Raw genomic sequence first — 72089 nt, forward strand, 5'->3', positions numbered from 1 at the left:
CCCGTTCATGCTCTGTCGCTCTCTGCCTCAATAATAAATAAATGTTAAAAAAAAAATTTTTTTTAATTAAAAAAAAAAACCAACTACCAAGGGCCACACTACCTCTACGACATCATCTCCTACCAATCTTGCCCACACCTACTCACCTCCAGCCACAATGGCCCCCTTGCCATTCTTCAAACACTCTTAAACACAGCTGAGAAGTTTAGCACCTGATGTTCCCTGTGCCTGGAACAGCTCACACTTTCACTTCACTAGAGTCTCATCTCTATTGTGGACCTCATCAAAAGGTTTTCTCTGATGTCCTTACCAAATAGCACATGCCATCATTCTCCCTCCCCATCACAAACCGTATGTATGTAGTCACAAGCATGCACGCGTGCGTACACACACAGGCTCCTTGTTCCTCACTGTAATATGTGCTCCATGATAAAAGGGATGTTATTCTTTTAATTACCTAAAAACACAACCAGGTCATGGTGGGTGCCCACCACATGTTTGTTAAACAAATATCTACAAGTACAGCAGGAATACACACGAACTAACACAAGGCGTCCAAAGAGAATAAAACAATTTTAAAAGATAAACTAACCAAGAAAAATTATCTGAGATGAAACCAACTAAGTTTGCATCGTGGGCACAAGTAAATCGACTCAAAAATGTCGAAGGACAAGGAAAGCATTTATGAGTGGAAGTGACATATGGAGGAGTATGATTAAGGTAATAGGGGGATGTGGGCCAACCGTCCTTACTCACTTCCAAAGCTCTAAGACTAAAAAAAGACATTTTTTAAGCATATTTATTTTGAAAGAGAGAGAGAGGGAGGGTGCAGGGGAGGGGAAGAGAGAGAGAGAGAGAAAGAGAGAGCAAGCAGGCTCCACACTCTCAGCACAGAGCCCAACACAGGGCTCGATCTCACAGACCACAGGATCACGACCTGAGCCAAAATTAGGAGTTGGATGGCTCAACTGACTGAGCCACCCAGGCGCCCCTAAAAAAAAGAAATTTCTGAAGAATGATTTCAAAAGTGATAAACCTAAACCAATGGCCTAAGATCTCATCCCCTAGCCTTCCATCCGCCCATGAATTCACTAACTCACCTTGGTGGCAGTGGCTTGGGAATCCTGCCTCTAATATCCAGGGCTCCTCTCCTTGCTCTATCTTGAAGACCACTTCTGGCTTAGTAAAGCGATATCCTGTTAAGGAAAAATAATACAAGACAATGGTTAAAGAGCCTGGCTTCAGGAACTCTGAAAAGTACAGCTTTGGGAGCTACCCAAGGGAGATGCCCAAATGAACCAACCCCTGAGAAAACAGCATTTTTTATGGGGGCCAAAGAGAGACGGGTCATCTCATGGCCCTGAATCTCGAGTTTCAAATCAGAAAATTCCACAGGCAATTCATATGTTTCAACAACCAGAAATGTACTAGTAGTCAGGCACAAGGGAAAAAAATTCTTACCTACTGAGACAAGGTGGCTGTAATTTTCTAGAATCACATCTCTGTATAGTATCTTCTGAGCAGGATCCAGCAGATACCACTCTTCCTGAGTGAAGTCCACACATACATCTTTGAATGACACTTGTTCCTGTAATGGTATATTCCTTTTCTATATGAAAGTGTCAGAACTACAGGTCACGGAAGAGATTTAAAAGAGCTTATCTCTTTCGGATTCACTAAAAATTGACATACGGGACGCCTTCTTTTGTGCTATACTATGTAGGATAAAAGAAGTATCTTGCACAAACTGGGTTTCCACTAAGGGCCTGGAACTGTTCCCCTTGCTGCAAATACTGCTGATGAAAACATCGTTCCTGTGCTTAAAGCGCTTACGATCTGAGGAGTAGACGCATACGTTAACCTTTACTAAATTACACACTGCAGGAGCCAACAGTGTGCACACAGCACACTGGGAAGGAAGGCAAACCAAGAAAAAGTTAGCTCTTTAATATTATCATTTACGTGACAGAAGAAATAGGTAATAAAATAGAGCAGACCACGAGGAGACCCAGATATTGGAATTAATAAACAAGAACTTTAAAACGAATTATGATTAATATGGCTAATAAAACAGAGGAAAACACGAACAAAATAAAGGAACAGAGGAGATAAGTTGACGGATATGTGGTATGGGTGCCGTGCAGAGAAGTAATAGAGCAGGCCGGAGACTGCTAGCCCCTGAAAGGTCCGCTGTGAGGCGCCCTTGACTGGCACCTGGGAACTTGGACTTCAGGAGACTCACCGTGCCCTAATACGAATGGTTTGCTGAGCCTAAACTGTGTGTAAGCAATATGCTTTATGCACACACGTGCATTCCTTCTGGTCTCGAAGTTTCTGTGCTAAGCAGAGAGTACCGATGCCATCGGCTCCTGGTCTCTGAGCACTGAGTCTCCCGAGCTCCCGGGGCAGACATTTCCCATTTGCTGCCACATCTCACTGCTGGGGCACTGACGGGCGTCTCGGGGGAAGACTCTTAGAAGTCTGCTCCTGGCTTCCTCTCAACTCTGCTCCACGTGCCTTTTCCCTTCCCTGATTCTGCTTTGTACGCCTGCCCGTTAAGGAGTCAGAGCCATAAGAAGGACTACCCGCTGAGTCACCGAACCTGGGGATGGTCTCCGGGCCCTCGGATACATGTGTCTACAGACACACAACGTACACACATCCGAACACAGATAAAAGGGCACTTTAGAGCTAAGAAACACAGCATCGGAATTAACTCATTACCTGGATTCAAGTCCTCACAGAGAACATACACATACATCTATCAAAAGAGTATCAAAATATGTACCTCAAAACTGACAGAACTGAATGGAGAAATACACAAATTTATACTCATAGTTGGGAGACTTTGACACCCCTCCGTCAATACTGACAGATCAAGGAGGCAGAAATCAGTTAAGTACATAAATGACCTGAACAGCGCTATCTATCCACATGATCTAATTGACAGTTATAGAATACTCCATCCAAAATAGTAAAACACACGCTTTATCATTCTATTTTAGCTCACATGGAACCTTCACCAAGATAAAGCATAGTCTTGGCCACAAAACACACCTTAACAAATTTAAAACAACAGCTATGATACAAAATACGTTCTCAGACTACAATGGAATTAAATAGAAATCAATAATCATGAGATAGCTGTCTGTGCTGACAGACAGCTCAGAGCCTGGAGCCTGCTTTGTATTGTGTCTTCATCTCTCTGCCCCTCCTCTGCTCATCTCTCTCTCTCTCTCCCCCAAAAATGAATAAACATCCAAAAAAAACAGAAAGAAAAATTTTAAATCAGTAACCTAAGTTTCCATCTTAGTAAACTACAGAAGAAAGGCAAATTAAGCCAAAAGCAAGCAAAATAAAGGAAGCATTAGAATAAATCAATGAAATTGAAACCATGAAAAAAAAAATCAATGAAACCAACAGCTGCTTTGAAAGACCAATAAAATTAATAAACTTCCAGAAAACCTAACCAAGAAAAAAAGAAAAGAAACAATTATGAATCTCAGAAATGATCGGTCAATACTGATCCTAATGACATTTAAATAATAAGAGAATACCACAAACAATTCTATTCCTGAAAAATTAGATGAAATGGACAAATTCCTTAAAAGACACGGCTACCATTTCCTACAAAAAAAATAAATAGCCTGAATAGATCTATATCTGTAAAAAAAAAAACTTGAATTAGGGGCACCTGGGTGGCTCAGTTGGTTAGGCGTCCAACTTCAGCTCAGGTCATGATCACTTGCTCCGTGGTTCGAGCCCTGCATCAGGCTGTGTGCTGACAGCTCAGATCCTGGAACCTACTTTGGATTCTGTGTCTCCCTCTCTCTCTGCCCCTCCCCCACTCACTCTGTGAAAAATGAAAAAACCTTAAAAAAATTTTTTAATAAAATAAATTTTTAAAAACTTGAATAAATAATCAAATCACTCCCATAATAGAAAGCACAAAGCCCAAATGGTGTCACTGATGAATTCTATTAAACGTTTAAGGAAAAAATACCAATTCTTCGCAATCTCCTCCAGTACACAACACTTGCAAATTCATATTATGAGGCCAGCAGTATCCTAATACCAAAACCAGATAAAGACATGAGAAACTAAAGACCAATATCTCCCATTAACATAGACACAAAAATCCTCAAATATTGGCAAATCAAATATGACAATGTATAAGATGTATTTTAAACCACGACCAGGTGGAGTTTATTCCAGGTATGGAAGGCTAGATCAATGTTTAAAAAAAAAAAAAAAAATCAATGAATACAATCTAGTACATCAACAGGCCAAGAAGAAAATTTACATGATCCAATCAATTGATGAAGAAAAAGCATTTGCCAAAATCTAACAGCATTCATGATGAAAATTCCCAGCAAACTAGGAATAGGGGGATCTTTCTCAGCTTGATAAAGACCATCTACAAAAATCTTACAGCAATATCACAGTTAATGTTAAGAGACTGGACACTTTTCCTCTAAGGGCAGGAAGAGGGCAAGGATGTCTTGTCTCAATATTCCTATTCAACTCTGTGTTGGAAGCACTCACTAGTGCAGTAAGACCCAAAAGAAACCAAAAGAAAAAATATATATATATACATATATATATATATATATACATACATACATGCATGATTGGCTCTCTATTCTCCTCCACTGATCTCTGTGTTTATTTTTGTGCCAGTACCATACTGTTTCAATTACTGTAGCTCTTTGTAGTCTATCTGGAAATCTGGGATTGTGATACCTCCAGCTTTGCTTTTCTTTCCCGAGATGGTTTTGGCTATTCGAAGTAGAACAGAACAGACAGCCCAGAAATAAACCCACAGTTATATAGTCGATTAGTCTTCAACAAAGGAGGCAAGAATATACAATGGGAAAAAGACAGTCTCTTTAACAAATGCTGCTGGGAAAAAGCTACATGCAAAAAAATGAAACTGGACCATTTCTTACACCATACACGAAAGAGATTAAAAACCTAAATGTGAGACCTGAAACCGGAAGAAAACATAGGCTAATTTCTTTGACATCATCTGTAGAACCATTTTTCTAGATATGTCTCCTTAGGCAAGGGAAACAAAAGCAAAATTAAACTACTGGGACTACGCCAAAACAAAAAAGCTTCTGCACAGCAAAGGAATCCATCAATAAAACAAAAATAATACCTTGGGAGAAGATATCTGCAAATGATATATCTGTTAAGGATCTGATTTCCAAAATACATAACTTATACAACTCAGCACAGAAAAAAACAAGCTGATTAAAAAACTGGATGGAGGACCTGAATAAACATTTCTCCAAGGAAGACATATAGATGGTCAAGAGACACATGAAGAGATGCTCAACATCACTCATCATCAGGGAAACTCAAATCAAAACCACGAGATATCACTTTACAACTGTCAGAATGGCTAGACTCAAAAAAGAAATGACAGGAGTTGGTGAGAATGTGAAAAAGGAGCCCTCATATACTGATGGGGGGGATATTAGGGGATAGGGGTGCAGCCACTATGGAAAACAGTATAAAGGTTCCTCCAAAAAAAAAAAAAATAGAACTACCATATGATCCAGTAATTCCATAACTTGGTATTTACTCAAAGAAAATGAAAACACTGAATTGAAAAGATATATGCACCTCTATGTTTATATATAAATGTAACATTATTTACAATAGACAAAATATGGAGGCAAGCCAAGAGTACATCGACAAATGGATAAAGAAGATGTGGTACACACACACACACACACACACACACACACACACACACACGCAATGGACTATTACTCGGCCATGAAAAGAATGAAATCTTGACATCTGCAACAACATGGATAGATGTAGAGACTACAGGGCTAGGTGAAAGAAGTCAAAGAAAGACAACTACCATATGGAATTTAAGAAACAAAAGAGACACAAAAAGAGACTCTTAAATATAGAGAACAAACTGGTTATTGCCAGAGGGCAGGTGGGTGGGGGAAAGAGATGAGATCACTGGGATCAAAGCAAAAATAAAACTCTCTATTTGAAGTCAATATGAGTGTCTATATAGAAAACCTCAAGAAATCTATAAAAAGAAAGAAAAAACCAACTGGAAGTAATAAGCAAATACAACAACATCACAGGATAAAAGTCAAAATTAAAACGTCAACTGTTTTCCTATATCCAAATAAAGAACTGGAATTCCACAGGGCACCTGGGTGGCTCAGTCAGTTCAGCGTCTCACCTGATTTTGCCTCAGGTCATGGTCTCACAGTATGTGGGATCAAGCCATGGTTGGGCCCTTAGCTGACAGTGTGGAGCCCACTTGGAAATCTCTCTCCTTCTCTCTGCCTCTCTCCCTGACTCGTTCTCTCTCACTTTAAATAAATAAATAAACAAACACAAATAAAATGAATTGGAATTCCAAATTTTCAAATGAATGAAAAAATACCATTTATAATAGTGCCAAAAAAAAAAGGTACTCAAGTATAAATATAACACAATATCTACAGGTGTTTGCAGAAAAACACAACTGATGGAAGAAATCAAAGATCTAAATAAATGCAGAAATGTTCCATATTCATCAATAGGAAGACTCAATATGGCTAAGATACCAATTCTTTCCAACTTAATCTATAAATTCAATGTGACTCAAATAAAAACCCCAGCTATTTTGGGGCACCTGGATGGCTCAGTCAGTTGAGTGTCTGACTCCTGATTTTGGCTCAGGTCATGATCCCAAGGCCACAAGATCGAGCCCCAAGCCCTGCTTGGGATTCTCTCTCTCCCTCTCTCTCTATCACTCTGCCCCTCTCTCCAGCTCACACACTATCTCTAAAATAAAACTTTAGGGGCGCCTGGGTGGCTCAGTCAGTTAAGCGGCCGACTTCAGCTCAGGTCACGATCTCACGGTCCGTGAGTTCGAGCCCCGCATCGGGCTCTGGGCTGATGGCTCAGAGCCTGGAGCCTGCTTCCGATTCTGTGTCTCCCTCTCTTTCTGCCCCTCCCCCGTTCATGCTCTGTCTCTCTCTGTCTCAAAAATAAATAAAACATTAAAAAAAATTTTAAAAAATAAATAAAATAAAACTTTAAAAAAATAATAAAATAAAAAATTTAAAAAAACCAGCTATTTTGCAGATACTAACAAAATGACTCTGAAGCTTATATAGAAAGGCAAAGGATCTAGAACAGCCAACACAATGTGGAAGAAGAAAAATGAGAATTCACATCAACTGATCTCCAGGTGTAGTATAAAGCTACAAGTATCCACAACAGTATGTTATTGCTGAAAGAGACACACAGGTCAATGGAACAAATAGAGGGTCCAGGATTAGATTTACCAAAATACAGTCAAATAATTTTTGACAAAGGAACAAAGGCAATAAAAGAAGAAAAGATACTCTCAACAAATGGTGGTGAACAACTGGATACCCATGCAAAAGAAATGAACCTAGACAGAGACCCTACACCTTACACAAATATTAACTAAAGATGAATCAGAGACCTAAATGTAAGATGCAAAACCTTCTAGAAGAAAATACAGAACACAGGATATAAGAGAAAAATCTCTGTGCCCCTGGATTTGGTGATGAGCTTTTAGATACAAGAGAAAAAGCACATCCCATGGCAGGGGGTTGTGGGGGAGGGCAGGAAACATGGGCTGGGTGTTATTAAAAACAAAATCTGCTCGGCAAAAGGCATTTTCTAAGAAAACGAAAGGACAAGGCACAGACTAGGAGAAAATATTTGCAATACATATATCTACTAAAGGATTTGTATCCAAAAAATACAAAAGAACTCTTAAAGCTCAGTAAGAAAACAAATGACCCATTGAAAAATGGGCAAAAGATGTGAACAAACATATCACCAAAGACATAACGATAGCAAATAAACATATGAACAAATGTTCAATATCACCTGTTAGTAGGAAAATGCAAATTAAAACAAAAATAAGAGGTGCCTGGGTGGTTCAGTCGGTTAAGTGTCTGAGTCTTGATTTCGGCTTTGGTCCAATCTCACAGTTGGTGAGATTGAGCTCCGCATCGAGCTCTGAGCTGCGAGCACACAGCCTGCTTGGGATTCTCTCTCTGGCCCTCCCCTGCTCGCATGCATGCACTCTCTCTTTCTCTCTCTCTCAAAATAAATAAATAAACATTTTTCAAAAAAACCACACAAAAATGAGATGTCATGACACATTAGAATGGTTAAATCCAAAATAATGACAATACCAATTTCAGGTCCAGATGCAGAACAACAAGGATTCTGATTTGTAATTGGTAGGAATGGAGACGGATACAGCACCTTTGTAAAAATGGTTTGGCAGTTTCTTGCAAAGCTAAACATACATTACATAATTGACCCGGCAATTTCACACCCTAGCATCTGAAACCTTATGTCTCCTTAAAACCTACACATGAGGGGCGCCTGGGTGGCTCAGTCGGTTGAGCGTCTGACTTCAGCTCAGGTCACGATCTCGTGGTCCGTGAGTTCGAGCCCTGCGTCGGGCTCTGTGCTGACAGCTCAGAGCCTAGAGCCTGCTTTGGATTCTGTGTCTCCCTCTCTCTCTGCCCCTCCCCTGCTCATGCTCTGTCTCTCTCTCTGTCTCAAAAATAAATAAAAACATTAAAATTTTTTTTTTTTAAATTAAAAAAAACCTATACATGAGTATTTCTAGCACCTTAATTCATAATGGCCCCGACCTAGAAGAATCAAGAGTCCAGGGGTTAACAACTCTGAAATCATGTACATGTATGCTCAAATTGAACTATCAAGTAAATAAAATCCATTTGATGTTAGCCAGATTCTCACTGTTAGAGTGGGAGACTACAGACAAGCAAGGAGAGAAGGTTAGAATGCTCCATGTGGTAATGATGACAACAGGAGAAAACAGTGTGAACTAATACGTAGCCTACTGTAGATATAGATGGTTGCATACTGAAATATTTATAGACTTGTGTATATGCATGGGTTAGTGCACGCATGTATTTCCTTGTTCAGTTAGCTGGGAGGGTCTACCAGCAATGATGCACCACTAGCAAAAGGCACACCTAGTCCCCCAGTCTTGGTTTCTAATACTGTGCTCCAATGAAAGGAACAAGAGCTATTTAGGAAAAATAGGGCAGAGACAGAGGGAGACACAGAATCCGAAGCAGGCTCCAGGCTCTGAGCTGTCAGCACAGAGCCCGACGCGGGGCTCGAACCCACAAACTGTGAGATCATGACCTGGGCTGAAGTCGGATGCTTAACCGACTGAGCCACGCAGGTGCCCCTGAATTTGCTACTCTTGACCTACTGCCCTCAATATAATTCTTGCCCACTTCTACTTTTTCGTTTTAAAAATACGAATCCTTACAAACTTTAGACAACTCGTTTTAAAACAAAGTGGGGGGGGCGCCTGGGTGGCGCAGTCGGTTAAGCGTCCGACTTCAGCCAGGTCACGATCTCGCGGTCCGGGAGTTCGAGCCCCGCGTCGGGCTCTGGGCTGATGGCTCAGAGCCTGGAGCCTGTTTCCGATTCTGTGTCTCCCTCTCTCTGCCCCTCCCCCGTTCATGCTCTGTCTCTCTCTGTCCCAAAAAGAAATAAACATTGAAAAAAAAAAATTTTTTTTAAAACAAAGTGGGAATACACAAACCAAAAAACTCACCTGGGATCTGTTCATTTTCCGCTCTTAGTGAAGGAGGCAGAGCTGAGGGGAACAAGGAAGAAGGAAGTTAGGAGAGACTTGGCCTATCTTGCAGTTCCTGAATTTACCTGCCTACGCAACAGCTCCACATACAAGATACTTACGTGTCCATGTGTGGCTCCGATATATGTTGAGCTTAGACATGATACTTTTCACTGAGTGAATGTAAACATTTGTTTCTTATTGATTTATTACCAATTTAGGTTCTGTGACACAGAAAAATTAAAAACATGAGAAGATGAGTTTAACATAGAACAGTAACCTAAAGGAGGAAACACTATGGGTTTGTCAAAAAAACTGATGTGGTGGGGAAAAATTAAAAACCTCAAGCCACATTGTTAATATTTTCCTGTTAACACCATTAATCCCTTGAGGTCAGATAATCCAAGAAACCTCTGGAAAAAAGAGATGGGACTGTTTAAGGCAACGTAAAAAATGTTTAATGTTTGTTCTAACCTGCTTACAACTTTCAAAAGGTCTTTTGGTAACAAACTATCTTTGACTTCACAGTGGCACAATGGGCAGTGGCCCAGCCATCGGCAGACCTAACTTTTAACCGTGGTTCTGGCACTAACAAACTGCATAATCTCAGTCAGTCAGCTCCTCAGGCTCAATTTTTGCCTTCTCACTTTTCAAATAAGGTCAAAACAGATTAACCCTACAAGAGACTTGCCTGCACTACCATTCTGTACGTCTGTAAGGTCAGGAAAGCGGGAACCTCGGCATCTTTCTAGATGCCATCAACAATGGGACATTGTTCGAGGGCAGCTCGCCTCCGGAAACAGTGCACAGAAAATGAGGGGAGAAGGGAGTGTTCAGAGAGGGGTGATGACAGAACTTCCTTAGCTATGGCTGGTGAACCTTTCATTCCCGACCATGCCCTCACAAACTCTCCAAAGAGGCGACGTTTCCTGTGCAGGCTGCGTGCCCACCCCTCTCAGCTCCAGCTCACCTCGCTCTTCTTAACTCTGTCCCAGACCTTCCACCGTCACACAGCCTTCGATGGCTTCAGGATACAGTCATGCTTATACATAACAAATAACAAATGAATACATAATAAATAATAACTTGGGATCTGGGGAATGTTTGAGCCAGGAAAGGGCCTTGGTGGCTAGCTAGTCCAGCCCCTTCCCTGTTCCATTGCACAAATGAGTTAACTGAGCAATGAAGGCCCTAGAGACTTGTCCACGCTCCAGCCGCACGTATTACACACATAACAAACAAATACAATAGCAGCTAACAAAATGCGAGTGCTCAGAACAATGCAGTGCGGCAACACTTTACAGATAAGAAGCCCCAGCCTCACGTCGGCTATTCGGTCAGAGCCCTTCATTTACATCAGAAGCCCTGCCTGGCTCACTCGTTCTCTCCTACGACCGCGCCCCTCCTTAGGTAGCCAGGCGCCTATAAGACGCACGCGCACACGTCACAACGTGAAGCGCGCACGCACGTCGCGCACGCGCGTTCACTCTTTTCCGCAGCCCCACCCCCTCCCCGTGGGCCCAGCGCACACGTCACGCACGCGCACTCCCCACCCGCGGCCGCACGACGGCGCAGCCCGCTTAGCGCTGGAGCTGGACACCTGCGGACCCTGCAAGCCGGAGAGCCCACGTTCCCACGCGGGACCCCGGTCCCTTAATCTGAGACGCCCATGCCCCCCCCCCACACACACACACCCCGCGTCCCTTCCACTCTGCAGGCGCCGCAGAAGCCTGGGGTCCCTCCTATGTCCGCGGGGCCCCTACCCACCACTGGGCACCGCCGCCCCCGCCGGACCCCCGAGCCGCGCGGGGCCCCCTGGGCCCTCGCACCCTCCCTCCGGGGCTCACCCGCAGCTCCCTCGCCGCGTGGACCCGGAAGCCAGGGAAGGTTTCCCACGAGGGGCTGGAGGCCGGGGAAGGACGAGCCGGGAGGAGTAGGCGGGGATGCACATGCGCAGAGGGAGGGAGCGGCGCGGCTGCGGCGGAGAGCTGGAGCTTTCTGCTCCTGGCAGCTTGGGCTGGGAAAGTGCCCGTATCCTCCTTAGAAGCGACGTCTCACTCCTAAGTTGTAAAAGCTAGTGGTAGTAGCCAGCGAACAGGGTTTTAGTGAAGCTTGGAGGCATTTGCGTTGTTAAAGCCCTTAGGATGTTGCCTAAATTGTTCAGTACCTCTCTCAAGATTCCCTTTCCCGATATACACCTGCCCACTCCTCGAGAAATCAGCTGGAGCGTAGCTGCCGAGTCTGCTGAGTTCAGAGCTTATCATCTGAGATATTCACTTCTGCCTGGAGCCAGCATTCTGTCCGTGCCCCCGACGCCTGCAGCAAAGCAGTGCGCCTTCTAGACACAAGCCAAGAGAAGGAAAGGTGTGCATGGATTTCAGTTATAAACGTGGGATCTGTGACCAGCATGGTTATCCTTTGGAATGAAGGAAGAAGCAAGCTAGCAATTCGGTATTCGTGCTAAAAGCCGTTGAAGTGTTCTTATACCAAACTCCAAGAAAGCACCCTCTCATCTTCCCGGGACCTTCCCCTATACGCTTCACTCAATTTCCCCCAATGTGAACGTCTTGCAGAACTACGATACTTTCATCAAAACTAAGGAAGTAACTCGGGTGCAATTCTTTTAACTAAACTACAGAGTTTATTCAGATTTCGTCAGTTTTTCCACTAATGTCCTTTTACTGGTCCAGGATCAATCCAACATACCACTGTACAGTCACCATCCGTCACTGTCCCCTCCAATCTGTAAGAGTTTTTTTGATCTTTCACGTCCTTCAGATGGCTGAAGAATAATGGTCAGGTATTGTGAAGAATGTCCCTGAATTTATGTTTGATGTTTTCTCCTGATTAGACTGAGGTTATATATTTGTAGGAAGATTCCCCCTGAGAGGATGTGCCCTACCTACGTATCAGGTAATACAGGATGTAAACATGATGTGACATACTAAACCATGATTACTTGGTTAAGGTAGTGTCTGACAGGTTTCTCCACTATATGGTTAGGATTTTTCCCTTTTCAGTCTACAGTTAAAAGTGGGTTGGGGGCGCTTTGGTGACTCACTTGGTTAAGTGTCCGACTCTTGGTTTCAGCTCAGGTCATGATCTCACAGGTTGTGAGCTCAAGCCCTGCATCAGGCTCTGCGCTGTCAGGACAAGCCTGCTTGGGATTCTCTCTGTCTGTCTCTCTCCCTCTCCCTCCCTCTCTCTCTCTCTCTCTCTCTCTCTGGCCCTCCCCAGCTTTCTCTCTCTCTCTCTCTCTCTCTCTCTCTCTCTGTCTCTGTCTCTGTCTCAAATAAACTTTTAAAAAAGTGAGTTTCTAAGTCCAGTGCGCACTCAGGGGCAGAGGAAATAAGCCGTATCTCGAATTTTTGCTCATATTTTCAAATATTTATTAGTAAATTTGAGGAGAGACCCTCTGAGGCTACACAAGTATACTGTTTGTATTTAGAGTTTTGGCCACTAATTTTAGCTTTCATTGCTGGAACTTGCCTGCAACCACTTTTACTGCAGTGTTTTAAATGGTGACTTTTCTATTTTACTTCTTCTATATTTATTTATTGAGATTCTTCTGTAAAGCAAAAATTTTCGTTTTCCCCATTTATTCCATCGTTTATTTCCGTCAGTACAGGCTCGTAGATATTTATTTTATTCTCAACCATTTGTACTCAACCCCACCTTTTGCACCCAACTCTGTGATGTGTTCTACATTTTATAATTTTACTCGTTTCAGAATGTCTGCAGAATTATCGAATATGTATCTTCTGGGTGTGGCTTTTTTCACTTGGCAAAATCCATTTAGGACTCATTTGTGCTGTTGCTCTTTTTCTTAAATTGGCTCCTTTCTCTCCACTCTTTCCATTTCATCCAATGCTATCATGTTATTATGTCGCTCAAATTGTCCCAGCTTTGGCATTGAGAGCTATCACACGTTAGCTTTGGGGTCCTTTTAACAAATCCGTATAACTGTTTTTAAAGCACTTCTTTACCTTTTGACACACAAGGTGCTCCCGGCTCCTTGAATTATCCCTGTCCAGCCCTAGAATCAGGCCTTTCTCCAAGGAGCCCTGGTTCCTTTTATCGGAGAAATCGAGATCTGAGCTCTAGGTGTGCTCACTGGTGCTGGGTGAAATTGTTTCTAGACACTCTCAGCTGACACAGCTAAGAAATACATGTATGTACTAATCCATGCTAGTAATCTGTTTCACAGTATCCACTGTATCCATCCCAGTATCTGTTTCACAGTGTCCACAGTATACATACACGTGACTGCCTACGTGAAAATTAGTAAGCTAACACTGATACCTTTTCGTCTAACTCAGGGTTCATTCTAGCCTTCCCACCCACCCCTTGCTTATTTTTAACTTCCCAGTTAGACACTGAGACACCTGCCTACCATTATGTACAATATGTTTATTCTTTTTGCCCTAATGTACTTGTAGTTTCAGAATTGCTAACCCCTGTGAGAATTTACCAAACTAGAGTGTTTATGTACATTTCTCTTTGTTTTGAGTCATAATGTATCCAGTCAAAATGTGGCTTTATGGAATTATTTAGGTCAGCTCCTATTTCCCCACTTTTTAAACTCAGGTTGTGTGATAATACATTTGTAAAAACACAGTCACTAGGGGGCGCCTGGGTGGCTCAGTCAGTTAAGCATCTGACTTCAGCTCAGATCCTGATCTCCCAGTTCATGAGTTTGAGCCCCTCGTGAGGCTCTGTGCTGACAGCTCAGAGCCTGGAGCCTGCCCCAGATTTCTGTGTTTTCGTCTCTCACCCCTCCCCTGTTCATGTACGCTCTCTCTCTCTTTCAAAAATAAAATTTAAAACATTTAAAAAAAAATTTTTTTTTAAGATTTATTCCTGTGGTAGTGTGAGGCACTAGTTCATTCCTCTTTTTAGTACTGAATAGTATTCCATTTATAGATGATCCACAGTTTATTCACCTATTGAAGGATATCTGAGCTGTTACCTGTTTTGGTGATAATGAATAGATAAGTATAAACATTTGTGTTGATACTTTTGTGTTTGACATAGTTTGCAATTCACTTGGGTAAATACGCAGGAGATTACCAGATTGTATGGTAAGTATATGTTTAAATTTATAAGAAATTCTAAAACTTTTCCAAAATGTTTGTATGATTTTGCATTCCCACCACCAATGTGTGAGAGTTCCTGTCTCTCAAAGTCCACGGCGGTGGCATTTTGTATTTTCAGTGTTTGTTTTGTTTTTCTATTCTAGTAGGGATGTGAAGGCCTTATGGCAGCTTACATTTGCATTTCCTTATAAACTAATGTACATGTTTTCACATGCTTAGGTGCTAGTCATGAATCTTCCTTAGGAACTTGTGACATCTTTTGCCCACTTGGTTTTCTTTTTTTTTTTTTTTTTTCTTTCAACGTTTATTTATTTTTGGGACAGAGAGAGACAGAGCATGAACGGGGAAGGGGCAGAGAGAGAGGGAGACACAGAATCAGAAACAGGCTCCAGGCTCCGAGCCATCAGCCCAGAGCCTGACGCGGGGCTCGAACTCACGGACCGCGAGATCGTGACCTGGCTGAAGTCGGACGCTTAACCGACTGCGCCACCCAGGCGCCCCGCCCACTTGGTTTTCTAATGAGTTTTAATAGACTTTTTAAAATGTTGGTTTATTTTTGAGAGAATGAGTGCGAGCAGGGGAGGGGCAAAAAGAGAGAGGCGGGCAGAGGATCCGAAGAGGGCTCTGTGCTGACAGCAGCAAGCCTGATGCAGGGCTCCAACTCACAAACCATTAGATTGTGACCTGAGCGAAAGTTGGACGCTCAACCGACTGAGGCACCCAGGTGCCCCTTTTGTCCATTTTTTAAAAATTATTCTTTGTTTTTATTATTTTAGAGAGAGAGAGAGAGCACAAGCTGGGGAGAAGGGCAGAGAGAGAGAGACAGAGAGACAGAGAAAATCAATCAGACTCTATGCTTGGCACAGAGTCCAAACTGGGGCTCAATCCCACAACCCTGGGATTACAGTTTACTGACAGAACCACCCAGACTCCCCCTGCCTTTTGTCTGTATTAAAGATGAATTGTTTATTTTATTTTTGTTTTCAATAACTCTTTATTCTGATACAAATGCTTTGTCAGAAATGTGACTTGCACATATTTTTTTTAACCAGTGCGTGGCCTATCTTTTCATTTTAACAGTATCTTTCTTAGAGCAAAAAGTTTCCATTTTCATAAAGTCCAGTTTATCTGAAGTTTTAGAATTTTAAATTTATGTAGGTCTAAAATCCATTTCAAGTTAATTTATGTACAAGCTGTGACGTGTAGGTTGGCATTCTTTTTGTTTGTTTTTGGTTTTTGCATCTGAATATTTAAATTTTTTTTGACCTTTACTTTTGAGAGACAGAGAGAGACAGAGCACGAGCAGAGAGGAGCAGAGAGAGAGGGAGACACAGAATCCAAAGCAGACTCCAGGCTCTGAGCTGTCAACACAGAGCCCGACACAGGGCTCGAACTCAGGAACCCGTGTGAGATCATGACCTGAGCCGAAGTCAGACTTTTAACTGACTGAGCCACCCAGGTGCCCCTGCATATGAATGTTTTAATGTTCCAGCACCATTTGTTGAAAAGACTGTCCTTTCTACTGAGCTGGTTCTGTGCCTATGTCAACAACCAAGTGGCCATGTTTATGTGGGTTTATTTTTGTTCTCTCTGTTCTGTTCCACTGATGTCTCTGTCTACCCTTTCACCAATACCACACTGTCTTTAATATTACTGGTTTAGAGTAAGTTTTGAAACTGGGTAGTGTGAGACCAACTTTATTTTTCTTCAAAATTGTTTTGACTATTGTAGATCATTTGCATTTCCATATTAATTTCATAATAAGCTTGTCATATCTGTACATCATTTTGTTGGGATTTTGACTGCATTACACTTGAGTCTATAGATTAACTTGGGAAGGATTAATGTATAATATTGAGTGTTAGAAGCCAGGAACATGGTATATCTCTATTTATTTGGATCTTCCTTAATTTATTTCATCAATGCTTATAGATTTCACCATATAGTTCTTATACATGTTTGTTAAATTTTACATGGGTATTTTATTTTTTGACACTTTTAAAAATTATACACATACACATGTTTACAAAAATCATACACCTGTAATTTTCTTTTTTGAAGATTTTTTTTTAAAGCATTTTAGGGGTACTTGGGTTGGTTCAGTAAGTTAAGCATACGACTTCAGCTTAGGTCATGATCTCGAGGTTCATGAGTTCCAGGCCCATATCAGGCTCTCTGCTGTTACCATGGAGCCTGCTTCTGAAGCTCTCTCCTTCTCTCTACCTCTCCCCTGAGCGCACACACATATGCATGCTCTCTCTCTCAAAAATAAACATTTTTTTAAAAAAGCATTTAATTTTTTTCTTTCCCTTTGTTTGTTTTTCTTTAAACCAAGTTAGTTAACATATAGTGTAATGATAGTTTCAGGAGTAGAACCCAGTGATTCATCGCTTACATATAACACCCAGTGCTCATCCCAGCAAGTGCCCTCCTTAATGCCCATCACCCAGTTAGTGTATCCCACACCTCTCTGCCAGCAACCCTTAGTTTGTTCTCTGCATTTAAGAGTCTCTATGGTTTGTCTCCCTCTCTGTTTTTACCTTATTTTTCCTTCCCTTCCCTTCCCTTATGTTCATCTGTTGTGTTTCTTAAATTCCACATATGAGTGAAGTCATATATTTGTCTTTCTCTGACTGACTTGTTTCGCTTAGCATAATACCCTCTAGTTCCATCCACATTGTTGCAAATGGCAAGATTTCATTCTTTTTGATCACCAAGTAATATCTCATTGTGTATATATACCACATCTCCTTTATCCATTCATCAGTTGTTAGACATTTGGGCCCTTTCTATAATTTGGCTACTGTCGATAATGCTGCTCTAAACATTGGAGTGCATGTGCCCCTTGGAATTAGCATTTTTGTATTCTGTAGATAAATACCTAGCAGTGCAATTGCTGGGTTGTAGGGTAGTTCTATTTTTAATTTTTTGAGGAACCTCCATACTGTTTCCCAGAGTGGCTACCCCAGTTTGCATTTCCAGCAACAGTGCAAAAGTTTTCTCCCTTCTCCACATCCTCACCAACTTTGGTTGTTCCTGAGTTGTTAATTTTAGCCACTCTGACAGGTGTGAGGTGGTATCTCATTGTGGTTTTGATTTGTATTTCCCTGATGATGAGTGATGTTGAGCGTCTTTTCATGTGTCTATTAGCCATCTGGAAGTCTTCCTTGGAAAAGTGCCTATTCATGTCTTCTGCCCATTTCTTCACTGGATTGTTTGTTTTGGGGGGAAGATTTATTTTTAAACAATCTCTACACCGCCCAGTGTGGGGCTCAAACTCACAACCCCAACATCAAGAGTCGCATGCTCCACCAACTGAGCCAGCCAGGCTCCCCTACACCTGTAATTTTAAAAAGCACTAAATTATATATAATTACATATATATATTACATATACATATGGCATATATTTTGTATGTATAACTTCCAAATTCCAAAGGATCATTTCTGGTACCTGAAATACAATTGATTTTGTGTGATCACTTTGTATCTTGCAATCTTCTGTTATATTTTGAGCTTTTAAAAATATTTATTTAGGGAGAGAGAGAACATGAGCAGTGGACAGAGAGAGAGGGAGAGAGAGAATCCCAAGCAGGCTTCGTGCTGTCAGCGCAGAGCCCAATGCAGGGCTCCATCTCAGGAACCATGAGATCATGACCTGAGCCAAAATCAAGAGTCAGATGCTTAACTGGCTGAGCCACCCAGGTGTTCTTTGAACTTTTTTTATGGGTTCCATGTGATTTTCCACATGGGCAAACCTGTCCTCTGCAAGTAGACATTGTTTGTATTTCTTATTTTTTATTTGTATGCCTTTTATTTCTTCTTCTTGTCCTATGCACTAGCTATAAGTTCCAGTACAATGTTGTAAAAGTGGTAAGAGAGGCCATCCTTGCCTTGTTCCTGGTGTTAGCAGGAAAACATGAATTCTTTCATCATTAAGTATGATGTTAGCTGGAAGTTGGTTTCAATGCCCTGTATCAGGTTAGGGAAGTTCTCTTCTATTCCTAGTATACGGGACATTTTTACCATGAATGGATGATGAATTTTATCAAGTGTTTTTTTCCACATATACTGAGATGTGCATGTGGCTTTTCTTCTTCAGCTGTTAATATCGCAAGCTACACTGATTGCTTTTTTAAATTTTTTATTTTAGAGTAGTTTTAGATTTACAGAAACATTACAAAGATAGCACAAGAGATTCTGTATCTCCACACCTAGTTTTCCCTATTATTAACATCTTACTTTAGTTTGGTACATTTGTCATAATTAATGAATCAATACATTAATACTTTATCGAGAGCACCTTACAAGCACCTTAGTAAGCATGTTCTAGAATGCTATCCAGGACAAATGCATATACTTGTCACCTCTGGCTCCTTTTGGCTGTGACAGTTTTTCTGACTTTTTTTGACTTCCTCATTTTTGACGATTTTGACAAATTTGAGGAGTCCTGATCAAGTATTTCATAGGATGTCCTACTAGAAACTGCTGTTTTTCTCATGATTAGACTGCAGTTCTGTGTTTTGGGGAGGAAGATCCCAGGGTTGAAGTGTTATTTGAGCACATGCTATCAACATGCCTTATCACTTTTGAGGTGTCCCTGTTAATCACCTGTCACCTGGCTAAGGTAGCATTGTTCAGGTTTCTCCTCTATAAAGTTACTCTTTGCTCTCCTGTTTTCATACTGTCCTCTTTGGAAGGAAGTCACTGTGTGTAGGCCATACCTAAGGAGGGAGAGTTATGCTTCACCTCCTTGTGAGCAGAATATCTCGAATGTATTTGGAATTCTTACAGAAAATTTGTGTGTTCTTCCTCATTTACTAATTTATTCAATCATTTATAACAGTATGGACTCCTGGATATTTACTTTATGCTTTACACAATCCTACATTATTTTTTTTAATGTTTATTTTTGAGAGAGAGAGAGAACAAGCAGGGGAGGGACAGAGAGAGAGGGAGACAAGAAAATCGGAAATAGGCTCTGTGCTGACAGCAAAGACCCCATGTGGGGCTCAAACTCACAAACCATCAGATCGTGACCTGAGCCGAAGTTGGACGCTCAGCTAACTGAGCCTCACGGGCACTTTGATCCTACCTTATTTTGTTGCTCAAATTGTTCCAGTTTTGGCCACTGGGGCTCTTTCGGTTAGCCCTTGTGCTACCCTTCCCCCATTACAAAAATAAAAATAATAAGTTTTATTGCAATATAATTTGCATAACACACAACTGACTCATTTAGAGTGTACAACTCAATGATTTTTAGTATATTCACAGGAAAGAGTGATCATCACCACAGTCAAACTTAGAACATTTTCATCACCTCAAAAGAAGCTCCAAACCTTTATTACCCCTGTCCCCATCCTAAGCAACTAGTAATCTATTGTTCTCTCTATAGATTTGTCTCTTTGGGACAGTTCAAATATGCGGAATCAAACAGTATGTGGCCTCTTGTGACTGATTTCTTTCACTTAGCATAATGTTTTTCAAAATTCATCCATGTTTTAGCATGTTTTAGTACTTCATTCTTCTTTTTTTTTTTTTTTGGACCAAATAATACTCCATTGGATGTACCACATTTTGCTTAGCCATTTGTCAGTTGATGGCCATTTGAGTTGTTTCCATTTTGGATATTATGAATAACGTTGCTATGAACATTCATATGTAAGTTTTGTATGGATATATGTTTTCATTTCTCTTGGGTATTTACCTAAAAATTAAATTGCTGATTCAGATGGTAGCTATATGTTTAATATTTTGAGGAACTGATAGCCTGTTTTCCAAAGGATTCACCATTTTTCAATTTCAGCAGAGTGTATGATGGTTCCTGTTTTTCCACACCCTTAGCACATTGTTTTTACCTGGCATTTTTATTCTAGTCACTCTAGTTGGTGTGAAGAGGTATCCACTGTAGTTTTGATTTGCATTTCCCTGATGAATAATCAAGTTAACATTTTTTCATAAGTTTATAGACCATTTGTTATCTTCCTTGGAGAGTTTTTATTCAGATCATTTGCTTATTTTTAATTGGGTTGTTGCCTTAAGAATTGACTTGTAGGGGCACCTGGTTGGCTCAGTTGGTTAAAGCTTCCAACTTCGGCTTAGATCATGATCTCATGGTCTATGAGTTCGAGCCCCACGTTGGGCTCTGTTCTGAAAGCTCAGAGCCTGGCTCCTGCTGCGGATTCTGTGTCTCCCTCTCTCTCTGCCCCTCCCCAGCTTGGGTGCTCTCTCTCTCTTTTTCAAAAATAAACATTAAAAAATAAAGAACTGATTTGTAAAAGTTTGTTATATACTCTAGATGCAAATTTCTTATAACATATATGATTTGGAAATATGTAATCCCATTTTGTGGGTTGTCTTTTCATTCTCTTGGTAGTGTCCTTTCAAGCACAAATGTTTTTCATTTCAAAGAAGTACAGTTTATCTATATTTTGTTATATTGCTTGTGATTTTGGTGTCATATCTAAGAGCTCATCACCAATTTCAAGATCATGCAGCTACACTCCTATCTAAGAGTTTTCTTCTAAGAGTTTTATAGTTGTAGCTCTTATGTTTAGGTCTTTGATACATTTTGGGTTAATCTTCTCATATGGTGTGAAGTAAGGGTCCACCTTTATTTGTAGTGGCTATCTGGTTGTACAGCACCATTTTTTAAAATATTATTCCTTCCCCACTGAATGTTCTTGACCAAAACCCCGCTAACCATAGATATATGGGTTTATTTCTGGACTCTCAGTTCTGTTCCATTGTCCCCTTATGTCCATACTATGCTGTCTTGATGCATCTGCTTTATGTAGGTTTTGAGATTGGTGAGTGTGAGTCCTCCAACTTTGTTTTCTTTTTTAAGATTACTTTGGCTATTCTAGGTCTCTTGCTAACTCATATAATTTTTTGAATCAGCTTGTCAGTTTCTGTGAAGAAGCCAGTTGGGATTATGATAGGATTTCATCAAACCTGTAGATTCACTTGAGGAGGATTGCCATCTTAACAATACTATTCTGCTTCAAAACTATGGGATGTTTTCCCATTTTGTTAGGTTTTTAAGTTTTCATCAGTGTCTTGTAGTTTTTAGCACAAGTCTTGTACTTCTTTTGTTAGAATTATTCCAAAGTATCCTATTCTTTTGATGCTATTATAAATAGTACTGTTTCCTTAATTTTATTTTCAAGTCGTTCATTACAAGTATATAGAAATACAATAGATTTTTTTATATTGATCTAGTATCCTGCCACCTTGCTGAACTCAAGGATTCTTTAGGATTTTATATAAACAAGATAATGTCATCTTGGATGAAAAGAGATTTACTTCTTACTTTCCCATCTGGATGACTTTTATTTATTCTTGTCTAATTGCCCTGGCTAAAATGTCTAGTACAAAGTTAAATAAAACTGACAATAACTGGCGTCCTTGAATTTTAATGGATCTTGTTGGAAAAGCATCCAGTCTTTCATCATTGAATATGTTATTAGCTGTAGATTTTCCTGGGTGATCCTTCTCAGATTGAAGAAATTCCCTTTTATTCCTCATTTGTTGAGTGCTTTTATTATGAAAGGATATTGGGTTTTGTTCGTTGTTTTGTGTGTCTGTGGAGATGATCATGTGATTTTTGAAAGTTAAACCAACCTTGCTTTCCTGAGAAAAATTCCCCTTCATCACAATGTGTAATGTCTTTGTATGTTGCAGGATTCAGTGTGCTATTATTTTGCTGGGGATTCTTGTGCCCAAATTCATAAAAGATTCTTGTCTTGTTTTATTTTTTAATTTTTTTTAACATTTATTCTTTTTTGAAAGACAGAGAGAGACAGAGCACAAACGGGGGATGGCCAGACAGAGAGGGAGACACAGAATCTGAAGCAGGCTCCAGGCTCCGAGCTGTCAGCACAGAGCCTGATGCAGGGCTTGAACTCATGGACCATGAGATCATGACCTGAGCCGAAGTCAGCCACTTAACCGACTGAGCCACCCAGGTGCCCCTATTTTTTTTTTTTTGTCATGGCTTTGGTTTTGATAGGATAATACTGGCCTCATAGAATGAGTTGGGAAAAGTACCATCCTCCTCTATTTTGGTGAAGTGTTTGCAAAGAATTGGTGGAATTCACTTGTAAGCCATCTAGACCTAGGCTTTTCTTGCTGGTAGTTATTGATTAGTGACTTTGTGTCTTTACATGTTGTAGGTCTACTCAGATTGTCCATTTCTTCTTCAGTCAGTTTGGGTCCTTTACGCCTTTCTAGGAATTTTCCCATTCATACTAAGGTATCTAATTTATTGGCATGTAATTGCTCATATTATTTCTTACCATCTTTTTTTTTTGTTTCTGTAAGGTGGGTAGTAAAGTCCACTCTTTCGTTTCTTATTCTAGTACTTTGAGTACCACTTTCTCCTCTGTCCACTCCCCTCTCATCGGTATAGTTAATGTTTGCCAATTTTTTTTTTACCTTTTCAAAGCACCAGCTTATGGTTACATTGATTTTCTCCACTGTTGTTCTAGTCTCTATTTTATTAATTTGTACTCTAATCTTTTGTTATTAACTCTTCATACTTGCTTCAAGTTTATTTTACTTCCTCTTTTTAATGTCTTAATGTGGAAGTTTAGTTTATTGATTTGAGATCTTTCTTATTTTAAATATAGGCATATGCAACTATAAATTCCTCGCTAAGCCCTGCTTTAACTGCATCCTATATATTTGTAATGTTGTATCTTCAATTTCCTTCATCTCAAGGTATGATATAAATTCTTTCTTATTTTTTTCTTTGGACCATTGGTTATTAGGAGTATGTTGTTTAATTTCTACCTATTTGTAAGTTTCCCAGATTTCCTTTTGTTATTGACTTATAGTTCCAGTCCATTGTGGTTAGAGAACATACTTTGTATTATTTCTATCCTTTCAAATTTCCTTAGGTTTGTTTATGCCTAGCATATGGTCTATCTTGAATAATGTTTCATGTGGACTTAAGAAGAATGTGTATGCAGGTGTTGTTGGATGGAGTGTTCTATAGATATCTCTTAGGTGTAGTTGGTTCATGGTGCTGTTCGAGTCTTCTTTTTTGTTGTTGTTAATCTTCTGCCTAGTTGTATCTTATTGGAAGTGAGATATTGAATATTAGTCTCTGACTACTATTTTGAGTTGTCTGTTTCTCCCTTCAAACCTTGCAGTTTTTGCTTCATGTGTTTTGGATCTTTGTTTTTAGGTGTATATGTGTTTATAATTGTTATATTTTCATGATGGATTGGCCCATAAAATGCCCCTCTTTATGTCTAGTAACATTTTTTGCTTCAAAGTCTATTTTATTTGATGTTAGTATAGCCACTCCAACGTTTTTGAAACTGCTATTTATATGATACAACTTTTCCATCCTTTTACTTTAAATCTATTTATAGCCTAGATCTAAAATATGTCTCCTGTAGATAGCATATAGGAGGAAACTGCTTTTTTTTGCCTATATAACAAATACTTACTTCAGATTATATTGTTTAATCCATTTATATTTAGTGTTATTATAATATAGTTAGATTTATATCTGCCATTTTATTTTTTTGTTTTCTAAATATCTCATTTAAATTTTTTAATGTTTATTTTTGAGAGAGAGACAGAGAGATACAGAGTATAAGTGGGGGAGGGGCAGAGAGAAGGAGACATGGAATCTGAAGCAGGGTCCAGGCTCTGAGCTGTCAGCACAGAGCCTGACGTGGGGCTTGAACCCAACGAGCTGTGAGATCATGACCTGAGCTGAAGTCAGATGCTTAACCAACTGAGCCACCCAGGTTCCTCTAAATATCTAATTTTTAACCTACTCCTTCTTTACTATTTTCTGCATTAAGTGAATATTCTCTAATGTGGCATTTCAATTTCCTTAGTGATTTTTTTTCATAATAACTTTTGAGTTATTTCCTTATTGTTTGCGCTAGAGCTTACTACAAACATATTTTGTTTTTCTGGTACAGTAGTCCACCCTCCACCATGGATATATGTCCCAAGACCCTCAGTGGATACCTGAAACCACATACAGTACCAAACTTTAGTCATACTAATTTTTTCCTCTGTATGCATGCATGTATATGATAAAGTTTAATTTATACAGTAGACACAGTAAGAAATTAACAAAAATAACTAATAATGAAACAAAAATTATAGCAATATACTATAATAAAGGTTATGTGAATGTGGTCTCTCTCAAAATATCTTATTGTACTGTACTTAGCCTTCCTCTTGTGATGATGCGAGATGATAAAATGCCCACATGATGAGATGAAATGAGGTGAATGACATAAACATTGTGACATAGCATTAGGTTACCATTGACCTTTTGATAATACATCATGGGTAACTGAAACCACAGAAAAGGAAATGCAGATAAGTGGGGGACTGCTACATATAAAAGCTTATTTTTGCATAACTTTTAAAATCATGGTAAAAAATCATGTAACATAAATTTACTATCTTAACCATTTTTAAAAAAAATTTTTTTTCAACGTTTTTTATTTATTTTTGGGACAGAGAGAAACAGAGCATGAACGGGGGAGGGGCAGAGAGAGAGGGAGACACAGAATCAGAAACAGGCTCCAGGCTCCGAGCCATCAGCCCAGAGCCCGACGCAGGGCTCGAACTCACGGACCGCGAGATCGTGACCTGGCTGAAGTCGGACGCTTAACCGACTGCGCCACCCAGGCGCCCCAACCATTTTTTTAAAAATGTTTTATTTTTGAAAGAGAGCAAGCATGAGCAGGGGAGGGGCAGAGAGAGAGGAGGACAAAAGATCCAAAGCACGCTCTGCATTGACAGTAGTGAGCCTAACATGGGGCCTGAACACACAAACCATGAGGTCAACCTGAGCTGAAGTCGGACACTCAACTGACTGAGCCATCCAGGTGTCCCTCAGTCTTAACCATTTTTAAGTGTATGGTTCAGTAGTCTTAAGTATATTCACATTGTTGGGGAGTGAACTTTTCCGTCTTGCAAAACTTAAATTCTAAACCCATTAAACAACACCTCCCCATTTTCCCTAGCCCCTCAACCACCATTCTACTTTCTATTTCTATGAATTTGACTATTTTACAGACCTTCTATAATTGGAATCATACAGTCTTTGTTTTTTTATGACTGGCTTATTTCACTTAGCACAATGTCTTCAAGTTTCATACAGGTTATAGCATATGAAAAAATGTCTTCCTTTTTTTCTTCTATTGGAACACCACATAAAAAGTATTAGTCCTGAATTTTTTCATTAGAAAAATAGCAGAGGGTGATAGTATAGGAAATCTGATGACTCAAAAAAAAAAAAAAAAAGGTGAGCTCATGGGTTGAAGATGAGGGCAACTAAAATACTAAATGAATGATGAAAGCACGTAAACTTCTATTAATATCATTAGATTACAAAAGGAGGACATATGAAAAAAGAGCTCAGGGTGCCTGGGTGGCTCAGTTAGTAAAGCATCCGACTTCAGCTCAGGTCATGATCTCACTGTTTGTGGGTTTGAGCCCTGCATCAGGCTCTGTGCTGACAGCTCAGAGCCTGGAGCCTGCTTCAGATTCTGTGTCTCCCTCTCTCTCTGCCCCTCCCCCACTCATGCTCTGTCTGTCTCCTTCAAAAATAAATAATGTCAATTTGTTTAATTTAACTTTTCATATAACTTTCAAAAATGTTGCCAACCTTACATGTCATAAGAATTATTATGTGGTATTTTAAATCCTTACATTTCTGTTATTTCTTATAATATACTTTAATATACAATAAGTGGATTGCTCATTTTTTATTGTGTTTTAGGAATATTTTGTATGGTTTAGATATGAATTTTTTTTGCAAATTTTGTATCAAATGTGTGTTTAGCAAATATTTTCTTATAATCTGTTGTCTGTTTTTTCATTCTCTTAGGACTACTCTGTCTTCCACAGAGTAGATGTTTATAATGTCAGTAAGTCCCGTTTATCCATTTTGTTTCATGGATTGTTTTGTAGTGTATATAAAAATATATCACCAAACCTGAGGTCTCTTAGGTTTTCACCTGCTATCTTCTAGAAGTTTCTTAGTTTGCGATTTTGCATTTAGGTCTATGATCCACTTTGAGTTAATTTTTGTGAAAAGTGTAAATTCTATGTCTAGATTCATTTGTTTTGCATGTTTGTCCTATTGTCCTAGCATTATTTGTTGAAAAATTATCTTTTCTTCATTAAATTGCTTTTGCTCTTTTGTCAAAAACCAGTTGACTGTATTTGTGTGGGTTTCTGAATCTGTTCTAAAGACAGTTAAAGACATTGATCTATGTCTTTATTTGCTAATACATACTGTCAAAAATCAATTGACCATGGATGTGTGTGGTTATTTCTAGGCCCTCAATTCTATTTATTTTTCTATATACCTATCCTTAAAGCAGCACCACACTGTTCTCTTTTATGTAGTTGTGTAGTAAGTTTATAAATCACAAAGTGTGAGTCATCCAACTTTGTTCTTTTTCAACATTGCTTTGCTATTCAAGATGCTTATTTCTTTATGAATTTGAGAATTGGTTTTTTCATTTCTGTAAAATGGCTGTTGGAATTTTGATAGCGATTGCATTGAACCTGTATATGGCTTTGAGTAATATTGCCATCTTAAGAACATTAAGTCTTCCATAGCATGAACATGGAATGTCTTTCCATTTATTTCAGTCTACTTCAATTCTTGCAACAATGTTTTGCAGATTTCAACCTACAATTTCTTTATCTCTTTCTTAAGATTGTTCCTAGTATTTTATTCTTTTGTATGCTATTGGAAATGGAATTTCTTAATTTCCTTTTCCATTGCTGCTGTACAGAAACACAAGTGACTTTTCACTATTGATCTCGTATCTTAAAAATTAACCTAATTCATATACTAGGGCTATTTGCTAGTACTTTATTAAGGATTTTTATAACTATACTAATAATTTTCATCTGTAGTTTTTCTTTGTGATGTCTTTTTTGTTGTTGTTTGTTGTCTCTTCTTAATAAGGATAATGCTGGCATAATAATGAATGAAATGTTCTCTCCACTATTTTATGGAAGAGTTTGGAAAGATTCATGTTAATTATCCTTTTAAATATTTGGTTGAATTTATGAGTAAAGCCATCTGATCCTAGGCTTTTCTTTGTTGAGGGGTTTTTCATTACTGATTTAACCTCTGTCTGTTATGGATCTGTTGAGATTTTCTATTCTTGAGTTTAGGTAATTTATGTGTTTCTTGGTATTGTTTGACATTTATTGTTGGTGTATTTGTCTTTTACCTTACATGAGAAATAAAAAGAGTTACTAACACAAAATACAGTGATACTGGTTTTTATATTTACCTGTGTAGTTACCTTTACTGGTGTTATTTCTTAATATGGCTTCAAGTTACTGTCTAATGTCTAGTGCCCTTCCTTTTCAGGCTAAAGAAGGCCTTTTAGAATTTCTTATAGGTCAGGTCTACACTGACTTAGCTTGACTAAACTTTGGTCAGGCCTCTCTTCCCTTCACAAGCCCTGAATTTTGTTTTGTCCCCAGGTCTGAGCCTGAACAGCTCCCTGAACATGCACCCTGAACAGCTCATCCCAAGGTTGGCTGACCACAGTGGGAACATTTCATGTCAGACTACCCCATCATGCTTTTTGTTCACCTCCCCAACTCATTTGCCCAGTTTCCTCTCAAAAATTTCTGCTGAGCGTTTTCCATCCTCCCTATAAAAGAAAAACCTTTTTCTAAAGTTTATTTCCTTATTTAAGTAATCTCTACACCCAACATTTGGCTTGAACTCACAACCCTGAGATCAAGAGTCACATGCTTCCCCAACTGAGACAGCCAGTTGCCCCTTTTTTCTATTCAATTTTGAGATGCTTTCAGATTGAAGTCAGAGCATTGTTCCTATTGCAATAGTCTTTTTGAAATAAGTTTCTCCTTTCCGAAGTCTGGATTTATTTTTATTTGATACTTGAAGGGTCCAGCGCTTATCTTCCTCACTGCCGAGAGAAATGCTATTATTTTATATATTTTTTTACTGTTATTTTTATTTCATTGCTAGCATTTCCTAGTATTTAATTCGTTTGGCTTTCTACTATTCAAGGTAACTTTCCTATTTATGTTAATAACATACATCGATTTACATTTTTGCCTCCTTTGGTAGCTTGGTGTTCAAAAGGCACATAGGCTTTAAGACTTTTTCTCTGAGGTACTGAAAAAATACAGGGCTGCATACAGAAGTGACAACCACCTGCCACAATCTCTGAATTGCTAAAGAAATATCAACGTTTTCAAAATTCTCCAGGTCCTTAGCGAGCGGACTTGTGGGAAATGGAGTCCGGAAGTTTGAGAGTCCGCCGCGCGTGGTCATGGGAACGGGTCTTCTGCGGCTCCTTCTGCGCATGGGCAGAACTTCGCAGGCCCTTCTAGGTTCTCCAGCTTACGGTGAGAGACGGTGCGGAACCTCCACGATCCTGCAGGTCTGCTTGCCGCTCTGGGAGCTGGTGCGGCCCAAGTGGGAGGGTTGGCGAGGCCAGAGGGTTGGAGAGCTCCCAAAGGATCCCTGAGCGGCTCCCGGGAGCGTTGGTGCTAGCGTGGGGAAGAGGCCCGCGAACTCCGGCGGGACCCTTGGCTGTTGTACCCGAGAGACTGGGTGGGGGAGGCTTCTGCCGGGTGGAGGGACTCCGGGACCGGAGAGTTTGTGTTAGGGGGAGGGGCCGGTGTGGGATGCGGGATGCGGGGACCAGGTACCCCGGGGAAGATGCACATTCCGCGTGGATCCCGGGGCGTGGCTTGTGCGGCCGCGGGAGGAGCGCCCGGTGCGCATGCGTGGTGGGTGCGCTCAGCCGCAGAGAGAGGAGGCCCGGGTTGAGCGGGTGCGCATCGGGTATAAAAGAGTCATCTGGGAGAAATAACCTACCTGAGACTTTACGTCTGTAAAACTGAAGGTATTCATAACACCTTCCTCCTGGAGTTGTTCAGAGGCCTAGCAGTAAATATTAGCGACGGTTAACAGACTTCTTATTCGTTACTTTATGCTCACTTAGGTGGGTATAGCTCTCCCTGCTGTAACAAATTGGAAAACTGAGACCGAGAGGAAAGTTATATGCCCGAAGTCACAACATTAGCAGATAAACTAGAAGACAATTTTAATTGTTTCTCCAAATGTCATGGTCTTTGCAATTTACTATCTTGGTTATAAAAGCCAGCACTGCATCCTGCACAACGCTTAGCAGAAGTAATTTGGCATGTGAAGAAACAATTCGAACGATTGAATCTTACCATGGCAGTTCTGTTTGAGGGATTTCTAGATGTCTTCAGAGCCTCTGATAGACAGGATAATTGTTTCTGAGTTAGGTCTGTAACTGTTCTCAGAAGCCTTGATTTGAGTTTATTGAAGGTCTGACCTGAGAGACCTTCATGGAGCAACAAATACAGTTGAACTGTGGGCCTGGGTGACAATTCAGTTAAAAAGAATTTGCCCCTTAGGTGCATTTCTCATCTACCTTTGAATGAAGCACGTTTTGTCAAGTAAAGAAGAGTCTCTGGGAACAGAATCTTACCTGGAGAGAACCATTCCATGATTTGACTGAGTTTTTGAGCAGAGGCAGTGTAGTTCCCAGAGAGGAGCAGATTCTAGGTTTGCACAGCCTGTTCAGAATGAGTGATATTTGAGAATGTTGCCACCTTCAGAATCCTTCAGGGCTGCCTAATGAAGGGAAGTCTGGACCAGGTTTCAGAAGAGAGGCATCTGGGTTGCACCAATGGAGGACAGTTAGGCTTCATTGGAGGCGCTCCAAGGACATGCAGGAAGGGGCCTTAAAACCAGATCTGAGTCAGTCTTGTCTCACCAATCCCAGCTCATCCCCCACTCTCTTTATTTTTCACTCACTCTTCCCAGATTCCGAGCTGTCTTTCACATGATGAATCTGACACTTAAAGGTGTGCGGATGAGTTCTTTATAGGATAGCAGTACAAGAAGAGTTTATTTTTCTTCCTAAAAGGTGAGGAAAAATTGGTGCTGAGGGTGTAAGTGAATTTCCCTGGTTTTGTGTTAGGGGCAGAGCCCAAAGTAGATATTGAGTCTCCCCACACCCAGGCCAGTGCTGACCACATCATCACTGTGGAAACACATTTCTTAAAAGACAGCCGTTTCAGAGTGCACATCTATTTTAGAAAAACAATTAAAAAGTACCCTTACCTGAAAGTGCCTCCGTCTTTTTTTTCACAGCTTTGGTTGAGTTCTCTAATTTGGGGAGTAAACAAGGAAAGATACATGTAACCACTTTTATTATAAAACCTTTGCTGAAGGTGTAGTGTTCCTTCATTTAGCATATTGTCATTTGTTTAACCAATTTTCTGATTTTTAAAACTTCTTTGAAGTAGAATAAAGGGGTTATTATTTTAAACTGTTTTAAAATATCAGTATTGTAAAATATCAATAGACAAGAGTTCCATTCACCCAGTGAAAAATTGCACACCCAAGCTTTGCATGGCCAAATCACAGTCACATGTGGACATGTGGGTGCTTTATCTTTCCTTTCCTGCCCCTTCTCCAAGGTGAAAAGGATATAAAATGCCTATAGAGAGGCATTTTATCCTGGTGATGTTGGCAGCTTTTTAAGAAGGCAAATCCAGGAACTGCAAAGCAATCTGTACCTTTAATGACTTCATTCCTGTTTTTCTATCCCAGCTATACTTTCAGAGATTTCAACATTTTTCCAAGAAAGACCAGCAAATTATGAAGAAATCCTATGTGAGTTGTTGTTGAAGTCATTTTATGCTTTGTTTTATAATGGATTTTATGAGGGTAACGACTCCTGTATTTTAAATGAAAAGTAGAAATAGATAAAATGAACCTGAGGGAAACAGCATGACACAATGGTTCTCAAACTTTAGTGCACATCAGATCAAAACTGGAAAGTTTATTAAACCATAGAATGGGACCTGAAAATTTTCATTTTGAACAGGATTGCAGGTGATGTTGAGGTCTATAGACCAGTAGCATTGGAGTAACAGATCAATAGGGCATAGTTGATGAGACACACACACACACACACACACACACACACACACACAGTTCAAATGAAATTAGATGGTTAGCAAACTTAAGTTGCAAATATTTCTGACCTTTTAGCCATGACCAAAAAAAAAAAAAAAAAGACTGTTACATTGATCATGCACCAAGCAATCTGACTCCATTTGGAGCCTAAAGACATTCTGGCATTGAGAGGTGAATAAAACAACTTTTGTTTCTTTTATGTAGATGATAAACAACCTTCTGGTGGCAACCAGAATGCCTGTAATTATCTTTCAGTGGAAGCAGAAGACAAAGAGCTGAGCAGAGCCCAGTTAATGAGTTTTTTTAGGAGACCATGTTACTGAAGCCATGTAGACAGCTTTCCGATGATCTTGATTTATTTTTGTTTTTGTTTTCCCTTGATAAAACCTAGAGCTCCTGTAGGCTAAATGGATGGTGTGTCCTTAAAGTTACTCTGGAATTCTCAGTCCCTGGCAACCAGTAAAATACATTCTGTTGCTGTAGACTTGCCTCTTCTGGGTCTTTTATATAAATACAGTCACATGATACGTATTTTTGTACGTCATTCTTCCTTTACTTAGCAGAATGCTTTAAAAGTTTGTTCGTATTGTAGGATGTTACAGACTTCATTTTCTTATCCAACTTTATTAAGTTGTATTTGACAAAACTCTAAGACATCTAAAGTGTACATCATGATGATTTTGATATTTGTATACATTGTGAAAGGACTCCTCCCGTCTAGTTAGCAAACACGTCCGTTACCTCACGTAGTTCTTCGTTTCTTGGTGTAGCAACTTTTTTTTAATGTTCTATTATTAAAAACAATTTTTTTTAATGTTTATTTTTGAGAGAGAGAGAGAGAGGAGACAGAGTTTGAGTAGGGGAGGGGCAGAGAGAGAGGGAGACACAGAATCTGAAGCAGGCTCCAGGCTCTGAGCTGTCAGCACAGAGCCCTATGTAGGGCTCGAACCCACGAACAGTGAGATCATGACCTGAGTTGAATTCGGAGGCTTAACTGCCTGAGCCACCCAGGTATCACTGGCATAGCAAATTTTAATTGTACAGTACAGGGATACCAGCTCTAGGCCCCATGTTACACATTAGATCATCAAGCCTTCTTCATTTTATAGCTGAATGTTTGTGCCTTTTTACCAAGACTTCATTCCTTTTTATTGGTGAATAATATTCCATTGCATAGATGGACCACATTTTGTTTATCCACTTATTGGTTAATAGACATTGGGTCTTTTTTCTGCCTTTCCACTATTGTGAATAGTGCTGCTCTGAACATTTCATGTGCAAGTTTTGCTTGAATACGTGTCTTTAGTTCTTCTGGGTGTTTACTCAGAAGTGATAATGCTGGACCATATGTTAGTTGTATTCTCACCTTACTGAGGAACCGCCAGACTTTTTCACAGTGGCTGCACAATTTCACATTTCCACCAGCAATGTAGGCAAGTTTGTTTCTCCTCGTTGTTGACAACACTTGTTGTCTTTTTATGTTAGCCATCCTAGTGGGTATGAAGTAATATCTCATTGTGGTTTTGATTTGCTTTTCCCTAATGACTAATGAGTACCTTTTCATGTGCTTGTTTGGTATTTAGATATCTGCTTTGCATGCATGTCTGTTCAAATCCTTGGCCCATTTTTATTATTATTATTACTCCTGGCACCCTTTATTTTTATTTTTTTTCTGCATTATTCTTTTAATGTTTATTTTTGAGAGAGAGCGATTATGTGAGAGTGGGGGAAGGGCAGAGAGAGGGAGAGACAGAATGTGAATCAGGTCTGCACTGTCAGCGCAAAGTCTGACGTGGGGCTGGAACCCACAAACCGTGAGATCGTGACATGAGCCAAAGTCAGATGCTCAACCGACTGAACCATCCAGGCGCCCCTCAAATCCTTGGTTCATTTTTTAAATTGGATTTTTTGTTAGTATTTTGGGTACTAGATTTTTTAAAATGTTTTTATTTTATTTTTTGAGGGACAGAGACAGAGAACTAGTCAAGGAGGGGCAGAAAGAGAGGGAGACACAGAATTCGAAGCAAGCTCCAGGCTCCGAGCTGTCAGCAGAGAGCCTGACGCGGGGCTCGAACTCACAAACCACGAGATCATGACCTGAGCTGAAGTCGGATGCTCAACCGACTGAGCCACCCAGGTGCCGCATTGGGTACTAGACTTTTATCAGATGTATGATTTTCAAATATTTCTTCTCATTCTGTGAGTTGTCTTTTCATTCTCTTGATGGCATGTCCTTTGATTCACAAAAGGTTATAATTTGGTAAAATCTGGTTTCTCTTTTTCTTTTTTTTTTTTTTTTTTTTTTTAATTTTTTTTTCAACGTTTATTTATTTTTGGGACAGAGAGAGACAGAGCATGAACAGGGGAGGGGCAGAGAGAGAGGGAGACACAGAATCGGAAACAGGCTCCAGGCTCTGAGCCATCAGCCCAGAGCCCGACGCGGGGCTCGAACTCACGGACCGCGAGATCGTGACCTGGCTGAAGTCGGACGCTTAACCGACTGCGCCACCCAGGCGCCCCAGAGACAGAGCATGAATGGGGGAGGGTCAGAGAGAGGGAGACACAGAATCGGAAGCAGGCTCCAGGCTCTGAGCTGTCAGCACAGAGCCCGACGCGGGGCTCGAACTCACGGACCATGAGATCATGACCTGAGCCGAAGTCGGACGCTTAACCGACTGAGCCACCCAGGCGCCCCTATGGTTTCTCTTTTTCTTTATTGCATTTGCCATTGATGTCTAAGAATCCATGTCAAGTCTAAGATCATGAAGATTCTCTCCTGTTTTCTTTTTTTTTTTTTAATTTTTTTTTTTTAACGTTTATTTATTTTTGAGACAGAGAGAGACAGAGCATGAACGGGGGAGGGGCAGAGAGAGAGGGAGACACAGACTCGGAAGCAGGTTTCAGGCTCCAAGCCATCAGCCCAGAGCCCGACGCGGGGCTCGAACTCACGGACTGCGAGATCGTGACCTGAGCCGAAGTCGGCCGCCCAACCGACTGAGCCACCCAGGCGCCCCTCTCCTGTTTTCTTCTAAGAGTTATAGTTTTTAGCTCTTACATTTGGTCTTTGATCTGTTTTGAGATCATTTTTGTGTATAATATGAGGGAGAGGTCCATTTTCATTCATTTGCATGTGGATATCCAGTTCCAGTGTCATTTGTTGAAGAGACTATTTTTTTTCTCCCACACCCCTTAGGCTTGTTACTGTTAGGTAAGGTGCAGTTTTGTTGTTGTGTAATGAATTTCTGTAAAGAAAGACTTTTTTGTAAAGACTGTATTTGCTCCATTTCATTACAGAAGTGTATTCCATTTACCAATGGTGAACTAGTAATTAAAAACAAATTTTTTTAATGTTTTTATTTATTTTTGAGAAAGAGAGTGCACACACATGCAAGTGGGGGAAGGGCAGAGGGAGAGAGGGAGACACAGAATCCGAAGCAGGCTCCAGGCTTTGAGCTGTCAGCACAGAGCCCGATGCGGGGCTCAAACTCATGAACCGCGAGATCTCGACCTGACCCCAAGTTGGACACTTAACCTACTGAGCCACCCCGGTGTCCCCCAGTGGTGAACTAGAGATTTTCTTAAATGCCTGGGGCCAACAAAACCAAAAATCTCTGAGTCCTTGCTGCTGGGGTCTAGGTGTGTTGGGTTGTACCACCACCACCACCACCACCACCACCGGCACGAGACCGGGCCGTTGACAACTCTTCCCTCGCGCTCACTTCCTGTTGGCACAGAGCTGATGGCCACCAGAGGTGAGAGCCTGGGGCTTTATTGGGTCTTTTCTGAACATGCACCCTGTCCTGAATACGTGTGTCTTCTAGATTTCCAGGAACATGAGGAAGCTTTTCAGTCTCAAGCTGTTCCACTCCCCAGCGTTTCTCGCCAGACTTTTTTGGCATGTCTTGTTCGCCCCACGCGTTATCTTTTGCCCCTGGTGGTTCATTTGCCTTCAAATGTTTTCAGCAGGTGCCCTCCCTGTATCCTGTGACGTGCAAGAGTTATATGAGTATTTTGCCTTAGTCTTTTCATGTCTCCACTAGACAGGTCAAAACAGACAGTCCCCATTGTTTGAGAACCAGCTCTGTTCTACTCTCTCCAACACCAGGAATCCACACCAAGAATGTGGGATTTCATCTTCCAAGACTGTTGCTGAGCCAGTTCGTGGGTTGAATTGTGTCTCCCGCAAATTCATGTGTTGGAGCCCTAACCCCCGATACCTTAGAATGTGACCTTATCTGGAGGTAGGATCTTTCCCAAGGTCATCAAGTTAAAGTGACATCATTAGGGTGGGCCCTAATATGGTATGACTGGTGTCCTCATCAAAGGGAGATTTGGACCCAGAGTTGCGTACAGAGGGAAGATGATGAGACACAGGGAGGCGGTTGCCTGCAAGCCCACGGAAGAAGCCTTGACCGGCTTCTTCCCTCACAGAAGGAACCACCTTGCCAACACCATAGTCTTGTCTTGGAGTCTAGCCTCGGCACTGCTACCGTAACTTTCTGTGAGGACAGCCGCCCAGTTTGCGTTCTTTGCTGTGGCGGCTCTGGCCCACGAGGGCCCCCTGCGAGGCTGAGGTGGAGCAAGGCTAAGTCAAAGCCACACGGGTCTCCTACCAGGTTTCAGCTGCCTTCTGTATCCGTCCTTCGGTAGGTGGTTGTCAACCTTTGCCTCTTTTCCAGAGGTCTGATAAAATTCATTCTGATGGTTGTTGCCGTTGTTCTGATGTTTCTGTGGAGGGATGGAACCCCGGGCGGTTCCCCGCTCTTACCTTCCTGACGCAGACCCGCTTCGGGGATCGTTTGCAGGGCACGAGTTGCTCGACCTCTCTGCCTGTGCTCTTGTGCGGTCCCTACTGCTGGCTCCTGTGACTCCACACAAGCCCCTTCCTCCTCTCAGTGAGATTTCCCTCGTGGAATCTTGACTTGGCAGACCATGTTTCCTATTACATTAATTTCCTACTAGAGCTGTAACAGATTACCTCGGAGGTAGTGGCTGGAGCCGACACAGATTTGTCCTCTTACAGATCTGGAAGTCTGACGTCTGAAATGACTCTGACGGGGCTAAGGTCAAGGCAGTGGCAGGACAGGTATCTTCTGGAGGCTCTGAGGGAGAATCTGTTTCCTTGCTTTTTTGGCAGGGTGGGTGGGTGGGGCTCTTGTGGCACCTTCCTCCATCTTCAAAGCACATTACGTCAATCACTGCCTTTTTGTCTTCACGTCGCCTTCCTGTCTGTAGTCCAGTCTCTGCCAGCTTGTTAGGACACCTGTCATTATGCTGCAGGCAAGATCTGGATAATCCAGGAAAATCTCTTTTCAAGATTCTTACCTTAATCATATATGCAAAGCCCCTTTAGCCATGTACAGGAATGTTCCCAGGTTCCAGGGATTAGATGTGAATAACTCTGGGGCCATTAATCACCCTACCACTCCTGGCTTTTCATCCCTGACTCACTGTTCGCTTCTATTTGTGTATGTACATTGATTTGTCATTCCATTTGTGTAGGGAGACAACCGTATGTATGTATCATGAAGGAATATATATTTTTGTTGTATATGATTTTTAGAATTCTGAAGGCTGTATCTCATTTGATGTGTACGTTACCTCAGCTCTGTGTTTAAAATTTAATATTGCATTTAAGATCTATCCAAGTTGATTAATACTTAATTCTTTCTAATGTTGTTATGACACCATACATTTTAGTTGTCCGTTTCTTTAAGGCATGCCATTTTCATTTTTCATTTTTATGTATAATTCTCCAGTGAACATATTTTACGTTTTCTCTCCCCGAATAAGAGCAAGCATTTCAAGCACACCAGAGCCTACACACATGATTAGTATTGTTGGACCATGAAAGGAAAGGACTTGCACTGTCACTTGGTACTGCCTGATTGGTCTCCTAAGTAACCATACTGCTCACGCCAGCTTATAGGATAGCACAGAGTTCTTTACCCCCTTATTGATGGTTGTTATTGTTATTTAAAAAGTATTGCTTGGGGCACCTGAGTGGCTCAGTTGGTTGGGCTTCTGACTGCAGCTCCGGTCATAGTCTTATAGGTCGTGAGTTCCAGCCCTGTGTCGGGCTCTGTGCTGACAGCTCAGAGCCTGGAGCCTGCTTCAGATTCTGTGTTTTCCTCTCTCTCTTGCCCTTCCCCTGCTCTCTCTCCCTCTCTCTTTCTCTCTCTCTCAAAAATAAACATTTTTTAAAAAATTAAAAAATTATGGCCAGTCTGATGGATAATGAAAGCCTTATTGTTGTGATTTGTATTTCTCTGATTATTTTATCAGATTTTGTCTTTCAGTTTTCTTCTGTGAAACGTTGGCTTATATATTGTATATTTTTACATATTTTTCTCTTGATTTCGTTCTTGTGTTTCTTACTAATTTATAAATATCCTTTATGAGTTTTGTATAGTAATCTTTGTTTTTATTCGTTGTAACTATCTTCTCCAGGGTTTGTTCTATCTTTTAACTTTATGGTATTGTTGGTCATGTGGAAATGTTGTATTTTGATGTAGGCAGATTTGTGAATCTTTTTTTCAAGGTTTTTGTTTTTATTTGTTGGGTTTTTGTTTTTTTTTGCGTCTTTTGTTTTTGTTTGTTTTCTACAGTTCTTTTATCCTTTGGGTATATTCCCATTGTGATATGTAGTCACATTCCTATGCCTTAAATTCAGCAGATATTTTCTCACTGAGGTGTACCATCAAATTGAGACACAATTAGATTCATTTGTTTCATTTGCTATTTGTTTTAGGGTTTTGTTTTCATTTTGATAATTATTTTTGTTTAAGTATAAAAAACATAGTTTTCTGAAGATGAACTATACATATAATACACAGCATATTCAGAAATCAGTCTGGCTTCTATCTCTGTCCCCTCCATCCTGTTTCTTGTTCCTTCCCTTCCCTTTTGAGGGTGACCATTTTGTTTTAAGTTTTTTTTTTAATTAAAAAAAATTTTTTTTTTATTTTAGAGCGCACATACGCAGGGCAGAGGGAGAGAGAGGGAATCTCAAGCAGGCTCCACATTCAGTGCAGAGCCTGATGTTGGGTTCGCTCTCACAACCTGGGATCTTGACCTGAGCCGAAATCCAGAATCAGGCCGCAACCAACTGAGCCACGTAGGTGCCCCAAGTTTTCATTTGAATTCCAGTTAATTAACATACAGTGTTATGTTAATTTTACTTGTACAATACAGTGATTCTCATTTTGTTATTTTTAATTAAGCAGTCCCATGTGTAGGTCTTTGTGGGTCGCGTATTATACTTGATTTTCTCACTTAAACTTTTTGTCACTTAATAATATATTATGGAGTTCACTCTGTAGCACTATACGGAGATATTGCCCAGTTCTTTTTCCAGTCGCTCTGCACCACTCCATGGTGTGAGTCTATCACAACACATTCAACCAGTTCTTTATTAATCAGTGTTTGGGTGGTTTCTAGTCTTTTGTAAATATAAATAGTGATGTAGCCTTGTGCCTATGTCTTGTCTTTCTTTGGCTAGCGTGCCCTGTGGTTGGTTCCCAGAAGTGGGATTTCTGCGTTAAGTGGTAAATTCATCTGTAATTTAGCTAACTATTGCCATAGTCCACTTCTTAGTGGTTAATCATTTCACATTCTCAACAGCAGGATATCAGGATGCTTTTATGTCAACAGCAAATTAAATTAAGTCTATATGCTGTTATTCTTTTGGATTTCTGCCAGTCCAATAGGAGTGAAATTGTTTGGTATAATTTTTATTTTCACTTTTCTTTTTAAAGGGTGAGCTTGATTTTATAAGGTTTACTTAGTGCCATTAGTGTTTCTCTTCCTGTGAGTTTTCTCTTCTCAGTTCCTGTCCATATTTCATGGGGCAGTTGCTTTTTTCCTTTTAAGGAGCTCATTATATAGGGATATTAACCCTTTCTTTGTCACCTAAGTTGTGAATACTTCCCTCTGAGTTGTCATTTTTCTTTACTTTTGATTTTGTTTTTAACTTTATTTAACTGTCTGCAGAGGGTTTTCTTTGCTTGTTTTTTAATTTTTTTGGTCAAATTTGTTATTTTATTTTAATTGCATCAGGATTTTTAGTCACGGTTAGGAAAATGTTATTCTTTCTTAAGTTATCGGGGAACTCACCCATGTTTTCTTCTATACCTTACGGAGTCTTTTACATTAACCTTGACCAATCCGTTTGCAGTTTTCTTGATGTATAGATGAGAAAGGATCCCATTTATCTTTCTTATCCTATTAAGTTATCTTATCACTGTCTGTTTAAGAAAATTTTTTTAACGTTTATTTATTTTTTGAGAGACAGAGACAGAGGGTGAGTGGGGGGAAGGGCAGAGAGAGAGGGAGACACAGAATCCGAAACAGGCTCCAGGCTCTGAGCCGTCCGCACAGAGCCCCATGCAGGGCTCGAACTCACAAACCGTGAGATCATGACCTGAGCTGAAGTTGGTCACTCGCCAACTGAGCCACCCACGTGCTCCAAGTTATCTTATCAGTGTTAATGAAAGATTCTTTTTCCTACTCTATGATATTGTCTTTATCATTTACTAAATTCCAGATGCATTTGAGTCTCTTTCCATTGATCCCTTTTTTTATTTATGTGTCTTGTACCACATTATTTTAATTATGGAAGCTTTATGTTTATATCTGGTACTGTCCGGTAGATTAATTCCTCCTCATTGCTCTTTTCTCAGGTTTTTCTTGGCTTACTTTGCTTTTCTTCCAATTAAATATATAACCAACTTGTTTTATGCCCACTTAGAAGCTCGATGGTATTTTTTTGAGACTGCATTAAATTGCCCTATTAATGTTACGAATCAAAATCTTTTTGATGCTAAGATTTCTTATGTGAGAACATGGGCTAGCTTTCAGTTTCTTCTAATAGCTTTTTAAAGGAGTGTTTTCACAGCTTTCTTTATGTAGGTTTTGTTCATTTTTTGTTATGACTTCATGTCTAAGTATTTTACTTCAGCTTTTATATTTTCAAAGTTAAAAAGATAGAAACATTTTCCCCACATACTTTCTTTGTCTGTGATATCCCTATTTGTACCCAAAGTGTCCTTTAAACTTTACTGGGTTTAGGATCCAATTAAAGATCATACCCTTACATTCTTTCATATGATAGATTTTTATTTTTTAAGTCCTGGTCACATGTCTTGCTGAGTAGTTATTCTGGAACTTAATGCTTTAGAATCATCTGAAACTCTTCGAATATTCCTGGACTCAGACTATGCTTCATACCAGTTAAGTCCGAAGGTCTGGGGATGATGCCTGGCTGTGGGCAGCCATGTCGAGAAGCAGGTCTGTGGAGTGGCCCCCCATGTCTGGTTCGATGGATCTGTTTTTCCTCATGATTAGAGTCAGACTGTGTATTTTTATTAGGCTCATTTATTGTATACTTGTAAGGTATGACCGTACCATTATTAATAATACCACCAAATACCCCACTCGAAAAGTAGAGTTTTCTTGTCTCCTTTTGTAAACTCATAATCTGTCACAGGACACTTGGAGACTGTGTGAATGTTCTTATTCCCAATAGCCTTTCACTCTGTGGTTGATGGTGTGAGTTGAGCATTTTTCTCATGTTGATTGGCCATGGATCTTTTCTTTTGTGAAGTCACTGTGTTAGGTCCTTTTCCCATTTTTCCATTAGTTCATGTTGTTCCTTACTGATTTTAGGAGCATTTTATATATTTTGGATATAATCCTTGTATCATTTCAAGATGTTGCTAAAATTTCCTGTTCTCTGGTTTGCTTTTTAAAAAAATTATTTCCTTTTGATTAATAGAAGTTCTTAACTTCACTCTCCTCCTATTAATTTCACTCTTTTTCTTTATGGTTAGTGTTTTTGGTGTCTTGCTTAAATTTTTTTTGCTTGTCTACAGATTCTGAAGATAGTTTTTGTGTAATATTCTGGAAGTTTTACTGATCGCATTTCAACCTACAGTCCATCTGGAATTGATTTTCACATATTATGTGAGATTGAAATCAAAATTTTTTTTTCAATGTCCTTTTCTCACTGCTTTACTAGTAACACTTTTTTTTTCTTTTTTTTAATAAACCAGGTGTCCATGTTTGTGGGTCAGATTCTAGATTATAAATTTAGCTCCATTGATCTTTCAGTTTATTCTTTTACTGATAGTGCACTCTGTTAAATTACTCTAACTTTGGAATAAATCTTTATATCCACTAGTATATCAGTTTTGTACTTCATAATAAATTACCTCAAATTTTACAGGTAAGAACAACACAAATTTATTATCTCACAGTTTTTGTGGATAAGGAGTCTAGAAATAGGTTATCTAGGTCCTCTTAGGCGTAAGGTTGCAATCAAAGTGTCACCTGGGTTCCCTTCCATACATATGTGGCAGAATTTATTTCTACATAGCTCTAGAACTCAGAGTAGCCTGCTTCTTTCAGATCAGTAGAAGAATGTCTCTGATGTTTTACCCTCTTTAAGTGACTCACATGATTAGGTCAGGCCCACCCAAGGCAATCTCCCATTTAGATCAGAGTCAGCTGATTAAGAGATCTTTTTTTTTTTTTTTTAATTTTTTTTTTTCAACGTTTATTTATTTTTTTGGGACAGAGAGAGACAGAGCATGAATGGGGGAGGGGCAGAGAGAGGGAGACACAGAATCAGAAACAGGCTCCAGGCTCTGAGCCATCAGCCCAGAGCCTGACGCGGGGCTCGAACCCACAGACCGCGAGATCGTGACCTGGTTGAAGTCGGACGCTTAACCAACTGCGCCACCCAGGCGCCCCAAGAGATCTTAATTATACTTGCAAAACCTATTTTGTCATTGAATATAACATAACACAAGGAACACAATATCACAGGAACACAAGTCTCTCCCACTTAAGAGAAGATTATATCAGTGTGAGGCTCTTTGGAGGTCATCTTAGAATTCTGCCTACATCATTGTGAGTTTACTCATTTGTTCTCCAAGATGGCTTTGGTTATTCTTGGTCATTTGAGTTTCTTCATAAGTTTGAGAATGAACTTGTCAGCTTCCACAGAAATATCTGCCAAGATTTTAATTCTGATTGTCTGGATTTAACCAATCGTTCTGATTTATAGGCTAATTTGGGGAGAAATTAGGTTTTTGTAATATTGAGTTATCCCATCCATGAATATAGTGTATTCATTTATTCAGGTATTCCTTGTTTATTCTCAATAATACTTAAAAAATTTCTGGGTAATAGTCTAATCTTTTCCCTGTTAACTAGTTTTTAATATATGGCATGAGCATTTATTAGCTGTTTGTTTTGATAACCTGGGAATGATACGTCTCTGTCTCTGCCTGCTTATGTCTATTTCTTGCAATATTTTCCACAGTGGTCATCTCCTAAGTGGGTCATATATAACCCAGGGACTGTGCAAGAGTCTGTTCAGTTATGGGAAGAAAATACTCAGATGCCTCCCTACATTTATTTTAATCCAAAAAAAAAAAAAAAAAAGAATGGAGAAATCTAATGTACGGTGAAATGAATATAGACAGTAATACCATATATTATCATTAGATAATGTGGTAAATAGAGCTATGCTGGCAATCATTATAATATATAGGTGTATCAAAGTTACACAATGTTACGTGCCAAATTTATTCAGTTGAAAACACTAAAAGTGACTTAGAAAAAAAATAATGAGGAAACTTAATATATAGATTCACATTATATGTTGACAATCCTATGAAAGAAAGATTTCTTAGAAGAGTAACCAAATATTTTGGATGCCCCTATTCTACTGGAGTTACGTCCAGAATTGCTCGTACCACGTTCCCTGAATACCACTGTAGCTCTTTATCTTTTCAGAGTCCCAACAGTACTCCCCCGTGTGTTCATTGTTACTGCTTTCACTACATATTTTGGACATATACGTGGTGATGCTGTTGCCCGAGTTTCATGAATGATACTCTGTTATCAGTGAAACCCACCCCAGTAGCAGGAGTAGAACTTTTCTCCCCTCTGTAACCTCCATCTACATCGTGCATCTTTTTCCTGTAGTAACATCTCATCGCAGTTACATGCTTACACGTTTATGTGTGTTTGTCATATTATGTGCTCCTTGAGGACAGTGACGTGGTGTTATTGGTCTTCAGATTCTCAGAGTAGGAGAGGTCTTTATGGCACGTAGGCGCGTACTACAACCCCGGTAACTTAGCACAACGGTGAGGACCTTTTCAGTCAAGTGCACAAGTAGACATGCCATAACACATTTTCTAATTGCCTGTGAATGGCGAACTCCCTAACGGTTTTCTGACAGCTGTTCCATGCCTTCCAGTTCTGATTACTTACACTTGAACACAAATGTGCTGTTTCAGGGATCCTTATCATTTGAGGATGTGACTGTGGGCTTCTCCCAGGAAGAGTGGCAGCACCTGGACCCTGCCCAGAGGACCCTGTATAGGGACGTGATGCTGGAGAACTACAGCCACCTTGTCGCAGTGGGTAAGGGGTTGTTTGCCATGTAGACTCCTAGTATGCACATCCTTTCTTGATTTGAAACCTGTAGAAGCTTTGTTGAATTTAGTGATATGGAGGCTTGATACTCAGGTATTAAGGGGAAGGATTGTTGAAACACCATAAAGAATGTTTTCTTTTTCGGGGCTCCTGGGTGACTTAGTCGGTTAAGTGTCTGACTTTGGCTCAGGTCATGATCTCACGGTCTGTGTCAGGCTCTGTACTGACACCTCAGCCTGGAGCCTTCTTCGATTCTGTGTCTCCTTCTCTCTCTGCCCCCCCCCCCCCCCCCCCACTAAACATTAAAAAAAAAAAGAATGTTTTCTATTTCAATGAAAGATTGTATTTGGCCCCTGAAGCTTCGTTTTCTGTGTTCTTCAAAGGCCCTGAAACCCATGGGCCTAGCCCAGTTGCCATGTCGTTTCCCATTCACAGGGTGCTGCGTCCCTAAACCAGACGTGATCTTCAGGCTGGAACAAGGACAGCAGCCATGGCTCGTAGAGGAAGAGTCCCTAGACCAGAGCTGCCCAGGTGAGTTAGTATGTGTTAAACGGATGGACACCCGATGGCATGGTATGAATTCCTTTTATTCTCAGGTGCTGGCTTGTATGTTCATTTTCACATTCAGCAAATACTGAGTACCCACTGTGTGGCACGAAGGTTTTAGGCGCCAGAAATACTTCAGCAAACTAAATTTGTTCCTCACTTCGTGGACCCTGCATTCTGATAGGGAGAGAAAGATAAGAAACAAACAACAGTTCATACGTAACACGCAAACGCATAATATGCCAGTAAAATAGCGAGGAAGTTAAAGATGAAAACTAATGAAATGTTATACTTGAGAAAAAAGGTTCAGGAAGGCACTTGGGTGATATCAACTTGAACGGAATGAGGTGAGGATTATGGATGGCAGAGGAGACATTAAATGTCAGTCCACCGAGGCAGGAATGTGCTTGGTGTTTTTGAGGACACACACGTGTCACTGTGGACTAGGGGAAATGAGTGAGCAGAGAGTGGTAAGAGTTGACATTGTGGAGGTAACGGAGCTCAAGTTACATAGGGCCGTTCAGGCCATGATAAAGACTGATTTTATACTGAGTCAAATGAAAAGCCATTGGTAGGATTTTACCTACTAAGCAACATATGCTTATTTTTCTTTTAACTTTTCTCTCTGGCCACTGGGCAAAGAAAATACTACTGGGGCAGAGGGATGAAAGGGAGAGCAGCAGGACAGTACTGCAGTCTCTGAGGAGGGGGCATAGGTTACCCCCGGTTGGGAGTGGTGGAGAAGAGTAGCCATGGTTGGCTTCTGGTTATGGTTTGAAGGTGGGACCTATAAGATGTGCTGTGAGTTGGATGAGGAATGTGAGAGAAAGAAAGGAGTCAGCGACTCCAAGGATTTCATCCAGAGCAATTGGATGAATGGGTACCGGTTGCCAAGATGGGGGGAGATTGGAGAGAAGCAGTTTAGAAGTCATAGGAGTTTAGACTGCACATACCAAGTTTCAGGTGATTATAAACTGTCCAGGTTTACCTGGGAGTAAGTAAGCATTTGACTGTTTGAGCAGAGGTAGTTTAGGGGAGACCCCAGGTTGGAGATGATTTATTTGGAAATTATCAATTTATGGTAGTACTTAAAGTTTTTAAATTTAGTGTCTGAGCCTAAGGGACCAGACAGCCTCTTCTTAGAGGTACCAATGAACAGATCTGAGAGGTCTGAAGACTGTCCCCTGGGCTACCAGCTTTCAGAAGTCATTAAAATGAGAAAGCTCAGTGAAGAAGAGAGAAAAGCAGTTTGGGGATAAGGTGGAAACAGAGAATGTGGCGTCCTGTAGCCAAGTTAAGACAGTTTTCAAAAACAAAATGAACGTTTTGAAGAATATGTAATGTCAGCCTTTTTTCTCTCTCTGCTCACAAACCATCCAGAAGCATTAAGGAAAATGAACCACATACATGTCACTATGACACGAGAGGATATCTGAAATCCCAAATCAGTACAGGTGTAAACGGTGCGAAATTGGACAAATCAAGGAGTGTGTGTATCAGCAGGCGGGTAGAAAACAAAAGCATTTCTGATGCTCGGGGGACTACTGGCACAGTGCTTTTCGTGAACAGAGTGCGTAGTCTGAGGTGTGAAACGTAAAACTTAGATTAACAGCAGTGCTGTGCCCTAGATGGCTGAGCTCCCAAGGATGCAGTTTGCTTCTGCCAAGCAGATGTAGTAAAGTGTAGAAACAAAACATATCTTCCAGTAGCCTCTTCTGTTTCTGTGATAGCGCAAGAGAGGCTTTACATCTGGGAAAACCGCCTCACAGACGTCTAAATGGGGAGAGAGAATCTTACGCGCTCTTAGCGGGTACTTGCAGGACACAGGATTTGAAGCAAAAACGCACTCGGTAACAATTGGTAAGGATGTGCAGACCTTCTACAAAAATGAGGGAAGCGGTTAGGAGGAAAGGAAAGTTCCAGACGGCAGTTGCCTTGGTGACCAGAGCTCTGTAATTAGCACATCGGGTCGCTCGGACCAACAGGGTATTGTCAGAGTCTTCATGTGAACCGCTGTGTCCCAGAGCGGCGTGTCGGAGAGGTGGAAGGGAGAACGATAGATCTGTGGTCTTCTTCCTGTTCTCCTTTATTAGATGCAATTGTTCTGTAGAGGTTTAACTACCTTTCTTTTCTGGATTGCATCAGACGGTTTGTCTGGGCAGATGCTGGAGCCCCAGAGCCTCCGTGGGTCCAGTTCGGTTACCGGGGCACGTAGTTTCTGGAAGTCAGCTCGACACCCGCTGTTCCTCACTCAGGAGTGACAGCAGTGCCAGCCCGATGACCCGACGCAGGGATTGCCAAGAGAGAAGCCGCTGCCAAGGCCGCTCTGGCTATGAAGGAAGGCAGAGTTTGGCTGATCTATAAACCGAGTCCAGTACATGTGCAAAATGCTTGTTCATAAGGAATTACCTCGTCAGCCTAAGACGTGACTCTCTTCCCTTCTCTCGAGTAAACCTTGTGCAGCGTGCTGTTCCTTACAAAGCTCACCTCCTTTCAGCCTGAGTAATTGAACAGGAACCAGCACAAAATACATACAAAACTGTTGCAAGAAAAAAGGGAGGACAAAGATGGGCAAGAAAGATAGTAGGTGATTGAATTGTCATTTGATCAAAGTAGTCATAAAGTAGATAAATAGTGTGACCAAATATTAAATAATGAGTTTCAAAAGAGAGAACTAATGGAATTAATTACCTCTGTGATACAAGTTTTTAAGAAAGATGTTAATAGAAAACAAATTGTGGGGTGTCAAAGAAAAGAATTGAAAAAAAAATAAAATCACATTCAAGAAAGGAAATCGGAGGAATCGTGAGAAAGAACAGATAGTGTTGAAATTACATTCAGAAGGAAGTGAGACATGTGAGCGAGAAGCAGCTGAAATGAGTCCTGAAGATTAGAGCTCACCCGCATGCTCTGCCTACAGTTCGTCCCCCAAATGGGAAAGTAAAGGAAATAGAACAAATATTTAAAATAACCCAGGAACACTTTTTGGGGGGGGGGGGGTTGGAGGGAGAGGTGCAATTGAATCTGTATAAAAGGGCCAGTTGCATCCACATTAGGATAGATTCTAATAAAGGGACGGGATTTCAAAAACAAAGAGTCAATTTGATAACCAGCCAATATAAGAGAAAGTCCAACTAGCTTCAGACTTTTCCATAGTTAAATCTGTAGGTAAGAATTAGCACAGCAGTTCCTACAAAATCCTTAGTGTGTTCCATTGACAGTATTATACCCATTTAAGAAGATCTTCTTTAATGAGGAACAAATCTTTTTCGAATAGGCAAGAACCCTAGGATCATTGTTCCTGGAAGCCTCTATTAGAGACTGAGTATCAGGTAACCAAGGAGTGACAGAAAGAAAGCATGGTAAAAAGACTGGTGGTGGGCTTTGAATTTAACTGAAGAACTAATTAAAGCAATTGTGGGAGCTAGCTGACAGAAGAGAATGTACCAGTTGCAAATCTGGGCAACACAAAGGCTGGGTGTCTGTGTAGATAAAAGGAGGCTAAAAACAAGTGGAGAGCAATGAAGGTGTATGAATACACCTGTTATAACATGATATGTGCATTCCTGAAAAATCACTGCTCCATATGAAGCAGTAAGCTAAAAGTCACTGGGCTGATGGCAAAATGGGATTGGGGCTAGAACACTCAAAAGCTTTGTCAGTGACACAGTGAGATAGCACCGTTCGAGTCTCCAACTAGAATTTTGTATTCATTTATTTCTCCTTTCAGTTCTGTTAGGTTTTGCTTTATCTATTTAAAGATTTATTATTGGGGCTCCTGGGTGGCTCAGTTGGTTAAACGTCAACTTCGGCTCAGGTCATGATATCACTGCTCATGGGTTCGAGCCCCGCGTTGGGCTCTGTGCTGACAGTTCGGAGACTGGAGCCTGTTTTGGACTGTGGATCCCTCTCTCTCTGCCTCTCCCCTGCTTGTGCTCTGTCTCTCTCTCTCTCTCTCTCTCTCTCTCTCTCAAAAATAAACATTAAAAAAACTTTTTTTAAAAGAATCATTAATTATTATTAAGTGTATAAATATAAGGAACTTTATGTTCTTCTCTTAATGAGATGACCCCGTTATGATGATGTCTCTATCTCTCGTAGAACTTTTTGCTCTGAAGTGTGCTTTGATATTCATACACCTACTCCCCAAATCCTAGGTAAGCCATTTATTAGCTTAGACAAGTCACTTAACCTCTGTGAGCCTCTGTTTCCTCATTGTATATTTCAATAGTAAGACCTTTGTCACAATACGTACGAGCATCAGGTGAGGCAAGGTACAAATCACAGTGCCTTGCTAAAATAGGCATTCAGGAAGTTTACACCTCCAGCTAACATTTAACTAATGCCCTCCTAAAAGCTTGGGATACATCAAAGATACATCAAGGATTCTGCTTTCGTGGAGCTTAGATTCAGGAGGGAGGCATAGAGGTAAGGACCATAGACGAAGAAGTAGACAATAAACAAGGGTGCAAATAATTTAATCTTATAATTTCAGGTCATGCTGAATGCTATGAAGGGTTTTATTTTTTATTTTTTAAAATTTTCTTTTTAATGTTTATTTTTGAGAAAGAGAAAGAGCCCCCACGTGCGCGGACACGTGAGTTGGGAGCATAGAGAGAGGGAGACACAGAATTGGAAGCAGGCTCCGGGCTCTGAGCTGTCAGCACAGCACTCGAACTGATGAACCGCAAGATCATCCCGAGCTGAAGTCAGATGCTTAACCAACTGAGCCACCCAGGCGCCCCATTATGAAGGGTTTTAAAGATAAGAAAATGAGGTGATGTGATCGAGGGCATTTGGGATAGGTGGACTGTTTAAGCCAAGTGGCCCAGGTGGCTTCTTCAGAATTTTAGTTGAAAAGGACCTAAACCATGTGATCCCTGAGAAGAGCATTTTCTGAGAGAGAAGGGAGCGTGCTTGACTTGTCGGGTCAACGGCAGGACAGCTGGTGTGGCTCTGGCGTGGCAAGTGCAGTGAGCAACAGCATGGAGTAAAGTTGGAGACCTCAGCATGAACTTGATCTTGATGTTCTCAGCCATGCCGCTAAATTTGAATTTCATTCAGATAAAACTGTGGGGGTCTATTGCAGTTTTTAGGTAGTGACAGAGGCTAGAATATAACAAAATTTTGAACTTCATATGTGATTCCTTGTACACACAGCTCCATAATCCCTTGGGGTCTCTGGCATGAAAAGAGGGTCTTTGGTATACTGGGCTGACTGGATGCTGGGGGCCACTAGACCGCTTCAGCAAGGGGCTGGCTGCCACCAGCGGCCTGTGATTTAATCATTCAAGCCTGGGCAATGAAACCTCCGTAAACACTTTATTATTTTTTTTTTAATTTTTTTTTTAACGTTTTTTATTTATTTTTGAGACAGAGAGAGACAGAGCATGAACGGGGGAGGGGCAGAGAGCAAGGGAGACACAGAATCGGAAGCAGGCTCCAGGCTCTGAGCCATCAGCCCAGAGCCCGATGCGGGGCTCGAACTCACGGACCGCAAGATTGTGACCTGAGCTGAAGTCGGCCGCTTAACCGACTGAGCCACCCAGGCGCCCCACCTCCGTAAACACTTTAAACAACAGAGTTTGAGTGTTGAGTTGCGTGCCCAGAGTTCCACACGCTCACACACCACTCACGTCCCAAACCCTTGCCAATGTGTGTTTTCCTTCTGGCTGTTCCGGAGTTGAATCCTTTATAATAAACTAGTAGTAAATAAGTAAATTGTTTTCTGAGTTCTGTGAGTTGTTCTAGCAAATGATCAAATCTGAGTTGGGCTGGCTAGTCACAGGAACCCTCAGTTTTTAGTCCGAATGCTAGAGGCAAAAAAAGAAAGATGCATACATAGTACCTTCACCTTTCTTTTAATTAACGTTTCCATGTATATCTTTTTCCATCTTTTTACTTTTTTTGTTGTTAAGTTGATTTATTTATTTTGAGGGTGAGAGCACAAGCGGGGGAGGGGCAGAGAGAAAGGGAGGGCGAGAATCCCAGGCAGGCTCCACACTGCCAGCTCAGAGCCCAACTCTGGGCTTGAACTCCCAAACCATGATGTCTTGACCTGAGCTGAAATCAAGAGTTGGAGGCTTAACCAACTGAGCCACCCAGGTACCCCTCCATCTTTTAACTTTTAGCCTATTTATATTTAGAGTGGCTTTTCTATCAATAGCATTCAAAGACCCGTATGGTTGGGTCTATTTTACCTAGTGTGAAAACCTCTATTTTTTAATAAGAATATTTCAAGCATTTAAGTGTTTGCCCTATGGAATACAACATCTTTAATTTATCAGTCTGATTTCAAATGACATACTAGTTTACATGTAGCTTTGCAATCTTATGTCAATATACGTCTGTTCCTCCCATTCTATGTGATATTTTACTTCAGACCCCACAAGGCATCTTTTATTTACTTTCTTTTTTTAAACCATTAGCACTGTATTTCTTTGTGCAGCTTACTCTTTCTAATACTCCTTTTAGTATTTCTTACAACATGGATGTGTTGGCAGTGAATTCTCTCCACTTTTATTTGTCCAAAGAGCCTTTACTTCCTCTTCATTTATGAAACATGTTTTCTCCAGATACAAAATTCTGCGTTGACACTCATTTCTGAACATACTTGAAAGAGTCACTTCATTTTCTTCTGGCTTAATGTCCCTCCTCCTGTGATTTTCAAGTGTTTGTTCTTCTGTTGTTTAATATTCTGTTTTGTTGCCTTCAAGATTTTCTTTTCATTTTGGTTTTCAGCTGTTTAGCTTTGATTTGATTTTTTATGTTTTCTGGGTATTCCTTGCTGTTTTCTCAGTTTCCTTTTTCTTTTTTTTTTTTTTAAGTTTGTTTATTTTTAGAGAAAGCACGAGTGGGGGAGGGGCAGAGAGAGAGGGAGAGAGAGAATCCAAAGCAGGCTCCGCACGTCAGCGCAGAGCCCGATGTGGGGCTCAAACTCGCGAACTGTGAGATCATGACTTGAGCCAAAGAGTCAGATGCTCAACTGACTGAGTCCCCCAGGTGCCCCTGCTTTCTGTTTCTTAAATTTGTGGTTTGATGTATTTCATCCTTTATGTTGGCAGGGACTGCAGTTAATTATGTGTGGCTGTATTTGATTGTGTTCCATAGTCCTTGAGTGTCCTGTGTCAGGAGAATTTCATCAGTGTCTGTGCTGCATTTTCAGCCGCCCTTCCAAGCCTGTGCCACAGAGGGTTTACCTCTCTGTTCCTGTTTCTCTTGCGGCAGTTGACTGAGCTGATGCTATTTCAAAGAGGAATAAAGCCAGACTCCAGCTAAAGGTGATAGATACAGATTTTATTCAATAGCTATGGGAATAGTAAGTGAGAAGCTTCAGTAAAACTGAGCTCAACTCCAAATACTGCTAAGGCAGCTAGGGACTTATAGCCAACAATCTGGGGGGATCACTGGATAGAACAGTACTAAGAGGGACATCAGGGGTAGGGGGATTCTTGCTAAATGCAGACCACGCACATCAAGGGCAGGGAATAAGGAACTTGATCAGATATCAAGGGTGAGGGGCTTCCCACTAGACTGACTTAAAAGGACTCTTGCTAGAACCGAATTCAGCATGGATAAACATGGAAAGGCCTAGTTGAGAACAGGGCTCAGTGGAGCCTAACTAAGGTTTAGTCAACGGGAGAGTTCTTGTCGGAGCATATCGTAAAACTTGGGTTGATCCTGAAATAAATGATAGAAGCCGTACCTTTTATTGTGTAATTTCATTGTAAAAGTCTAATGGAGATACTACTAGAAAAGAGAATATGATCCCCAAAAGGATGCTGGAGATGAGAGAAAGAGCAGTTAGTGATAGGAAATTAGAAAACATCCAGGTAAATCTGAACAATAATGTGTATAAAATGATGAAGATATCTAATGTGTGGGACTAAAAAAGACACTATGATCTGCAAAACAATAACTGCGTATAAACGAGGTGAGGGGTGGTCAAATTGAGTTTGATACTTCTTTTATTCAGAAAAAGAGGTTCAAGATTTTGAATTACTTCAGATTTTAAGTTAAGTATTGTAAGATTAACAGAAAGCCACCTAAAGCTGAGAAACCAGTGTGTGTAACTTTCAGAGTTGTAAAGAAGAAACAGTAGAAAAGATACAAAATTAGCCCAAAAAGGAAAGGAGAATCAATAGAATGGATAACTGTGGCCAATGTAAAGTACCAAGTAAAATGCAAGAGAGGACTTTGCAACATTTCGATAATCACCATCAAACCGACTAAATTTATCTGTTAAAAGACATCTTGTCAAATTGGATCTTCAGAATAGGGTAATACCTTCCTGTGGCTAAGATACCAGGTTTTCATTTATCCTGAGAAGTCCATGTTTCCATCTTCATCTTTTGCCCACTCAACATTCAGCGTTCTACTTGCCTGTGTGTAGGACGTCCTGGGTAGGACATACTGATCCCTTCAGTGTGGCAAGAACTAATATTACAATTAGCATTTACAGATCATAGATTTTCCCCACTTGATTTGTTACACTCTCTGAGTCTTCTGTTACAACTGACCGTCATAGTATTTTATTTTTCTGCCTTCTTCCTTCCTTCCTAATGTTAGATCAGTATTGTTGTTATTTTGTAAACTTTGCAAATTATTTTATATTCTCATTTTGCATTGACATTCCCCAAAACATTTGGGCATACTGTTTTACTCTTTGATGGTCTAATTCCTAATTGAAATTAGACTTTGCCCCACAAAGCATCTGATTTATCATGTTAATATCCTGAGTTATATTTTCCCCAATATGTAATATAGCAAATTTAAGTTTTCCTCATTTAATGACCCTTAAATGTGGCTACATCTCATCTGTGTGGCACAGAACTGGTGCTAAACTCCCATTTAATCCTTCTTCCTGAGTTTTACCCCCAGATATGCTTTCCTGCCCTACAATGTCACACTTCATTTCTAATGTATTTGCTAATTCTTGTGAATTAATACATGAAGAGTATATGGAACAGTACCTGGCTCACGGAAACGGTCTGTTACTGTTCCTGTTGTGAATATCATGGTCATGAATTTTAAGGTTACACTTAGCTTTCCACACCTTTTGTAATGTAAAATGTTCCTTCATTGCTTTGGTTTACATTATCTGCTATAGAACCTGGTTCCTGATGGTGTATGGATTTTGAATGAAGCTATTATCTGGATTATAATTTTTTCTAAGAGCATACTTTTTTTTTTGTTATATAACATAGAGTAGATATTGGATCATTACTTAATTCATTAACTGTGACTCTTGAGTGAGAGAGCCTATATACATTCATTCAGAAAATACTATGAGAAATTAATTTCTAAACCCACATGTTGGGTTATAAACCTGTAGATTCTCGTCCAAAATTATAAATTTGATCAAGAACAAGCTTGATCTTTGTTTTGGAAAGCACACCACTTGTTAAGGACCATTTTTTCCAGAATCCACTCAGATGAATTTAGAGGAAATCAGATATAAATACTTCTGATACCATAGTTTGCGGTTGGAAAAAGAAAAAAAGACTACTGAGTATTCTAAATTTCAGCAATTAACAGGATATGTTTATGTTTCAAGGGAGTATAATCTAACATTGTGATAGAATGAGATGTATAGAATGTGATTGATTTTAAATTTCAGTGTATGTGGGACTTGAAATTGTAGAGAAGTTTGTGAAGACATGAGTTACGAGACATGTCATTTTCCTGAAGAATGAAGTTGTGAGCAAGTCCAAAGTGGGAATGTAAGCTTGCTGAGTGAAAAGTCTTGGTTGAACTTGAACAAGTTTTGGCAAATTAATAGTCTGGTGTTTCTAGAAAGAAGACATTTATTATGGACTTGTGAAGTGATTAGTTGAACAACAACTAATTATGTATATTGTTGATAAAAAGTCCCCCCCCCCCCCCCCCCCCCGGAATTATAACTGCAGTCTGTTTGCTGTGATGGCACTTGGAGACAATGGGCTGTGAATAGGTTTTACATTGTATGTACTAAGCAAGAAGGTAACGTGAAGTATGGCTGAGAATTCTTAGGGTAAATAAATATAAATATCTTTTAGTGTTTTAGGTCAGGTCTTCCATGGTTATGAATAAAACCAAGAAAGGTGGAGATCTGAGTGTCAAGAAAAAATTATTACTATTATATCAGAGCATGTTTAAAATGGGGGAAAACTAGCATCTGGTGATAGCAGAAGTTCCCTTTTGAACAAACCCTGAGACTAAGCTGAATATACCACAGCTAAATACAGTTGATGGATTTGGTCATTTCAGCCTTCTTTCTCATCTGATTTCATATTTCCTGGTCGACATTTGTAAGTAACATGACTGGAGGGAAACTTAGAAGCTACGTTACAGGAGTCCTTTCATAAGCACAAAGAAATCGGTGTTTTGGGGATTTAATTTGGCATTGACAGTATAATAAGTTAACGTGTAACAAAACAGACATAATTAAAAAAAATTTTTTTTTTAAGTTTATTTATTTTGAGAGACAGAGAGACTGGAGGAAGGGCAGAAAGAGAGGGATGGAGAGAGGGAATCCCAGGCAGGCTCCACGCTGTCAGCGCAGAGCCTGATGTGGGGCTTAAACTCACGAACTTTGAGATCATGACTTGAGCTGAAACCAGGAGTCAGACATTTAACTGACTGAGCCACCCAGGCACCCCAAAACAGAGGTAATTTTAAAAAGAAGGGGATGAAACTGGAAACATGTAAACCATAGAATTTAGGTGCACAACGTAAGGATGGGAAGAAAATTACCTAAAGTCTGATCCTTCAGAATATCAGATCATCCCTCTGGTACCTCTTTAGGGCATTCTCATCTACTTCTTTAGGGCCTCTCTAGTTCTCTGTATTTCCCATTCCTAGATCAGCCCCCTTTTTTTTCAATGAGTGTTTCCTTTTCTTCACCGTGCTTTATGTTTATTTCTACTGTGTATATGAAGTCTTGAAGTACATATTTGTAAATTGCCAAATATAGTTGTTTGTTATAAGTTTCTATCCCCCTTTTTCCACCCTGTCAGGTTTTATTTCTTCTGATACAAAAGGATGGGGCAACACGACTATTTGGATCTGTCTTATTTCATAAAACTAAGTCAACTGTGAAAAAAGGCATTTGTTTGTAAGTGTAATTTCATCATAATTACCATAAGATTCGTGACTTATGATTGTGGTGGTTGTTTTGTTTTGTTTTTTTCCTTCATTTCTAGAAGTCTGCAAAGTTGATAACCAACTAGAACAGAATCAAGAAATCCAGCACAGACATTTCTGGCAGTCTCCATTTATCAACAACAAAACACTGACTGTACACAGAGGTAATGTATTAGGAAACATTTTTAATTTCAGCACAGACAGCATTCCTTCCATAAAAATACCCTGTAAATGTGACTCATGTGGTATGAATTTGAAATGTATTTCAGAATTAATTATTAATAAGAAAAACTATTTAAGTAAGAAGCCTGATGACCTCAATCCATGTGGGAAATTGTTCCTTCATAGTAACCCTGAAAAAACTCAAATGGGGGAGAAACCTTGTGAATTCATTCAGAATCAAAAATATGTAAGTTGTAATGAAAATTTCATTCCATATCAGAAAATTAAAAATGTACAACAATGCTTAATTCAAAGGAATAAGGAATATGAGGAATACGGGAAAGAGTTCCATGAGAAGGCACTTGTCCCATATAACCAAGCTTGTATAGGAGAGAGTCCTCATGAACATAATGAATCTGATAAAACGTTCTGTAATAATGCAACCCTCGTGGTCTGTAAGATAGCACAAAGAATGGAAAATCTTCATGAGTTTAATGAATACGGTAAAACATTTGAGAAGTCCTCCCTCTTGAAACCTAGAGTTCATTTAAAGGTGAAGGGTTATGAGTACATTGATAGAGTGGTTAGTTTCAATAGGAGATCAGACTTCCCTGACACAGGAGATAGAGTATTTGAATATAACAACTTGGGAGAACCTTTCTGGGAGAAGTCCGTTCTTAATATAACTCCGAGAACACACGTAGGAGACAAAGTCCATGAATGTAACGAATGTGGAAAAGCATTCTGCAAAAAGTCAAAACTCACCAAACACCAGAAAATACATCCAAGAGAGAAACCCTACGAATGTAAGGAATGTGGGAAATGCTTCTCTCGGAAATCCCTCCTCACTTTACATCAGAGAATCCACACAGGAGAGAAACCCTACGAGTGTAAGGCCTGTGGGAAATGCTTCTCTAGGAGTTCACACCTCATAATTCATCAGAGGACTCACACAGGAGAGAAGCCCTATGAATGTAAGGAATGTGGGAAGTGTTTCTACCATAAGTCCTATCTCACGGTACACCAGAGGATTCACACAGGGGAGAAGCCCTATGAATGTAACCAATGTGGAAAAACCTTCATAAGCAACTCAGTCCTCACAATACATCAGAAAACACACACAGGCGAGAAACCCTATGAGTGTAATCAGTGTGGGAAATTCTTCTCCAGAAACTCGTACCTTACAGTACATCTGAGAACGCACACAGGGGAGAAGCCCTACGAATGTGAGCTCTGTGGGAAAACCTTCTGTCACAAGTCAGATGTCACGAAACATGAGAAAACTCACATAGGGGGAAAACCCTATGGATGTAATCAGTGCGGGAAAACCTTTAGTCGTAACTCGGGCCTAAAAGTTCATCAGAGAACTCACACAAAGGAGAAACCCTATGAATGTAACGAGTGTGGGAAATCCTTTTCTGAGAAATCAGTTCTCACAGTACATCAGAGGATACACACAGGCGAGAAACCTTACAAGTGTAATGAATGTGGGAAAACCTTCTACAATAAATCGGACCTCACTAAACACCACAGAACTCACACAGGTGAGAAACCCTATGAATGTAAGGAATGTGGGAAATTCTTCTCTAGGAATTCATACCTTACAGTACACCAGAGAAGTCATACAGGGGAGAAACCCTATGTGTGCAAGAAATGTGGGAAAACTTTCTACCTTAAGTCAGACTATACAGTACATAAGAGAACACACAGAGGGGAGAAATCCTATCACTGTAATCAGTGTGGGAAGACTTTCACTTGCGGTTCAGTCCTCAGATCACATCAGAGAACTCACACAGGTGAGAAGCCCTATGAATGTAACGAGTGTGGGAAATCATTTTCAGAGAAATCCGTTCTCACCGTCCATCAGAGGATACACACAGGGGAGAAACCTTACAAGTGTAACGAATGTGGGAAGTCCTTCTATCATAAGTCAGATCTCACTAAGCATCAGAGAACACACACAGGAGAGAAACCCTATGAGTGTAAGCATTGTGGGAAAACCTTCAGTTGCAACTCAGGCCTCAAAGTACATCAGAGAAGACACGTAAGAGAGAAACCCTATGAATGTATTGAGTGCGAGGTAACTGCCAAGAAATCAGTTATCACAGCACATCCAAGGTTACACACAGAGGAAGAAAACTAGTAAATATAGTGGTGAGAGGAATCTTTCTCTCGTGAGTCATACCTCAAAATACCATGGAAAATTTACAAAGGACGTGACTCAAAGAATGTAAAGAATGGCAAATCTCTTACCAGAAGTCATCTTCCAGAGCAAACGAGAATACTCATAGGGGAAAACACTCTGAATTTGATGAATGTTTGAAAATCTGATGTAGATAAGACAACTAAAAATAGCTGCATGTGGAAGAAAGCCTACTAATACGTGTAGGGAGTATGGGGGATTATTTTATTATGAATTAGAGCTTATTAAACCAAGAATTTACATAGGAGGTAATCCTGTCAATCAGAGATACGAAAATGTTCTTCCAGAATTTGGCCATTAATAATCAGACCACATTTGGGAAAAACTGTCAGCATCTTACATTTTTTTTGAGACCTTTGTCCACAAGCTGTACTCATTTGTAGGTCAGAGGAGTAATAGGGGGGATACCCAAAGAATGCAGCAAACATAGTTGAGCAACTTTATCAGAAATGCCCTTTGTTGAGCAACACAATTGATAGTGAGAGGAAGTCCTAAACGTGTTTTGAACGTACAGGCTTTAACAAAATTCAGACTTTATTATATCTGAAGATTGTATTGAAGGAAGTATGTCTTTAGGAAATATGGACAGAAATTTTCCTATAGATATCTTATCCATAAAGTTATGCTTTTCTCTGATCTCAAAATTCTTTAATAGAAATAAAGCTGATGGTAGACATTTATAAAAATACTAACCATGCAACATGAAGCTTTTTGAAAAGAACAAATAAACAGAATAATCTTCTCAGTCTCTGATTTCACTTTTGGAGAAACACGTGTCACCCTGTAACATTCCCTATCATGAGCCATCGTATGTTTTTGATTAGTCTGCCCCCCAACTATGCTGATACCTCTGCAAATAATGTGTGATGGTCTGGTTTCTCCTGGGATCTACTATAGGGGTTCCCACCGTGGACTAGCCCAGCCCAGAATGTACACCGCCACCAGCCAGGGGCAGTCTGAAGGATGTGTCTGCTTCCTCTTCGTAGGTTCTGGAACCAGAAATAACATTGAGTGTATACTCTGTAGTACTCTAGTGCATATGACCTTTGTGCCCCAGTTCAAATTTATAGGAAGGAAGAGCATCTTAGCTTTGTTGCTTGAATTCAAGCCTGTTGACCCAATTATAGCCTGTCTCTCCAGGGGGGAGAAACTTGACATATTTCCTATGTGTGTCAAATTATGAGCAATAGCATAACCATTGTGTGCCTGTGTGCCTGATACAGGTTGGAAGTAATGTACTATGAGAATAGTTGAATTCTCTGCATACCGTCCTCAAAACTATCCCATACCCTATAACTTTTTCCACCTTCAGCACTTTTCTCGATTTACTTAATATTGATCCATGTCTCATTACTTTTACAATAATATTTTAATGTATGTTTGTGTGTGTGTGTGTGTGTGTGTGTGTGTGTGTGTGTGTGATTGATTTGCTAGGGTATCGGTGGGAACACGTGTTTTGTAACTTGTTTTTGTCTTCAGATGTATGGTTTTGATATTTATACATATGCTTTAGTTGATTTGTTTTAATAAAGCATAATATATGATTATGTAACTGTAACAATAATGTCTATTTTCCTGTCTGTGATTTTCAAAATTTTACGAGTTTCATTATTAAAACAATAATGTTTCAAAATTTAAAAAAATCAACTCTGGGCAGTCATTTAAATATGGTTAAATATACCCTATTTAAGTATCCAACTTGAGTTTTATTATATATGTGTGTGTGTGTGTGTGTGTGTGTGTGTGTGTGTATAAATTTACATCCAAATTAGTTAGCATATAGTGCAACAATGATTTCAGGAGTAGATTCCTTAGTGCCCCTTACCCATTTAGCCCATCCCCCCTCTGACAACCCCTCCCATAACCCTCTTTGTTCTCCATATTTATGAGTCTCTTCTGTTTTGTCCCCCTCCCAGTTTTTATATTATTTTTGTTTCCCTTCCCTTATGTTCATCTGTTTTGTCTCTTAAAGTTCTCGTATGAGTGAACTCATATGATATTTGTCTTTCTCTGACTAATTTCACTTAGCATAATACCCTCCAGTTCCATCCATGTAGTGCAATGGCAAGATTTCATTCTTTTTGATTGTTGAGTAATACTCCATTGTATATATACACACCACATCTTTATCCATTCATCCATCTGTGGACATTTGGGCTCTTTCCATACTTTGGCTATTGTTGATAGTGCTGCTATAGACATTGGGGTGCATGTGACCCTTCGAAACAGCACACCTGTATCCCGTGGATAAATGCCTTAGTAGTGCAATTGCTAGGTCATAGGGTAGTTCTATTTTTAGTTTTTTGAGGATATATATATATATTTTTTTTTTTAGTTTTTTTTTTTTGTGAGGATATATGTATTTTTAAGAAAGATCTGTTTAAACATTTTTTAAAAATATTTATTTATTTTTGAAAGAGAGAGCACAAGTGGTGGAGGGGCAGAGACAGAGGCAGACACAGAATCTGAAACAGGCTCCAGGCTCCAAACTGTCAGCACAGAGCCAGACATGGGCTTGAACCCACGAACTGCGAGATCATGACCTGAGCTGAATTTGGACGCTTAACCAACTGAACCACCCTGTCACCTCCTACTTGAATTTTAGTAAGAGTATACTCAACACGTATTACTTCTACAATTAAGAGAGACAACACCCTCATCACCAGGAGGGTTTCTCCTTCCCCTTCCCAGCCACTCCTGGGACTTCCTCCTCCCTCGTCGCCCCTGGCAACCAGTGATCTGCTTTCTGTCACTAGGTTAGATTGATGTTCTTAATATCATTTCACGTAAATGGATCTATACAAGATGTCCTCTTGCTCATCTGTCTTTTATTCTGCATGATTTTGAGATGCATCCATGTTTTAGCACGTTATCAGTCACACATTCGTTTTTATTGCAAAGTTGTATTTTATTGTATGCATATATTACAGCTTCTTTATCCATTCTGTTTCCAGTTTTTGATTATTAAGAACATAGCTGCAGTGAACTTCTTGTGCATTGTATTTATTTTTTTTTTTAATTTTTTTTTTTCAACGTTTGTTTATTTTTATTTTTCGGACAGAGAGAGACAGAGCATGAACGGGGGAGGGGCAGAGAGAGAGGGAGACACAGAATCGGAAACAGGCTCCAGGCTCCGAGCCATCAGCCCAGAGCCTGACGCGGGGCTCGAACTCACGGACCGCGAGACCGTGACCTGGCTGAAGTCGGACGCTTAACCGACTGCGCCACCCAGGCGCCCCTCTTGTGCATTTTAATGTAGGCGTGTTTTTATTTCTCTTGGGTAAATATTGAGGAGTAAACTTTCTGGGTTTGTAGGTTAGTATATGTAATGTCTGACTTGTCTGAAGTGCTTGTTACGTTTTGCGTTTCCGTCATCCTTGTGTGAGAGCCGCAGTTATTCACATTTTTGCCAGTACTTTGGTACCATGACTTTTGACTGTAGCCATTTTCATGTGCCTTGTGCTTTTCATTTGCATTTCCCTAATAATGATGTTACGCATCTTTCAAGTCCTGGCCATTTGTGTATCTTGTTTTGTGAAGCATCCTTGCCCTTTTCATAGTTAGATTGTTTGTCTTATTTGTATTGATTGTGAATATTCTCCCCCCAGTGTGTGGCCTCTTAAAAAGCTTTTCATTTTGATGGGGCGCCTGGGGGCTCAGTTGGTTAAGCCTCTGATTTCGGCTCAGGTAATGAACTCACGGTTCGTGAGTTTGAGTCCCACATCGGGCTCTGTGCTGATAGCTCAGAGCCTGGAGCCTGCTTCAGATTCTGTGTCTCCCTCTTTCTGCCCCTTGCCCACTCACACTCTGTCTCTCTCTGTCTCAGAAATCAATAAGCATTAAAAAAATTTTTTTTAAGTTTTTCATTTTGATAAAATCCAGCTTATCGGTTTTAATATTTTCTAAAAAATCTATACAGACCCAGTAGCATCAAAGATTTTCTCCCTGTTTTCTAAATGCCTTGGCTCTATGTTTAGGTGTATGATCTGTTTTGAATACATTTTTGTGTATAGTGTGTGTTAAGCGTCGAAATTTAGATTTTTCCATTTGAACATTCACTTGTTTTAGTACTATTTATTGAAAAGACTGTCTTTTCTCCATTGAATTACTTTGGTGCCTTCTTAAAAATCCCAGTTGATTGTTTGTATTTGTGTCTGTGTTTTTGGGGGTTCTACCTGTGGACGCTTTTTTTCTGTCTCACTAACCTGCTTATCTTCTCTACATTGTCTGTATTCCCGTACCTTTGTTAATAAGTCTTTAAATGAAATTGTATAAATTCTCCAACTTTGTTCTCTTGTCCAGTATCGTTTGGACCTTCTAAGGCTTTTGTGTTTCCACATACATTTCAGCATGAACTTGTCGATTTCCAAAAAAAGAAAAGAAAGGCTGTTTAATACTACTTTAGGATTTTATTGACTATGTAAGTCAGTTTGGGGAAAGTTGACATCTTAATAATATTGAGTCTTCTGATCCATGAATATGATCTCTTTCCCTCCATTAAGTTAGATCTTTAATTTCTTGAAGCAGCATTTTGTATTGCCAGAGTATGGATATTGTGTGTTTTATTAGATTTATCCCTAGGTCTGTCTCTTATAAGCAGTACTGTTTATGTACTTTCACTTTTTGGTTGTTCTTTGTTAATCAGTAGCAGCACAGTTGATCCCTGTGTCTTGACCTTGTTTTCTGTAACCTTGATAAGGTTACAAAACTTCATTTTGGTAGCTTTTTGGTTAAGGTTTTCTAATAATGGTATATGACCATGTCTCCTGCAGTTCCTTTTTAATCTTTATGCTTTTTACATCTTTTTTTTCCCCCCTTTTCTGCATTTTCACTACAATGCTGAAGAGAATTGGTGACAAGATATTCTTGTCTTATTCTGTCTTTGGGGACAGCATTGAGTCATTCACCACAGGTCTCATGTCCGCCATGAATGGTGTTTTCTACTTGAGTTTGCTCAGAGTTGTATCATGAATGGAGTTTGATTTTTGTCAATTGGTCTTTTAAGCACAAAATCTAATAAGTCATATGATTCCTTTTTAAATTTTTCTAATATGATTAATTTATGTATATTTTAAATGTTCAAATAACCTTGTATTTCTGGAATAAAATCCAGTTGGTTGTGACCTGTCATTTATACATGGGTGAGTTTGGTTTGCAGACACTGTGTTAAAAAGTTGGTTGTGTCAGTATTCATGAAGAATGATGTTTGTATGAACTATACCAGTCACCTCTTTCATTTATAACATTGATAATTTGTTTTCTCTCTTTTTCTTCATCAGTTTCAAGGAAATTTACCAGTTTTCCTGATTATGTTTTTCAAAAGAACGTGCTTTTGGTTTCATTGATTTTTCTCTATTTATCCTTTTTTTATTTCATTGACTTCATTTCTTTGCTATTTTTATCCTTCCACTCACTAGGGGATTAGTTTGTTCTTTCTTTGACTTCTTATAATGAAACCTGGGTTTTTCATTGGTTTTGATATTATTTTCATTTTAATTATAAGCTTTTAAAGTTCTGAATTTCACTCTAGCATCTAGAAATTTTGGACGGTTATGTGTTCATTTTCATTTAGTTCAAAAATATTTTCTAATTTACCTTGAGATGTCCTGCCCCCTACCATGGGTTATTTGGAAAAGCCTTGTGTGATTTCTAAATATATGGGTATTTTTTCACATACTTTTCTATTATTCATTTCTAACTTAATTTGTTTGTGTTCTGAGAATATAATCTTTATGATTTCACTGAAGTTTATCTTTCTTGGTGAATGTTCCATGCACATTTGAAGAGGTTATGTATTCTGCAGTTATTAGGCGAGATGTTCAAAAACAGGGTGCCTAGTGGATCCATTGGTTAAGCGTCTGACTCTTGGTTTCAGCTTGAGTCACGATCTCACATGGGGCTCTATGCCGGGGGGTGTGGTGCCTACTTGAGATTCTCTCTGTCCCTCTCTTTGCCCCTCCCCACTCATGTGCTCTCACTGTCTTTCTAAATAAATAAGCAAAAATAAATAAAATGTCAGGTCGAGTTGGTTGATAATGTTTTGCAAATTATATGTATTTATGATAAATTTCCCTTTCACCGTTTTATCCATTTTTGAGAAAGGCATGTTGAGGTTTCCTACTGTAATTGTGACTTTGTGTTTTTCTATTCTGTCATTTGTCATATAACCTGAAGCTCTAATGTTAGGTACAGTCACATTAAGATTGTTAGGTCTTCTTTTTCATTGTGAAATTTTTCTACTTACTCCTGGCAAAACTTATCTTCCTGAATTTTTTTTTATAATAATGTAACCAGTTACGCTTTTTATGATTAGTGTTTGCATGGTATATCTAATGCCATCTTTTTAAAAAAATCTGTATTTGTCTTTATATTTAAAGTGAACTTTTTATAGGATAGAGTTTGCACTTACTTTCTTATCCTGTCTGATAATCTCTGCCTTCTATTTGAGTGCTTTTATTTGGAGTAAGTTTTTATTTGAACATCTACCATCTTGCTATTTTTTAAAATTTTAATTCTTATCAGATGATTGTAGATTGTAGATTAAAATTAAAATTTTAATTCTTATCAGATGATTTTAGAAACAATGCATATAAGTCTTGTGAAAACTTTACACAGTTTTCTCTAATGGTAACATTTTGCAAAACCATTGGATAAATATCACACCCAGGATAATGACGTTGATAGAATCCTCAGGTCTTGTACGGATTTCTCCAGATATTTTTCATTTGTTTGCGTGTATATGTTTAGTACAATACAGCTTTGTCACTTTTGTAGGTTGTATGTATCTGCCACTGTAGTCAAAATACTCTATTGTTCCCTCATCACAAGGGCCTCTTGTGTTGCCCTTTTGTAACCACGCCGCCTTTACTCTGATGTGGCCGCACTGTCAGTTCAGAAATTTGTATTTATGTGTAACCATGTATGTTACATAACCTTTTGGAATCGGGTTTTTTCATTAGATATAATACCTCCGATATTCATCCAAGTTATGTGTATCAGTGGTTCATTCCTTTTTGTTGCTGAATAGTGTTCCTCATTTTATATATATAACAGTTTCCTTAACCATTCATTGATCGATAGATATCTGGTTTTATTGCAGTTTTTGGCTATTAGAAATACGCTGCTATGAATGCATGGTATTATATTCCCATCAATAATGTATGAGTGATCAGTTTCTCTGCATCCTCACCATCATTTGTGTTATCACTATATTTTGTTTTAGCAGTTCTGATAGGTTTGTAGTGAACGCTCATGGTCATTTTACTTTGTGTTTCCCTAATGGTGTTTAAAATATTTTCATCAGTGTATTTGCTGTCTGTGTGAAACAGGTTCTATTGTCTTTTGCCCATTTTCTACCTGGGTTGTGGTTTTACTGTGGAGTTTTGAGAGTACTCCATATATTCTGGACTGTAGTTCTCTGTCAGATACAGGCATACCTCAGAGATAACACAGGGTCGGTTCCAGACCATAAAAATAAAGCAAATATTGCAATAAAGCAAGGTAAATTAATTTTCGGGTTTCCCAGTATATATGAAAGTTATGTTTACACTATACTGTAATCTATAGTATGCAATAGCATTATATCTAAAGAAAGAAATAGTACATACCTTAATTTCAAAATAATTTATTTCTGGGGCGCCTGGGTGGCTCAGTTGGTTAAGTGTCTGACTTCAGCTCAGGTCATGATCTCGCAGTTTGTGAGTTCGAACCCCACGTCACGCTGACACGCTGACAGCTCAGAGCCTGGAGCCTGCTTTGGATGCTGTGTCTCCCTCTCTCTCTGCCCCTCCCTCACTCAGGCACACTTGCATGTGCTCTCTCAAAAATAAATAAACATTAAGAATAAAAAAAAATACTTTATTTCTATATTATGCTAACCATGATCTGAGCTTTTAGGGAGTCGTAACTTTTGGCTGGTGAAGGCTCCTGTCTCAGTGCTGATGGCTGCTGACCCATCACGGTGGTGGTTGTCAAAGGTCGGGTGACTGTGGCAAGTTCCTAAGGCAATAGTGCAAAGTTTGCCACCTCAGTGGATTCTTCCTTTCATAAGCAGTTTCTCTGGGGCATGTGCTGCTGTTTGCTAGCATTCTGTTTCAGGTAGAACTTTCAAATTTGGGGTCTATCCCTCTCAGACCCTGTCACTGGTCTATCAACTATGTTGTGAGATATTCCAGATCCTCTGTTGTCATTTTAACAGTCTTGATGGCATCTCCATCAGGAGCAGATTCCATGTCAGGAAACCACTTTCTTTGCTCATCCATAAGAAGCATCTCCTCATCTGTTCAAGTCTGATCATGAGATGCGACCATTCAGTCCCGTCTTCGGGCTCCACTTCTGAGTCCAGTTCTCTTGCTCTTTCACCACATCTGTGGTTACTTCCTCCCCGAGCTCTTGAACCCCTCAGTGTCATCCGTGAGGGTTGGAATCACCTTCTTCCAGACTCCTGTCAATGTTGATGTTTTTACCTGTTCCCGTGAATCACAAAGTGTTCTTATTGACATCTAGAATAGGAGATCTTCCCCGGAAGGTTTTCGATTACTTTGCCAGATCTATCAGAGAAATCACTATCTCTGGCAGCTACAGCCTTTTAAAATGTATTTCTTAAATAGTAAGACTTGAAAGTCAAAATTATTCCTTGCAGCGTGAGCTGCAGAATGGATGTTGTGTTAGCAGACATGAAAGCAACATTAATCTCGTCCATCTCCATCAGAGCTCTTGGGTGACCGGCTGCATCGTCCACGAGCAGAATCTTTTTTATCTGGGTGATAATTGTCAGCAGTTGGCTTAAAATATTCAGTACACTATGTTGTAAACAGATGTGCCATCATGCAGGCTTTGTTCCATTTATAGAACACAGGCCCAAGTAAATTCAGCATAATTGTAAATGACCCTAAGCTTTTTGGAATGGTAGATGAACATTGTCTTCAGTTTAAAGTCAGCAGCTGCATTAGCCCCTCACAAGAGTCAGGCTTTCTTTAGAAGCTTTGAGGCCAGGTGTTGACCTCTCTCTCGACGGCATCTTGTTCCAATAGAAGGCTGCTTTGTCTACACTGAAAATGTGTTCGGTGTAGCCGCCTTCCTGAACTCTCTCAGCTGGATCTTCTGGAGAACTTGCTGCAGCTTCCACACTAACACGTGCCCCTCCACCTGGCACTGTGATGTCACGGAGACAGCTTCTTCCCTTAAACCTCATGAACCAACCTCTGCTAGCTTCCAGCTTTTCTTCTGCAGAGCACCTCTCTCTGCTCTCATGGAATCGAAGAGAGTTAGGGCTTTCTCTGTAGTAGTCTTTGGCTTAAGGGAATGTTGGGGCTGGTGTGACCTGTCCAGACTACACAAACTTTCCCCACATCAGCAACAGGCTGTTTTGCTTTCTTATCATATGTCTTCACTGGAATAGCACTTTTCATTTGCTTCCAGAACTTTTCTTTTGCATTCATAACATGGCTGACTGGCACAAGAGGCGTAGCTTTTGGCCTGTGTTGGCTTTTGACGTGCCTTCCTCACTATGCTGAATCATTTCTAGCTTTTGATTTAAAGCAAGAGACGTGTGACTCTTCGCTTAACACTGAGAGGCCACGGTAGGGTATAATTGGCTTAATTTCAACATTGTTGTGTCTCAAGGAATAAGGAGGTTCATGGACGGCTGGTCGGTGAAACAGAACACACACATTTATGATTAAGTTCGTCATCTTGTGTGGGCACGGTTCTGGTGCCCCCAAATAATTATTATACTGACATTAAAGATGACTGATCGCATGACCATCACAACAATAATAATAATGAAAAGGTTTGAAGTACTGTAAGAATTAGCAAAAGGTGACACAGAGACATGAAATGAGTAAATGCTTTTGGAAAAACGGTGCCGAAAGAGTTGCTGGACACAGGATCGCCACAGAACTTCAATTTGTAAAAAATGCAGTATCTGTGAAGTGCAGTAAAGCAAAGTAAAATAAAACGAGGTATGCCTGTATTTGAAACTTTCTCAAATTTGACCGAAAACATAAATGTACAGATTGAAGAAGGAAAATAAACCACAAGAGGATAAATTAATATAAGTCAATGCACAGACACGTTTGATTAAAACTTCTAAAAACAGATAGTGAAGAGAAAATCTTGAAAGAAGTTCGAGAAAAACTGTGTATTAACTTTTAGGGAACACCGATACAAGTGGCAAGAGATTTCTCCTCTGAAACCTTGCGAGGCTAGAAGTATATGGCATAAAATTGTTCAAGTGATGAAATAATTGTCTACTGTGAGCTTTATATGAAAAATAGCCTTGGGGAAACAAATAAAGGATAACAGAATTTGTTGCCTGCTGACCTGCCTGCAGACAGTGGCTAAAGGAAGCTCTTCAAGAAAATAGTAACAGAAAGAGTCTTGGAAATTCAGAAAAGAGAAGGAAATGGGTAAAAATTTGGTAAGTATAAGGCTGTTGTCATAGTTTGTTAGATTATTTCATATCGAAAACAGACAAACAAAAAATAACACCACCTGATGTGGTACTCAGTGTATGTAGAGAAAATACTAAGGGCAATTAGATTTCCGAATAGGACCTGTAAAGAAATTGATAATTTTCCATACTTCATTCGAAGTTTTAAGACATCACTACCAGTGGACTATGAGCAAACAGTAAGAACATGGTAAAAAAAAGAATATACTGAATGTGAATTTTGCCCAGGCCGTCCCTCAGCAGGATCTACTCTGAGGTGCATCCCATACAGTTCCCATACAGTTACTCAGAGTCCACAGTGGTGTTAGACGCCGTTCCTCCAGTGGCGCTTTATTCACCTTCCCTGCTCTCCTGGCCAACTCTCTCCATCCCCCTCTGGTTTTCCTAGGTGACGTCCAAAATCAACTCTCTGTTGACAGACCGTTCCTTGTCTGTCTCTGCCTTCGTTCCAACCCAGAGCAGTAGTGTTGGCGCCACAAGTGGGCCTACAAATGAGAAGTTGGGTTTTGGAATCTAAAACTAGATCGCTTATTAGTCAGATGGCAGTGAAGTCCACATTGCTGATGGTAAGTGGTGGGAGGCCAACCCTCGTCCCGTGAAAGAAGGATTCTCGAATGTGGTAGAGTAGGGTGAGGAGGGGTAGGCTGGTCTTCCGCAGTAGCTGCAGCACTTGAACAGGATGGGGCAATGATAAGTTTAGGAGTTGTGGAGTTACTGACTTTCCTGCCTTAGGAGCCTTGAAGATGGGTTCAGGTTAACTGTCAACACGGGGCACACGGTAAAGGACAGCAGCCCGCCATAAAAGCTTTCAAAGGAGTCTTCTATCCCGAGATGTAAGGCCATGTCCCATAAGTCATGCCCCAGCTTTAATTGCGGGGGAGCAGGAGCTCGCCATGGTGCGGGTGTCACAGACCTCTTGTGTGAGATTCAGGAACCTCCTGAATGGGGGTGGGAAATTGAGATCTCGAATGGGGAAATTTGCAGCTGTACACCCGAGACTTGAGCCTTGAGGTTCCCTTAAACTCTTCAGACGGGCAGAAGAAGCCATTTCTCCTTAATAGAAAGGAGGGCACTACCATTTCCTAGAGACGGTGTGGATGCTCAACATGGGGCAGATGCCTTTCAAGATGGTACTTGGCCTTTTCAAAATCTACCTTCCTCTTCATTTCTTACATGAAGATGAATTATTGGTGGATTTAGTTCTGTAATTTCATTATTTATGATTGGTCCCTCTTGTTGTTGTTCTGATTTCTTGCCTCTTTTGCTGTTGAATTTGAATATTTTTTAGAATTCTTCTTTAATTGATCCGTTGGCTTTTTATTTTATTCATTTCTTAAAATAAATTTAAATGTTTGTTTTTGAGAGAGACAGAACGCGAGCAGGGGAGGGGCAGGCACAGAGGGAGACACAGAACCTGAGGCAGGCTCCGGGCTCTGAGCTATCGGCACAGAGCCCGATGCAGGGCTCAAACCCACAAACCATGAGATCATGGCCTGAGCCGAAGTCAGACACTTAACTGACTGAGCCACCCAGGCGCCCCAATCTGTATCTCTTTGTATTGTATGTTAGTTGCTCTAGCAACTACTTTTTCTGTGTATTTCAACTTTTCACCTTCTAGTTAGAGTTAATAATGTACCATTTCGCATAAAATGTAGAAACCGTGCAACTGAAAAAGTCCATTTACCTCCTTCCTGGCACTGTTCTTTTTGTTGTAGTTGTCATATGTGCATTATGAACTCAAGAAAGACGAGGTAATTTTTGGTTTCTAGCTGTTGCAGACTGAATGTTTGTGTCCCTTCAGTTGTTGAAACCAAACCTCCCGATATGATGGTGTTAAGCATTGGGACCTTTGGGGACTAGGATTAGATGTGGTCATGAGGGTGGGGCCCCCATGAATTGGATTTGGTGTCCTTGTAAGAATCCCCAGAGAGCTTGCTTCCTCTCCTCTGCTCCCTGCTACATGAAGATTCAATGAGAAGTCGGGTTTGCAATACAGAAGAGGGTTCTCACCAGAATTTGACCACGCTGGCTCCCCAGTCTTGAATTCCCCAGCTTTCAGAACAGTGTGAATAACATTTCTTTTAATTATAAGCTGCCCACTGTATGATTTTTTTTCTTTTTCTTTTTTTTTGTAACAGCCTGAAATGACTGACATGGGTCCAAGATTTAAAGATTAATGTGTTGTCCATAAGCCGTCACCACAGACCCCTGTGAGTGGAGGCCCTCTCGTTGCCTTTTGGTCCTGTGCCCCGTATAGTATTTTACTCTCTGTACTTTCGACTGTTAGTCTTGCCAGCTGGCTTCTATTTCGGAATTCACCATCTCTCTTGGCATTTGTGAGAGCAGTTCCATAGCAGCGTCTCCCACCATTAGACTTGGCCTCCAGAGGAGAGTCCCTGCTAAGCTCACTCATTGTCCCTGTGTTCCCCTCACGGGTATGTTCTTACCACTTCATTGTCCTCTGGGCCCTAACAAAATTGGTGCCATCTCTTGAGAGGACCCAGCAATCCCATTCCTCTTTATAACTCCTGGAGCTTTGGTTTAAAATTGTAGGATGACATCCATGAACAGGTTGCGAAGTTCTTTCCATGGATTTGGGCAAACTTTCCATATACAACACTGAAGTAGAATATAAAACTGCATTATAAGTAGCGAAGGTATTCTTTCCAGAAATTTTTTTTAGGATATATATTTCTTCAGTTGTATTTGTATATACTAGAAATAGTTTTTCTTCTGTCTTTAATGCTTTTACTCTAGATTTTAACATGACACGTCCCCGTATGTACTTCCAGTGTGACGTCAGTGTGACGTCGGTGAGGACTTCCTTGATCACGCACCCGCCTCCGTCAGTTCTTTAGCTTTCTTAGGTTTTCATCCTAGCACTTCCTGCAGTGAGCCGTGAGTATCTTACTTTTTGATCCCTACCCTGTCTTCCCCACCTAGAATTAAGCCTGTGCGAGCACACGGAGCTTTCTTTTACTGCTTTAAACCCTATGCCAAGAATAGTGCCTCGTGCGTAGTAAGTGCTAAGACGTTGTTGAGGGTATGACTGCATTTAAGTTTTAATTGTCATTGAAGAATACCACATTGCTTAGAGGGAAGTGAAGTTAAAAAAAATAGGGGAAAAAAGTGGGAAACAAATGAGTTTGGTTAGAGAAACTCATAATCTAAGACTTAGTAAGTGCTCATATCAATAAGTAAAATGGTAAAATAGAATTGATTATCAAATACAGTAATACATCATAGGTGGAAACGATACTGTTTAATGAAACAGTATTTCAAGTTGATATACATATATTCATTTTTGAATACATGTGAATATACATATATACATATAGATATATATATAGATTTATACCATTTATCATATATTTACATATCACATATTCCCACATATATCCACAAAGT

General features: G+C 40.0%; 2 protein-coding genes and 1 long non-coding RNA gene across 11 annotated transcripts in view; 2 read left to right on the plus strand and 1 right to left on the minus strand.

The window, feature by feature from the left end:
* ZNF248 (zinc finger protein 248) overlaps positions 1-11594 on the minus strand; it is a 20586-nt gene extending 8992 nt beyond the window's left edge. Inside the window, exons 1-6 of one of the 5 annotated variants that reach the window (XM_043596177.1) lie at positions 11485-11594; positions 10608-10679; positions 9760-9861; positions 9617-9658; positions 1462-1588; positions 1101-1196 (exon numbers count right to left, since the gene is read on the minus strand). In XM_043596177.1, coding sequence (XP_043452112.1) covers positions 1101-1196; positions 1462-1588; positions 9617-9631 — 238 coding nt within the window. In that variant the 5' untranslated portion in view covers positions 9632-9658; positions 9760-9861; positions 10608-10679; positions 11485-11594. Of the gene's footprint in view, positions 1-1100; positions 1197-1461; positions 1589-9616; positions 9659-9759 lie in introns of all 5 variants that reach the window. The other 4 variants (XM_043596174.1, XM_043596175.1, XM_043596176.1 and 1 more) reach the window with 4 other exon arrangements.
* A 17354-nt stretch (positions 11595-28948) lies between these two features.
* On the plus strand, positions 28949-59786 carry LOC122492676 (zinc finger protein 260-like). 5 transcript variants are annotated; one of them, XM_043596169.1, is made up of 6 exons: positions 29056-29161; positions 30583-30685; positions 31375-31437; positions 44055-44181; positions 44629-44724; positions 55923-59786. In XM_043596169.1, exons 3-6 carry the CDS (start codon positions 31423-31425, stop codon positions 58166-58168), a joined length of 2484 nt encoding a protein of 827 aa, XP_043452104.1. In that variant the 5' UTR covers positions 29056-29161; positions 30583-30685; positions 31375-31422; the 3' UTR covers positions 58169-59786. The 5 variants fall into 5 exon arrangements, with proteins under 5 accessions (XP_043452099.1, XP_043452102.1, XP_043452103.1 ...); XM_043596164.1 differs by lacking the exon at positions 30583-30685 and having other exon boundaries at positions 28949-29161; XM_043596167.1 differs by lacking the exon at positions 30583-30685 and having other exon boundaries at positions 28949-29161; positions 55926-59786.
* An 8540-nt stretch (positions 59787-68326) lies between these two features.
* Positions 68327-72089, plus strand: part of LOC122492681 — a 4135-nt gene continuing 372 nt past the window's right edge. The window contains exons 1-2 of the long non-coding RNA XR_006299731.1: positions 68327-69247; positions 71474-72089. The exon at positions 71474-72089 is cut by the window's right edge and continues 372 nt beyond it. This is a non-coding gene — a long non-coding RNA (uncharacterized LOC122492681). The remainder of the gene's footprint in view (positions 69248-71473) is intronic.

This window comes from Prionailurus bengalensis, chromosome D2 (assembly GCF_016509475.1).
Source record: "Prionailurus bengalensis isolate Pbe53 chromosome D2, Fcat_Pben_1.1_paternal_pri, whole genome shotgun sequence".
Lineage (NCBI taxonomy): Eukaryota > Metazoa > Chordata > Mammalia > Carnivora > Felidae > Prionailurus > Prionailurus bengalensis.

Bases quoted from the DNA above. Each gene is read 5' to 3' on its own strand.
- LOC122492676 (XM_043596164.1), top strand. From the start codon at position 29,051: ATGGGAACGGGTCTTCTGCGGCTCCTTCTGCGCATGGGCAGAACTTCG. The intron at 31,438-44,054 runs GTGAGTTGTTGT...GTGCTGTTTCAG, and splicing joins AAATTATGAAGAAATCCTAT to GGATCCTTATCATTTGAGGA. The intron at 44,182-44,628 runs GTAAGGGGTTGT...TCCCATTCACAG, and splicing joins CAGCCACCTTGTCGCAGTGG to GGTGCTGCGTCCCTAAACCA.